This window comes from Aquarana catesbeiana, linkage group LG02 (assembly GCF_042186555.1).
Source record: "Aquarana catesbeiana isolate 2022-GZ linkage group LG02, ASM4218655v1, whole genome shotgun sequence".
In the NCBI taxonomy this organism is placed as follows: Eukaryota; Metazoa; Chordata; class Amphibia; order Anura; family Ranidae; genus Aquarana; species Aquarana catesbeiana.
In genome coordinates, this window is record NC_133325.1 from 3,596,036 (window position 1) to 3,668,124 (window position 72,089).

General features: G+C 41.4%; 1 long non-coding RNA gene across 1 annotated transcript; it reads right to left on the reverse strand.

Moving 5' to 3' along the window:
* Nucleotides 1-3,848: 3,848 nt before the first annotated feature.
* LOC141129565 (uncharacterized) lies at nt 3,849-31,505 on the reverse strand. Its single transcript, XR_012241845.1, has 3 exons — nt 31,409-31,505; nt 11,678-11,856; nt 3,849-3,945 (listed from the first exon to the last, which is right to left on the reverse strand). It is a non-coding gene; the product is annotated as an uncharacterized lncRNA (long non-coding RNA).
* Between the last annotated feature and the right edge of the window lie 40,584 nt (nt 31,506-72,089).

A 72,089-nucleotide genomic window follows, 5' to 3' on the forward strand; every position in this document is an offset into this window, starting at 1 on the left:
TAATGAGGACTTAAGACAGCGGCTGAAGCTGCTGGGCTTGTTCTCGTTGCTGGAAAGATGGGATTCAGGTAAGTAAAAGGGGGGCTCTGGGGGGCTGCTGCACTACAGAAGGTTTTTCATCTTAATGCATAGAATGCATTAAGGTGAAAAACCTTGAGGGTTTACAATCCCTTTAAATTCATCCAATGGAAAAATTATCCAAAATAAAACAAACAGTAAAAAGAAAATTACATAAAGGCAATAAAATTTTAGGTCTCTTAACAACTCCCATTGCCTCAACTTTTAGAAGCCCATATTACGACTATCCACGAAAAAATGACCCATCCCCATTAACAAATTACAGACCCATATGACTCAATGTAGACTTAAAATTATATGCAAACATTTCAGAAAACTGATTGCTTCCTTTACTGCCCTCCCTGGTTTCATTGCATCAAGTGGGCTTTGTCTCTGGCAGGGAAGCTCGTGTTAATGCAATTAAGTCCTTGGAATGCTCATTACTGACTATCCTGCAATGTTAAACAAGGCTTCTTCCTGTCTACAGACTCTGAGAAGGTGTTTGACAGAGTGGCTTGGGACTTTACGGTGGCGGTTCTCACCTTTTTTGGCCTGGGTGCAAATGTGAGTTGAAGAACACTAGCTCAGTATACAACTCAACAGGTCAGAGTATAGGTCAATGGCCACCTGTCAAAGGCCTTCTCCATTAGTAATGGTACCAGGCAGGGCTACCCCTTTCCCCAATCCTGTTTGTCCTTATATTAGAATCATTGCTTCGCTGCATTTGTGCAAATAGCAACATCAAAGGAATGGAAATCTCTGGACAGGAATACAAAACAGCCACTTATGCCGACGATATATTCCTATTCCTCACCAAACCTCTCATCACTCTTCCTAATCTCCCCTAAGAAATTAAGACATTTGGCAAACTTTCAAGCGCAAAATACCACTCTCTTCATATTACCCTATCTCCGGAGTTGATGCTACAGTGGCAAAACAACTTTCCGTTTACTTGGAAACTTGATGTGATTGCTTATTTGGGTATACAACTCCCTTCTATCCTCAAGGACTTATATGCTTATAACTATTTAACCTTACTTATTTAAACATTACAGCAAGACATGAAACAATGGGACAAGCCACACTTCTCATGGTTTGAGAAAAGAGCAATAATAAAGATGAATGTACTGCCTGGGTTCTTATACATACTGCAAGCAGTTCCTATTTACATAACGAATGCATTCTTTGTTGCACTATGCAAAACTTTCAACTCCTTCTTGTGGAAAACCAGAACCCAGAGAGTAAGTGTGTCACGCCTTTCTCTTCACAATTGAAAAGGGGGTATAGAACTTCCCAACATGAAACGTTACTTTAAAGCCTGTCAGTTAGGCGTATAAACTGGCACATATGCTCTACAACTAAAGACTGGATTACACTAGAACAGTCCTTTTCTCAAATACTTCTAGATATGCTCCCTTGATTTGCTTGCAGAGCCACCTAGTCAGACATGGTAAGTCACCCTTTTCTGTGGCCGGCGCTACATTGCTTATTGTCAAAAAAGACACCTGCTCTGAGGAGTGGGAAAGTGGGAAAGAAAATCAGGTTAGGTGCTTGTGGGAAAGTCAGGAGTCAAAAGAACAGGCGTCATCGGACCTGGTATTGAAGAGATAGCTTAGGGTAACAAAGCGAGCATAAGCAATGTAGCGCCAGCCACAGAAAAGGGTGACTTACCATGTCTGACTAGGTGGCTCTCGCTTTGTTAACCTCAGATATCTCTTCAATACCAGGTCCGATGACGCCTGTTCTTTTGACTCCTGACTTTGTTAGATAATGATTGTTGATGTTAAACCCAGTCCGGCTTTACATGTGCATGCTGCGCATACCACCCCCTCATTTACTTTTATTTTTTTTCCTCCTTCTTCTCTCTCGTCCCTCTATTCACCATCACTCCCTTTCATCTCTCCCGACTGCGATGTCTGGCACTGCCTTTTTTTCACCATTTAAGATTTACCATCTTCTGGACCTAACACCACCCACCTTCTCTTTTCTCAGCTGACATCTCCCTGGGAAGACACCTATTCCCCAATGCACTGAAATTCTGGACAGGTTTACAGTCTATTGCCCCGTACACACGATAGGATTTTCCGATGGAAAATGTGTGATAGGACCTTGTTGTTGGAAATTCTGACCGTGTGTGTAGGCTCCATCACACATTTTCCATAGGAATTTCCGACACACAAAGTTTGAGAGCAGGATATAAAATTTTCCGACAACAAAATCCGTTGTCAGAAATTCCAATCGTGTGTACACAAGCTCACGCACAAAGTGCCACGCATGCTCAGAATAAATTAAGAAACAAAAGCTATTGGCTACTGCCTCGTTTATAGTACTGAAGTACGGGTTTTTTACGTCACCGCGTTCAGAACAATCGGATTTTCCGACAACTTTGTGTGACCGTGTGTATGCAAGACAAGTTTGAGGCAACATCCGTTGGAAAAAATCCATGGATTTTGTTGTCGGAATGTCCGATCAATGTCCGATCGTGTGTACAGGGCATTACTTTCAGATTAAGGATGTATCCCTATTCCTATTTTCTTTTTTAAGTTTCTCTCCACATAATGTTAACTTTCATATATGCCATCTGAGTGTGTCGTTAATAATTACTGTAAGTTACCTGTCTAAGTAACTTGTAACTAGTTCAAAGATATTTTGTGTTGACTTGAGTTATTGTTTGCCTGCTTCTTTAAGCCTTACAATACCAGGGGTTGTCATATACTTGTATCTCTGAAATATCTAACAAAAACATTATGAAACAAAGATTTTACATCTCCCATAGAAAGCCCTAAAAAGTAAACCTAAAAATCATTTCCACTGTCAAGTTTAAAGTTACCTTGTAAATAGAGACTTTCTTCCACTTGCACCACACTATAAATATTACAATCTAATTACTTACAATGAACTGTTGCTATAGCATTACACAACAGCATTTTTTCATTATCACTTGGTCATGGAAAAACAATGCAGCAACTTCACCAAGGTATACCCAGACAAACAATTAATAAAGTTTTGCCAAATGGTAAAAAGACACGAACCTTAAATTGTTTTTCTAATACTGTTTGAAACTGGTCAACATAATGATACCTTAAAGGTCCTTATAGTTATCCATTTAAATATACCTTCTACTGAAGTCCTCAAATCCCAAATCATTGCAAATGCTAAAGAGATGTACCCGTTCTTCCAAAATCATTTTTCCTACTTTAGTCAGGGCAATGGCCAATGAGGCACTGGTATACCTTCATAGAAAGTAGATTTCCCAGTTTTATCATGATATCATTTGTATTTCATTGCTGGCAGTTCAGAAAATGAATACAGATAATGTTATACTTTGACAGTGCTACTGTTTTAAGATTGAAAAGCATTCTTTCTTGTCCTGCAGTTGATTTATGAGAGCAATGGGTATTCACGCACTGTACATAGGGAGAGGTCTAAGAAAACCTTCTTTGTTTATGCATTTGCATCATTAGTGAAGCCCAAACAGGATAATATGCTGCTATGTCTACTGCAATAAAATAACTTTGATGTTCATAGCTAAAAATAATGTGGGCAATTTCACTGGTAGGATATCAGTCATCGCAAAGGGTGGATGGTGTTGCTTCTGGACCACAGTCCAAACTAAAGTCACTCTCTGCTACTTTCTGGAAAAGATGTTATGACTTTCATAAATACCAGTGCTCAGCACATAACTTACAAACGCCTTGTTGTTTGACTTGGCCAACACTGGCACATTAGACAAGTCAAGAGCAAGAATGTACAGACTACACTGATGACCTGAGGATGCCTACAAATCACTTACCAGCTGCTGGTCAATGGGGGGAATTGCATCATGATGCCCATAAATTATAGCTGGGTTGTACTGACTGAAAAGGACTGGATAGAAAACTCTTTTTCCTACGGAGGAGAGAAAAAATGCATTTGACGTTAGCCGTTTTTCAGTTAAGCGATAAAAAAACAAGGTCTCAGCTAAATAAAGGGAAGCATTACTAAGGAATTAACTAGCCAGACCTAATTTGTGCAAGGGACAAAACTGGCCAAATCTCAAGAAGGAGCACACTGCTTCTTGTCTTCTGGTCTGTTACTTTTCCTTTGTCTTGTTAGCTTAAATCGATAAATCAATTTAATAATTACCATTTCATAATATAAGCAAAACACTTGTTATTTAATTGTATATAAGTTACACAAAACTGTCTGATCACAATGATATGTGGCCCCAGGGAATACATACTTCCACAGTCTCTTTAGTTATAAATGATCTTATAACTTTTCTTTGTAGTTTAAAGGTTTAGCACACCTTTACTGATTTTGCCAAAAAACATCCCCAAGCATTACAGTGTCCTCAGTTCATTAACATGCAGTGCTCCATTTAGCAAAAGAAAGCTTATTTTTTTATCTAATCATTTCATTGCCTCCCCTCTCCATCCTGCAGATGGCAGGACATCCCGAGCATTGGGTACAAGTCCCCAGAAACTCAAGAATGAGAACTTGACTTTGTTTCCTACCCACATACGTGCAGTCTGTGCTCTCTCACAGCTCAGCATTCTGGAGTGTAAAAGAGAGCAGACTGTGTATGCATGGGTAGGGAATGAAGCCAAGTGGAGAAGTCCAGGCAAAGCTTGTTTGGCTGTACTTCTCCTATGGATCACAGGAGTGCAATTTGTTTTGTACTCCTGTGACTCATCTTCAGCAGAGCACAGATTGAAGTCTGCACTCTGCTGACGTCACAGATATCAGTCCAGGCATCGGATCTTCCCAACAATGGGAGTCTGGATCCACCAGGTGACTGGACTGACACCCGTCTCAGCCTCTCAGTGAGCCGCGGAGAGCCTGAGCCGGCAGCTCCCTGCCCCTCCGCTCCAAACAGCGTGGAGGGAGAAGAGCAGAGAGCTGTGACTGACAGTCTACAGCTCTCTGCTTGGGGAACTGTCAGAACCGAGCGATCAGCGATGTCTGATCACCCGGTTCTCAGTGTAGAGGCGCCTCCAGGGGGCAGATGCAGCAACGGACCGCTGCTGCGCCCACCAAGGTAAGTATGATGGAGAAAACAAAATTTAACCCATACTTCTCTTTTAACCATGACATCGTGTATCCAATGCTAGGCACCTCCTGCCATCTGCAGGATGGAGGGGGAAAGCAATAGAATGAGCAGCTGAAAAAGTAAGCATTATTTTACAAAATAGAGCACTGCATGTTAATTAACTGAGGATGCTTTAAAGCTTGGGGATGTTCTTGGAAAAAGTCAGTAAAGGTGAACTAAGCCTATAAATAATAAATCCATAAGAAATTACTATTCTTAATGTGAGAAATACATTTTTTGCAGTATATGAGGTATAAAAAACTGTCTGGTCAGGAAGATATTTAATGAACAGCATTCAAATTGTAAAAGTGGGCCAGGGAGACACAGACTTCCATAGTATCTTTAGGTATACATTGAAGTTATAGCTGAAGTCAAAATGGCTGCAATAAAAAATGAAATGGGATTCTGTATCTTACTTGACAAGGTCTATGTTTTACTCCCACCATGGGTTGCAAACCATTTTCCTGTCTACATTTTACTGTGTTGTTTTAATGTTCAATGTTTTAAAGTTTTAAATGCTGTTTGTGTCCCTGCTGGGCACATTTACCCCCTCGGTTTGGTGACCACTGTCACTGATGTGGAAATCCAAAATATTATTGTTACCAGAGCAAAAGTGAGGGAAAAATCCTCTAACTGGAGTTCCTATGACAACACTATAAAATGTGAATTACATTCCCTTTGGAGATATTTCCTCTCATTTCCTGTCATGTTTCCAGAACAGAAAGTGAAGCAATATTTTCCCAGTGGGCACAAGAAGCAAACAGCAGTGCTCTGACAAAGGAACACACCCTGAGTAAATTGGTGGAATCCTTACTCTGGTGCTCAGGTTCCAAAGTGTCCTCCATCCACTAGATACAATACGAAATTAGTAGAGAGCTATGCTATGTATATATGCTATGCTATGTATATATGCTGTGAACAAGGCCACGTGCCGAAACGCATTAGCTTGATTTTTAATCACTGTTATGTCATAAATAAAGTCTTCTAAAGGATTTTGGAGTTGCCAGCTCTCTCTACTAATTTCATATTTTCCCAGTAGGACACAGACAGTAGTATAACTTGATAGGGGTTTAACTCTTACCTATTCTATCCAAAGCTAAACAAAATTTTACAAACACTTTACAGAAACCCTGTCACTAAGTTTGACATCTAATTCAGTCTTTATTCAAAATTGTGATAATAAAAAATAGACTTGATCAGTCCCTATCCATTTTTATTTGCTCCTTTCAATAGTGAGGGGCATTTTCACGTAAATAACAATCTGACAATTCTGGGAAGTGTTAAGTCCTACCAACTGCACTCCCCATCCATCATTCCACCATCTTCCCTATGTCAGGCCTCTTACTAATGGACTTATTTTTGAAGAGTGTTGAGAGCACTACAGGTATCTGTACTGTTCTGCTCTCTGCGAAGTGTTGGATGCTACCAACTTCGCAACCACTCCTACTGATGAGGTTTGATTTACTAAAAGCAAACAGGCTCTTCACTTTGCAAGGTAAGATGCACATTGCAAAAGGATTTGCCCCAAGCATAGTGAATGAGGTGAAGCTCTGCTGACTTCCATCATCCATCAAAAAATTCAGTTTTATTTTTACTTTCCTTACATGTGCTTCTATATTCTTTGCAAAGTTAAACTGTAAATTGTAAACAATCACCTTATAAAACAACCCATTCAGTTTAAAATAGAATTGATTGATTGATTGATTTTTTTGTTTTCTTTAAGTGCTGCACTGTGTCAGGCAGGGCTGGGGTCAGCCCTTCCTTCTCTGAGCTGGCCCTCAGCTGTCAGCTAATTGTCAGCTCCTTTCTCTCCACAGTGACTCAGTTGTTGATGATATCCTGCTCGTCAGTCCTGGCTACTTAAAGCCATCCAGCTCACTTCATCTCTGCCTTCGCCTTTGGTCGCATCTCAGAGACTTTCTCCTGCGTTCCTGTTGAAGACTTGCTCGGCTGACGTCCCTTCTGGCTCCTGATCCTGCTTGCTGTACTACTACATTGATCTCTGGCTCTCTGACATTGGTATTGGCTGACTACCTGATCTGGTTCTGAACTCTGGCTATGTATTGACTACACTTACTCTGTTTACCTTTTTATTATTATTAAACAAGTGTGATTAACTGTACGTCTGTCTCGGTCTAATTCATGGTTTCTGACACACTGTCTTTTTTATGTTTTCAGCTCAGGGATTTGAATTTTGACCCTTGGTGTTCAGCAGCTAGTTTCAAATAGTGTTATTTTATTGAGCTGATTTGTTTTTCACTTATTATTAAAATAGAAATGAAAGGCAAAACATTTTTGTATAGATATGAAAATACATTATAAATACCCTTTATCCCTTTTTTTAGAAGTGATCACATTCCCTCTTTTCTGAGCTGCATAGAGGCTAGGGGGAGCTAGGAGCTAGGGGGAGGAGAAGCAGCAGCACACTGAACTTCCCAGTGAATGGTTGTGCAGTGGGGGCATGTCAGGACAAGTCTGATCATTGGAGGAGAGCACACTGAGGTCCCAGCATAGCTAGAGTACTGACCACAATGTGTTCTTCTGCTTAGTGTGGTCAGTTTTTTTAATAGAAAAGCAGAAGGACTGGTAGGAACACCAGAGATTTCACATAAAGGAGCATACAAAGAGAACAGGATACTTTCTCATACAAGTACATAGGGTAATAAACTCTTAAAATTTCACCACATTTACTAAGCTTTAGAGAAAATTCCCTTGCAAAATGAAAAATCTATTTGCCTTTATTAAATCAACATCACTATGTCAGGCTCCTTACTATTAGACTTCTTTGCCAACAGTTATGTGTACCACAGTTATCTGCACTATTTTCAGACCTCTCCAGTACTTTCTGTGACACATCATCACAAAATGTTTAATACAGCTCTACAATTTATGGAGGAGTAAGTAGGATCCAGACGGAGATCAAGATCTGAGGTAGCCAACTCTCCAGGAACTCTTGAGTCTGGTGTGTGCAGAGGAAGATGCTAGCAAAGGCTGTGCGATCTCTCCAAAGTAACACTACAGCACAGACACACTACGGAGAGAGGACTGAAGCACCAAGACTGGCAGTGAGAACTTCCCCTGGCTGTCAGCCTTCATCCCCCTAGAGAGAGAGGACATGAGTCAAGCAACAGTGATTTAAACATGCTTGGGATAAATGGACTTCTCTCCGCAGACAAAAATATAGAACAAAAAAATAAATAAATAAACACACACACATATATGTATATATATATACACACACATACACAAGGGTTCTTCAAAAGGTTTCCGCAACTTCACTATATATATATATAACAGTGCAGAAATGTTTTGAAGACCCCTCATATATATATATATAGAGAGAGAGAGATATTTATATTTATAGAAAAAGTCCAAGAAGTTGCTGCACTTAAAAATTTCCGTTGCTTTATTTGACATAGTCTTGAAGAAAAATTACAAAGCAAGCATAATTATTCCAATATACTTACGCCCTTCCTAAGATCCGTCAAAGCACATCTGAAGTTTTCCCTACAATCATTCATTTATATACAACTTTGTAAAGAACATCACACGTGGAAAGAATATGGTTAATTCATTAAATCCTTCTTGTATTTAGTACTTGTATATATATATATTATCTACCATAAACACAAAATATAGCAAATAGCAGCTAATAACTTTATCTCTCCATTCATTTTTTTCAAATATATCCAGGAACCTGTAAGAAATATACATATGTATATAATAATAAACATACACACATATGTAGTTTACAAGAAATAATTTGTCCGAACAGGTGGACATATATATCCACAAGCCCAAACAAATAAATAAAGGTCTAAATCCACATTTAAGCTATACGGGACAATAGTATTTAAAAAATGTATCCAATATACCTCCCTTTTCCTCAAAATCATCTCACGGTTTCCTCCTCTCCTATTTTTCTCTATTCCTTTGGGCCCAAAATGAATTTTATTTATTTGTTTGAGCTTGTGGATATATATGTCCACCTGTTCGGACAAATTATTTCTTGTAAACTACATATGTGTGTATGTTTATTATTATATACATATGTATATTTCTTACAGGTTCCTGGATATATTTGAAGAAAATGAATGGAGAGATAAAGTTATTAGCCGCTATTTGCTATATTTTGTGTTTATGGTAGATAATATATATATACAAGTACTAAATACAAGAAGGATTTAATTAACCATATTGTTTCCACGTGTGATGTTCTTTACAAAGTTGTATATAAATGAATGATTGTAGGGAAACCTTCAGATGTGCTTTGACGGATCTTAGGAAGGGCGTAAGCATACCAGCCCGAAACGTAATACATTCATATCTGAATCATATTGGCAATTGTCGCCACTTTTTGTCTGGAATAATTATGCTTGCTTTGTAATTTTTCTTCAAGACTATGTGAAATAAAGCAACGGAAATTTTTAAGTGCAGCAACTTCTTGGACTTTTTCTTTATATATAAGGTCGGTGGGAAGACCTGATTGCTAGCACTGAATCTAAGGCTGGGTGCGGTTCTCCTTTGTGATTTAATATTTATATTTATATATACACACACAGTATCTCACAAAAGTGAGTACACCCCTCACATTTTTGTAAATATTTATTATATCTATTCATGTGACAACACTGAAGAAAAGACACTTTGTTACAATATAAAGTAGTGAGTGTACAGCTTGTATAACAGTGTAAATTTGCTGTCCCCTCAAAATAATAATAGCCATTAATGTCTAAACCGCCGGCAACAAAAGTGAGTACACCCCTAAGTGAAAATGTCCAAATTGGGCCCAATTAGCCATTTTCCCTCCCCGGTGTCATATGACAAGGTCTCAGGTGTGAATGGGGAGCAGGTGTGTTACATTTGGTGTTATCACTCTTACTCTCTAAGCTCACTGGAAGTTCAACATGGCAGCTCACGCCAAAAAACTCTCTGAGGATCTGAAAAAAAGAATAGTTTCTCTACATAAAGATGGCCTAGGCTATAAGAAGATTGCCAAGACCCTGAAACTGAGCTGCAGCACGGTGGCCAAGACCATACAGCAGTTTAACAGGAAAAATTTTACTCAGAACAGGCCTTACCATGGTTGACCAAAGAAGTTGAGGTCACGTGCTCAGCGTCATATCCAGAGGTTGTCTTTGGGACATAGACGCATTAGTGCTGCCAGCTTTGCTGCAGAGGTAGAAGGGGTGGAGGGTCAGCCTGTCAGTGCTCAGACCATACGCCTCACACTGCATCAAATTGGTCTGCATGGCTGTCGTCCCAGAAGGAAGCCTCTTCTAAAGACTAAGGATATAGATTACTGGAACTATGTCCTGTGGTCTGATGAGACCAAGATAAACGTATTTGGATCAGATGGTGTCAAGCGTGTGTGGTGGAAACAAGGTAAGGAGTACAAAAACAAGTGTGTCTTGCCTACATTCAAGCATGGTGGTGGGAATGTCATGGTCTGGGGCTGCATGAGTGCTGCCGGCACTGGGGGGCTACAGTTCGTTGAGGGAACTATGAATGCCAACATGTACTGTGACATACTGAAGCAAAGCATGATCCCCTCTCTTTCAGGGCAGTATTCCAACATGATAACGACCTCAAACACACCTCCAAGATGACCACTGCCTTGCTAAAGAAGCTGAGAGTAAAGGTGATGGACTGGCCAAGCATGTCTCCAGACCTAAACCCTATTGATTATCTGTGGGGCATCCTCAAACGGAAGGTGGAGGAGCACAAGGTCTCTAACATCCACCAGCTCTGTGATGTCGTCATGGAGGAGGGGAAGAGGACTCCGGTGGCAACCTGTGAAGCTCTGGTGAACTCCATGCCCAAGAGGGTTAAGGCAGTGCTGGAAAATAATGGTGGCCACATAAAATATTGACACTTTGGGCCCAATTTGGAAATTTTTACTTAGGGGTGTACTGACTTTTGTTGCCAGCGGTTTAGACATTAATGGCTGTGTGTTGAGTTATTTTGAGGGGACAGCAAATTTACACTGTTATACAAGCTGTACACTCACTACTTTACATTGTAGACAAGTGTCATTTCTTCAGTGTTGTCACATGAAAAGATAGAATAAAATATTTACAAAAACGTGCGGGGCGTACTTACTTTTGTGAGATACTATGTGTATATTGAAAAAAATGGTAGGCTCCGTGGACCTCTGGGTCTTTTCTGCCCTCAACCTTCTATTTTTCTACTGTGAGTAATGGATGTAATTATTTTTATGTCGGGGTACCTTGAGGTTTGAAAAAATCTTCAAGATAAAAAAGAAGGTTGGGGCAAGCTGCTTTAACATCCTTAGTCTGAATTCAAAGATTTTTTCTCCTTTCTACATATTTTTCACAGGCCTAAGTGCTACTTATAGCTCTACTAATTATCCTGGTAGCAAGGATAACAAAATAATAACATTCACTTGCATCCACTTTTCTTTTGAGCGTAAAAACCTTATGTATTACAATTGCCCTTAAAGCCGTTATTGCAAAAATGAAAACCATCATGCTGAGAATAGTCATATGGTCATACGAGATACTCCTATCACTGCCGGACAGATCATACCTGGCTGTGTGTTTATTCTGCATGTGTTCAGGAACTCTGCATTGAAGTAGATATCCACATCACAAAAAAACAGAAGGACGTTGTTTCCTTTCCAGGCGCGAGCGCCTATATCTAATCCTTTGCCACGGGAGAATTCCTCGTTCAGCTGAATAAACGTGTAGTTCTTGAAGTTTGCTGCCCTGAAAATAAATAGAAAATCATATACTACTGAAGAATGAAAAAAATGTCATCACGTAACCTGCTCTAAAATTCAGAGTGAAATGTTAGATGTTATATGTCAGTGCTTATAACCTACAAACAAAGAGTTATATGTATGTTTCTGTATTAGCTATAACAATGTCGTTTATAATTAGCAATGTCTTTATACTAAAGAAAGCAATGGGAAATTCTTTACCAAAAAATTGAAATATTTTTTAGTAAAGAAAAACTGAAAAATGATTATACATTTAGAAAGGAATATGGGCTGATAAAACTGACTGAAATTGATATGAACATCCAATGGTGGCTATTCAAATCTTTACATATTTTTGAAAAGCAGTAAATGAGCTTTAAAACAATCCCTCAATGTATACCCAAAGTTCACATTCATACAGTTTAGCTTTTTCTGCTCCCCCTCCTAGCAGTTACTGAGCAGTTCCAGGCTTTTAATCTCTAAGGCTGGCCATACATTATACAATTGTCTTGTACACATTTCCTAAAATCATGTAATATGAGGTCAAACCTAATCACTTTCAATTTGTATGCAATCAGGCCGGCCCTTGCACTACATAGTTGAAGGTAAATCTAAAGAAAATTGAACAAGAAAATTGTTTAATGTATGGCCAGTTGAATACAGGCATGTTAAACCTAAGTCTAAAGTTGGGCTGTAAAAGGCAGTACCACCTTTATCTGTGGGACACGCTACAGTCATTTGTAAGCTGGTCATTTTTAAGCTTAGTGTCTAAGTGACTCCCTGACCACCACCTTAAGCATAAATTCTTCTTAGGTTTGGAACTTAAAGTAGAACTTCATGTTTATTGTCACTTTAAACAGTTAATTTGGGCCTAGCTGACCCAAATATAATGATGTAAAAAGTCGGGCTTACCGCTTCGACCCCATTCAGGAGAATATTATTTTGGAAACATTGACACTGGACTTTGTAGGCACTGAGGTACACATGGTTAAAAGTTAAACATCTTTATTACAAAAAAGTTATTTAAAAGAATATTGGACAGACATTGCTAAAAAAAAATCACAATGAAGATATACATCACACCACCAGTTACATCAAAAATAAAACTTTTATCCTGAATGGTTGGATGACAATTATCAATTTTCCATTAGGCTTGGTGCAGGTTGGTTAAGGTGATGGCTCGGCTCTACATGTTACGCTAATAAGCGAATTCTTCAGGAGCTTAGGCATATAATAGTGTGTTCTTCATAGTTGGATTTGATTGGTAAGAACATAGGCGGATGTCCAGGACACAGCGGAGACTGCAGAGGTATGTCAAACATTTGAATAATCCATAAAGGTAGAAAGAGTATTTAAGCCACAACCCATCATCATCCGTTAGAAAATCACAGTGTGGCAGAGAGTTAAGCAGATATAATCACAGAGTATGAATATTGTATAGTGGCTAGAGCCTTGATGGGTCTAAGGTTAGGTAACCCTTAAGGGCTGCAGTAGTTGGATGGCTACATAAGATCACCATGTGGAAAAAGCCTCCGCATCAGACATCCGCTGCTCCCAGGATCACCCCACGTGGCAATGGTTAGGTGTCAATATTTCCAAATCAGAAATCCAATTAAATTAGGACACAGCATATTTCTATTAACATGAAGTACAATTAAATCAAGGTTGGGTAGCAGGAGAACTGCCTTAGATGTGGTCTACAAGTCAGTAAAAAATGTCTTTGAGCTCAGGCTTTTTTGCAGAACTACAAACCTCATCTGTCTTACCTGGTTATACCCGAGGAGACACTCTGGGATTTTGGACTGGATGAGGCATACAGGGCTAGGAAAGGGATGACCGGCCCTCAGGATGGCATCTAGAAAATAGTATTCCTATATTGAAAAAACATATACAATGCTGTAAAAACAACCTACGTGTTTTGGACGTTAGTTCTTAGTCATGGCCATGACTGAGGACTAACGTCTGAAAAAAATAATAGGCTGTTTTTACAAGCATTGTACAGTATATGTTTTTTCAATAAACGAATACTATTTTTTTGGATGACAATCTGAGTGCTGACCATCCCTTTTCTTATTCTGGTACGTTGGAGGTGTCAGCAGGTCAGAGCACCGGGCAGAGCTGTTATGTGGGATGGTTGTAGCCCCTATACACCTGTTTTTCCTAGGCATACAGAGTTAATTTACATCTGATGGGCTGTAGCAGTTCTCAGAACAATACATCTTCTCACTGATTAGACAGCTAGAAAATGCCCCTCAATGCATAGAGGGGAATCTGTGACTAGCGACATTAATTCTCATAAGTTCTCCAGGAGACTTTATATTTTGCCTCAAAAGCCTCCCAAAAAGGCTCCCTTCCCACCCGAGGCTCCACAGCAGGCATGTGGGCTGCTATGGCTATAGTTACACCACTAGATGCATGCAATGTACAGTACATTTGTATTATTCAGTGCCATGAACAGGCATAAACCCTATAGCCCCCCTTTCCCTCCCAACAAAACCTTATTCCTTAAGCCAAACACTTAAGTGCCACCTCAGCATTTAACCCTTTGCCATTCAAGACTTAGTAACACGTTTGCTTTAGAGCAGAGAGGATAAAAAACACATATTCTTACTGGTGTACTTTAACTTCTAAACTCACCTCAGTGAGCCCTAAGCACATAACCTACCCCTAACACCCTAAACCCTAAAAGTCCTCTACCCCCAAAACCTATCCTTACCCTTACATATACCCAGTGAAGTGTCTGGCCTGAGGTGATACACAGAGAGGAAACACATCCTCCTGCATAAGTTGTACCTGATATTCTGCATCCCTCTCTCCTCTACATTTGTTCAAAGTCCAGTTTTTATAAAGCTTTTCTGAGCAGACAGAGCTAAAGTCACACTCTGCTGAGCTCACTGAGGAGAGCTCTGACAGCTGATTGGAGAGAAAGGACACACTTCCCCTTTACACAGCACACAGGAACAGAGCTGAGGCTGTCAATCATCTGGAGATCCCTCCCCTGTCACCTTTTTTTCTCTTGGTGTCAGGAAAACTTGCCAGAAGTGATTCAAGCTGATAGAAGAGGAAAAAAAGCATCAGACAGAAATGACACTCGGTGCTTTTAATTGAGACAAGTACATACTATAGAGGGATATGCTTTGTGAATATCCCATGTCTGAGGTTTACAACCATTTTAACTTCACACTTAAAATAATATGTCTGTAAAACACAAACACGATGTGGTACTTAGTACCATACTAATGTTCCTTTGACACAAAATGATATTGTCTTTTTAAATTATTTAATAAAGTGACTGATAAATGTCAAAATCTGCTTTGTGTAGTTCTGTTCTGAGTTCCCATAAGAAAACATGGAAACCTTTATGAAACCTCAGAAAGTGAGCAGAAGAAAAGACCATCGTTCTTTTGATGTTTGTGGCTTTGTTGTGTTCACAGAAGTCCTTTGTGTTTCGATCTTCCAGTAAAGGACATTTAACTATTGTTCAGAACATTGTAAATTGCATGTCATTTAGATGATTACAGCATGTGCGTAAGAAAAAAAAAAACTTAAGTTTATATAAAACCACATTTTTTCGTTAGTTTTGGATAGCGTAGGAAAGGGTTAAAGTCCCCGTTGGGGTATTTTCTGTCTCTTGCTCAAGAGATTTTCCTTCACTACCTATACTGGAGATGCAACAGGAAAGGAGTAAAGTTTATCATTTATTTCCATTAGACCATATTTTAGGAAACAAAGTGGCTTTTAGTAATTAACCAGGAAAAGACTATATATGCTTGAATAGTCTTTTCAATATAACAAATCATTTTTTTTTATTAGCTTTTTTATGATTGGACATGACAGGAACCTAAAATGTTTCCGATCCTATTTCATTTTTTTTTTTTGTGGGTGCATTAAAAACCAAGAGTTTTATTATTTCCCTTTTTTCCCGTTGCTGCGAAATTGAAATATAAATCATTTCATTTCATAATTAAAACGCATTTATCAAAGCGACACAAAACCGTCACTAGTAGAATCAATTTCAAGACTCCATAGACACAGAATTTCAGTGTTACATATGGATCTGATGTGACATAGTGACACTGAAATACAAAGCAGTTCATTGATTGAGGAAATAAAACATAGCAGTGAACAAAAAAATCAAATATGCAGAAACTTGTTTTTCAGGTGTGTTTTACCTATTCCAACTTAAATACTGTTTCACTGCACAATATAAGTAAAAGTAAAAATGTTACTGTATCCCTTTTAATAACACATGTAAGAATTCTGTTCTGAGAAAATGTATGTTCTCTGGGTGGCATATTCGTTGTTCTATTGCTGTTTGATATTAAAAATGGAACCTAAGGGTCTCCGGGCCAATTGTTTTATTCATTGACATTTTTTATGTCACTTGCCATAAAAAAATGGAGTCCCATTGACTGTCTTTTTTATACCTTATAGAATAAAATGAAATGACACACAGGTACTCTTAGGAACTGATCAGACTGCAGCTTTCAGTAGGTAAGTATAGCCAGAATAACAAGAAGAGATTTCTGATTGCTTTGTAGGAGTCACCACGCTATGCATTGCCTTATCAATTCAAAGCTTGAAAAGAATATCTTGAATCTGTTTCCTAAAATGTCACTGAAACCTATAAAGCACAATGGGAAAGTGGTAATAGATAGAGATGCATTACTGGACAATTCATCTCCTTGTAAACCACAGCCTGCAGCAAACCGATTGTTACGGTGTGTGCCAGGACGAAATTCATGGCATTAGCCTCCCACCAACAGCTGGAGGAAAATGTGCCGCTACTTGTATTTTATAAACTTCAAAGTCAGGGACCAAAACATCAAAGGATGAGAGCCAAGCAAGCATTAAAAACAGATTATTCTACTCAGAAATAAGAAGCAGTGGGTAGAGTATTATCTATTACAAAAACATGCAAATATGTTTACTAAGTGAACCTGTGAAGGTAGAAATGATAGGAATTCAGAATTTTACAACTTCGCTGGCTGTATGCTTGTCTATGGTAGGCACCCCATTAGGTAATGAATAGGAAAGACCAAACTTGGCCAAGTTTGGTTAGACACAGTACCAAATGGAATTGCTCAACATCCAACATCCACAATCTCTGTGATGTCAATGGAGTTCAATAATGCTCCCCATATGAAAAGAATGATCAATTTGGCCGCCCTCCAATGACATCAGCCTTCACATCAGCCTTCACAAAGCTTTATTATTCCAGGACTAGATCACAAAAAAGTCCACCCACACCAAGCCTTATGGGGTGTACACACGGTCGGACTTTTCGTCTACAAAAGTCCAATGGACGCCGATGGACTAAAGCTGGCTGGTAATCCGATCGTGTGTGGGCTTCTCCGGACTTTCAGCGGACTTTTTCAGCCTCAAATCCGACGGACTTTAGATTTGAAACATGCTTCAAATCTTTACGTCGTAACTACGACGGACCCCGAAATCCGCTCGTCTGTGTGCTAGTCCGACGGACAAAAACCCATGCTAGGGCAGCTATTGGCTACTGGCTATGAACTTCCTTATTTTAGTCCGGTGTACGTCATCACGTACGAATCCGTCGGACTTTTGTGTGGTCGTGTGTAGGCAAGTCCGTTCATAAGAAAGTCTGCTGCAAGTCCGCCAAAAGTCCGCCGGAAGTCTGTCGGACAGGCTGTCGGACTTTTGTAGACGAAAAGTCCGACCGTGTGTACGCCCCATTACTCTGACATGTTTCCATTATAAAGGGATTAACCATAGAGATGAGGGAAAGAAGGGGAAAGAAAGCATTCACAAATGAAACATGGTGGTCTTAAAGGCACATGCATATAACAACATATAATAAGATATTATTTATATATATATATAAGCAATATTGAAGATGCATGTTCCCACAAATGAGTATATATACACATACATATATTACGAAAATGACCGTAATAAAAACATAATAAAGATACCCATCCACTGCAAAGGACTCTGTTGAACCGAAACACAGAGATATAAATTATTATATGAAAACCTTTTTTGCCCTCTAAAGATGATTTTATACATTTCTATAATAAACATATTTTTTTAACAGGAGTACAATCTTTAAAAGATGGCTAATTGTGGATATGTATGGTGATTTATGTCACTGATGATTTATATTGCTGAAGATTATATCATTAAATTGGTTGTAAACCCTTACAGACCACTTTTACCTACAGGTAAGCCTAGATTAAGGCTTACCTGTAGGTGCAAGAAATACCTCCTAAACCTACACGGTTTAGGAGATATTTGCAAAAGACAGGCACCAATGTCTACGGTGCATGTGCCGTAGACAACGGCGCGCAGATGCACTGAGCGTGCTGTTTCTAAAAGCGATCGTGCCGTTAGTGGCGGCTCCCGCATGCATGCGGGGGAGTGACGTCATTGTGGCTTCGGCCAATCACAGCGTCAAAGCCGCGATACCCGGAAGAAAGATGGACGCTTCGTGGAAGAGGGGACAGCGGTGACATCACAGGCTCCTGTGTCAGGTAAGTGACACATAATGGGCTACTATGCGATGCTATGCTTTACCATTGCAGGGAAACAAAGAGGAAGTAAAACCCATCAGGGTTTACTTCCTCTTTAAGTGATGGTAGTGTGGCGGGGAAGCATTGTTGGGCTGTGGGCTGTAGTAGAGCTAATTAAACAACTTTTTCATGAGGTGTGTCTCTTTTTTTACTTTCCATTTTTTGGGGGGAAAGGAATAATAAGGTGTACTAAGGCAGGGCTCAAAAGTCCTAAGCTACTAGCCAGTCCTCAAGGGTTACTCGCCACCGGTTGCCCCTACCAACCCCTACCCTGCCCCGCCCATAATCCTGCCCCTAAACACGCCCTCATAAATTATCTCACAAAATTACACTTAAATTTTTTAGGCAGAATTAAGTTATAAAAATAAATATTAATAATAACTTTATTAGTACAGCCTCACCTGTGCCCTACAATGCAGCCTACCGGTATTTATCAATGCCGTTTCACCTGTGCCCTACAATGCAGCCTACCGGTATTTATCAATGCCGTTTCACCTGTGCCCAACAATGCAGCCTTCCTGTGTCCATCATGCAATTGAAATGTAAGTTGTTACAGCGATGTCCCCGCTCTCTGATAATCCAGCCACCTGCTCTCATCTCTTTTCTCCCCCACGATCACTGGGAGAAGGGCTCCCATTCAACCCTGCATGCCGGAAGTGCTCGCCCCCCTGCTCCCAGGCAACCCATGCTCGCCAGCCCTCATTTTCCACTCGCAAAATGTGAGTAGGCGAGTGGAAAATTTGAGGGCCGTACTAAGGTATCCCTGTATACAAGTCAAATAACCAGCGCTCAATAGACTGGATATGCTGGGGATAGGTAAGCCATATAAGGGAAAAACCAAGCCATGAAAAAACAGTTCAGTTTATTATCCACATAGTAAAATTATAGGTAAAGGCCAACAATACAACACTGATGTCCTGGGTATTGATGGGCTAATAGAATCCAATCTGGCATGACCGGATGGTGTCACTGTGAGATGACAGTAGGAAATGTGGAGTCGAGATGGACCCCTCAAGAACCAACGTGGGATGCAGATTGGCCATAAGGTATCCCTGTATTCCTTCCCCTGGGGAGAAATGATATCTAGGAATCTAGGGACCCCTTCCCTAAAAGCCTCCCCATCCCCACAAACCTCCACACCATCTTGGGGCATCAAATGTGGAGAAGAGGTCTTTGTCCTTGTCCAATGGGACAAGGTGCTCTACAAAGGGGGGGGGGGGCTTTGCTGCCTCCCTTGCAGGATACTCCTCAATGTTGAAAGGCATGTGGCTTTGTGTGGTACAAGAGTTGGGAAATGCATGCCTGTTGCCCTCTCTTTCTTGACTAAGCAAACTACTTGCCTGGATAAGGTCCTGGTGGAAAGTATAAAGGGAGCCCTCCATGTTTTCAGATTTTTTTTTTTAAATGCACTGTTCCTTAAAAAAAGAAAAAAGGTGTGGGGTTCCCCTGAAATACAACTGGTTGTGTGCTTAAGGTCTAAGGCGAACCTAGCCTTTAGGCAATTCATTTTTTGTGTATCTGTTCTAAAGTTTCATACCTAGAGATCCTGACAGTAAAAGCATGTAAAAATGCTGGCTGACAACTTTACATAACGCCACTGCCTTGCAATTAGCAGCAGTGTTGTCGGCCTGCATGAATGCTCCTTCAGTTGATTGTTGGGGTGTCAATCAAGTCTGACAGATAGGCATCCCAACTGATAACTGAAGAAACATATACAACAGATTGACAACACTGCTACTAATTGCTAGGCAGTGGCTTTGCATTGTCAACCTGCAACAGGAAGTGTGCCACCACAGGAAATGGATTGCTATGGCGGCACACGGAGAAGAGGAGCCTAGAGCGTCAGTGGGGGACCCCAGAATAGGAGGATCCCCACTTTGTGCCATTGGACAGAGCAGGTAAGTATAACATGTTTATTATTTCATGTAAAAAAAAAAGGGTTTACAACATTTTAAGAAAACTGTATACAGTGAGGTATGATGTGAAACATACTAAAAAATAGATTTAGTGTTTATACGCACTTTAATAAAGAACATTTCATTCAATTTTTTTCAAGCAAATTCACAGAAGAAGCTTAAGCTCAAAGTTTCCATTTTGGCAAAATTTCCTGAAGGCAAAATCAGTAATTTTTCCAGTGGAATGAACTTTGATCATGGCTCGTTTCCATGTTTCCAGAAAAAAAAAAAAAGGATTACTAGGAAATAAAATATAATAACATGCTTTAATTTTTTGATGGCTACTGTGAAATATAATACAAGTAGATGTTTGTACATTCTCATACTAAATGTTGTGTTCTTTACAGGTTATTAGAGGTAAGTTTTGAGATAGCAATCTTCATGTACAGATGAAAATGATGCAATAGTACAATCAATAAGCCACTAGGTGGCACCATACTTCACTGGAGTAGCGGGTCTCTGCCTTGCTTGTCAGCTTACTTCATGCAATAAGGATCACATTCATTATTGGGCTAATATTTATATAGCTGCAAATGTGTTTGTTGACTAAGTACAGCAGTAGTTTCTTTGTGGCAAAACAAATAATTGCAGTAAATGCATCTAATACTAAAACTAATAATAATTAAAAAAAAGATTTATAATTTATTAAGATTTGGATGCAGAAGCAGATGACTTTTACATGAGTGCGGGATATTGTAGAGACAGAGTTTTAGTGTTGAACAGTCAGTTATTCTAACCGCATTCTTTTATATTTTATTTTATACTGTAACCATTTCTCTCATCATTTTATCTCCTGCCTAGATATTTTATTACCACTTCAACTGGCTCCAATATCTTCTCTCTATCACCCCAAAAATTGTCAGTTCACACCTAGTGATATTGTAAGAAGTAATAAGTTGTGTCCTGTTGTGTCTCAGCAGTGCAGTGCAGCAGACAGACTGTTAACAGGTTACCATTTTTAATTAATCACACAAATATCCTGGCCCAACTCCTACTATCTCTTAAAGCTCTTATGCCGCGTACACACCAGCGGACTTTACGGCAGACTTTGCCCGGTGGACTGGATTTCGTCGGACAATTCGATCGTGTGTGGGCTCCAGCGGACTTTGTTTTCTCAAAAGTTGGACGGACTTAGATTTGAAACATGTTTTAAATCTATCCGTCGAACTCGAGTCCGGTCGAAAAAAGTCAGCTGGTCTGTATGCTAGTTCGACGGACATAAAGCCACGCTAGGGCAGCTATTGGCTACTGGCTATGAACTTCCTTGTTTTAGTCCGGTCGTACGTCATCACGTACGAATTCGACGGACTTTGGTGGATTGTGTGTAGGCAAGTCCGTTCATTCAGAAAGTCCGTCGTAAAGTCCGTCGAAAAGTCTGCCGGGCAAAGTCTGCCGTAAAGTCCGCTCGTGAGTACGCGGCATTAGGCTGCATTCACATCTTAACATTCTGTCATGCTGCAATGCCATATATTGTTAATGGCACCCCAAACGCAGCAAGCAGATGTGCTTTTTTTTTGCGCTCCAGCGCAAAGCTCAATGACCAAAAAGAGCTTCTTTGGTGCATTTTTCAGGCATAGGGCAGCCGATTCAAACAAATGATCAATCAGATAAAAGTGAAGCGTTCCACTTTTATCTGATTGTTTTTTTCAGTTTATAGTGATTGATTGAACCTATAGGTGGTAGCAGCTCTACTCATCTTTCTATGGTGTGATATATTTTCTGTCTTTTGTGATATTTAATAGCGCAAATGAATGCACTGCCCTATGCGTGTGGCGTGAAAACTTGCAGAACGGCAAAAAGTGTGCGTTTATGCAATGCTCAGATGTGAATACAGCCGTAGCCTCCCTGGCGGTTTTCCTGAGTGTGGCTCGGGGTTAAAATTCAGGACCATTAGCGGTAACCCCGAGCCACACTCGGGATCGCATTGCAGGATCCTGGGGCGGCGTTACTTACCTTGTCCCCGGGATCCTGCGATGTCCCCCGCAGTGTCTGAGGGCTCCGTCCTCCTCCAAAGCCTCTCCGTGCCAGGCTCCGTTCCCTGCGAGCGGCACAACGCACGGGGGCGGAGCCTGGCGGCAAATTCAAAAAAATGTCAAAATCATAACACATACAGTACTGTAATCTTACAGATTACCGTACTGTATGAAATGATTTCACATCCCTTTTGTCCCCAGTGCTCTGGCCCATGCCCTGCATGCAGTTTTACATGATATATACTGTTCTTTCTGCCTGGAAACTGGAGATTGTCCATAGCAACCAAAAAGTGTCCCTTTACATCAAAAGTGGCTTTAGACCAGCTAGAAAACAGCGATAGTAAATTAGAACACTTGCAGAATTGAGCGATAGTGAATTGTGGGGAAATTTATTTTATTACTATTTTTTTTTTTTTTTTTAATTATTTATTTTTATTTATTATATTATAATTTATGTTTTTGTGTTTCAAACTTTATCATACCCGGGATATCTACTAGATTCTGGTTTGGACAGATTTAAGTGTGTTATTGTTAAGATTTACAGACCTACAATATAAAACGCCAAATTTCCATGCAAAATAATTGTACCGCTTTCAGCACCTAAAATCCGAAATAATCATACCGCCAGGGAGGTTAAAGTAGAAATGCCATAAAACTGTTTTAAAATGACAATACACAGAACTGAACAAACCCACAATGTGCTCATGTTTGATTTTTATGGTAAAAAAGTGTGAAAAATTTAGTAAAATAACATAAGAAATAGGGCATGTAATATTGGCACTGATATAACAAAGTGACTGCTATCTTTTAATGATCTTTTTTTTTTACAGATGGAGAAAACTTGACCAATTTAGTACTGAAACGAAGGGCAACATGGAGAGTGTGCAAAGTGCAGTACATAGTACACTGCAGTATTATACAATCACACAGTAATCAGTTATACACATCAACACTTTGGGCTTGATTTACTAAAGGGAAAAAGACTGTGAACCCTCTTCAAGAGCAATTGCTCCAGAGCTTGGTAAATGAGCAGAAGCTCTGCTGACTTCTATCATCCAATCATGTGCAAGGAAAAATGCAGTTTTTTTAATTTTCCTTGCACGGGATTGGGTAATCTTTGTAAAGTGAAGCCTTACCTCATTTACTAGGCTCTGGAACAATTGCACTTTGCAGAGGGTAACTACACCCTGCAAAGTGCACAGTTTTTTTTGCCTTTAGTAAATCAACCCCTTTATGTCACTAATACTAATAAACAATCATTTTACAGATCATGTCTGTTACATCCCATAATTCTCTGTTGCTATTACCATCCTCAGGAATAAAATAGCATCCCCATGATTGACTAAATGGAGGTTTTAGAAAAGCCTTCCAACTATAACGTGAATCTCAAGGCATAAAAACTGCTCCTCCAGCAGATCATCCCTTTACACCAAGTCAGCCATCTTTGTTATAGGACATGCCAACGTGAGCACTCAGCTTATGCCGGAGTATGAAAAGGTTTGTAGTGCCGTTTAAAGCTGGAGGGTTGAGTGTTTCCCCGCTCAGGATGTGGGAGAGGACGTCTAAGTTCAGTGATCCAGGATCTGCTGTTCCAGACATGCCCCCTACACATTTCACCGCGTCTACCGAGGCTTGGTCACACAGCTCATAGGCCAGACTACTTCTTCTTTCAAATCATTCCATTTCTTACAGAAAAATAATCATGCACTTAGGTATTTGATAGGAGTACAAAGCTCCAAAAACAATGTATAGTATATACCAGGGATATGCAATTAGCGGTCCTCCAGCTGTTGCAAAACTACAAGTCCCATCATGCCTCTGCCTCTGGGTGTCATACTTGTGGCTGTCAGAGTCTTGCTATGCCTGATGGGATTTGTAGTTCTGCAACAGCTGGAGGTCCGCTAATTGCATATCTCTGGTATATACAAACATCTGGAAGAACAAGACTGTAAGAATATGCATTAAAGTGTCTGTAAACCTCAGACATGAAATATGAACAAAGCATATCCCTCTATAGTGTGTACTTGTCTCAGTTAGGAGCACTGAGTGTCACTTCAGTCTGCTGCTTTTTCCTCCGCTATCAGCAAGAATCACTTCTGACAAGTTTTCCTGACATCAAGAGAATAATGGGGACAGGGCAGGGAGCTCTACTGATTGATAGTTCCATTTCTTTTCCTGTGAGCTGTGTGAAGGGGGGTGTGTCTTTTTCCCTCCAATCAGCTCTCAGACATCTCTTTACTGAGCTCTGCAGAGTGTCATTTCAGCACTCCGCCCCCTTTTTCTGAACTCTCAGACACGTTTTAAAATTCAGTACTTTGAACAGAAGAGAGGGCAGCAGATGAACAGGTACAACTGTTATGGGAGGATTTGTTTAATCTCTGTGTATCACATGAGGTCAGACACTTCACTAGATATATGTAAGGGTTTACAACAATTTTAAGTTAGAATTTCAAATGCATTTGATAGTAATACTCAATAGCATTGCTGTCTAGATGTTATATATCTAAAAAGGTGCCACGGAACAATTGATGTTCAGGATAAAACTGCAATATAAGAAATATCAATATTTTATTAACACAGAAGTATTAGTTCAAAGAGTTTACAATAAAATCCCTGGCATTATTTACTATTAACTGAATGTGAACTTGTCCAAATGGGGGGGGGGGGGGGGGATTACTTTATCCACTTGGACAATTAATAAAGCCAGACTGACACTTTTATTTTGAAATCCGGCTGAATAAATAACGAATTCACCTTCATATATGAAATTCTAAGAACATAATGGCTTTTCTGAAATAGTGTTTTAATATAACATTCCAATATGGTACTTGATGAGCAAAGCAATGCAAAAGTGAATGATATTCCGGTTAAGATTTCCGCAGTCAGACTATTTTTACTGCGCTGATTTTTATTGGAGGGAAAGTGTCACTGGTGGGTTTGTTTTAGAATTTGTAACTTTATGTATTATAATCAGGATTAGATAATGAAATAAAAACATTTTCTTTAGTCATATATAGGTTGTGACATATTCTGTATTCCCAATCTTACCCAGTAGTTTACATTTTAGCCTGCTTTTTACATCTTTCTAGGATAATCTGATTTGCACTGGTGAGACAAAGAGCCTGTTGTTTACAGAGCCCAGCCCAACATTATACCATTTTATTATACAATTTCTCTACAATTTTTTTTTTTACTTCAACTATGTAGTGCAAGGGCCTGCCTGTTTGGATACAAAATCAAAGTGTTGTTATGGTTTGACCTCATATTTTATGGTTTGGAAAATGCTACAAGAGAATTGTATAATGTATGGTAAGCCTTAAGACAGCCATAGATAGATCGATTTTCCTCCATAGGTTGCAGGAAAGAAATTTGCTAGATTCTGCCATCAACAGAGCTCCTGCAGATCTATTTTGTTCTCTCGGCAGGGGGCGGGGGGAGCTGTCCTCACTGGGAGAACACAGTGATTACTGCTAGCAGCTATAATAGCCGCTAGCAATAATGGCATGTAAAATCCGACTGGCTGGTTGTACCCAAGTTAATTGATTGATCAACTTAGGTATATTCAGCCTGGCCGGCCATGGTTTGAACCGTCTCTGGCCGGCTTTAGTCACCTCTATCCCGTCTCTCCTGCTCTTTTTTAGTGGGAGCGCACATATCTGCATGTCTTTGGAGGACAGGCGTAAATCCAATGCAGTTGAGCACTTTGTCCCTTGAGAATACTAACCTGGGGGATGCCTTCCAGGCTTGAGAAGAAGCTGCTATAGATATCAATCACCGCCTTAATCGATCAATCTTTCTGTAGACAACCTTTATTTAATGGTGTTTACCTACTAAAGGAGTAGATATTGCCCCGCTACTACTCCAGAGTAGGTTCTAAATCAGTTGATGATAAGCTTTAGTTTTTCAGAATGCATTCATCAAATTATCCTCCACCATCAATGTTTGGAACACGTATCAAATTATCAACAACAAAACAATATTAATTATAATACACACTGTATATTTAAAGAATGACATTGAACTGTAGGTAAACTCGAACAAGGAGCTTGTCTTTTTGTTACCCCTTTTGGTCTGGTAAATACAGAATACCATTGAAAATCTTTTCTTATACATGAAAAATGTAAAAAAACACCCGTTGATCTTGTCAGAAATATTGTGACCTGACAAGATCCTTAATTCTCTACCTTTACTGACCCTTATTAATGACAATGGGGGTTATTTACCGAAGGCAACTCCACTTTGCACTACAAGTGAACTTTCAAGTGAAGTCGCTGTAGATCTGAGGGGGGACATGCAAGGAAAAGAAAAAACAGCATTTTAGCTTGCACATGATTGGATTATAAAATCAGCAGAGCTTCCCCTCATTTCAGATCTTCCCCTCAGATCTACAGCGACTGAACTTCCAAGTGCACTTGTAGTGCAAAGTGGATTTGCCTTTAGTAAATAACCCCCATTGCTCACTAAGTACTATGGAGGAGAGGAGCAGGATTCTGTAGCTCTATCTTTTTCCTGATGTCCTTATACAGAAGGGTGAGGATGTGTTATCTTCCTAGGACTGAAAACTCGCTACTGGCAGAATCTCTTGTTTTTTGTTTTTTTTTACAACAGCCACGGTTTACAACAGCCACGGTTTACAACAGCCACGGTTTACAACAGCCACGGTTTACAACAGCCACGGTTTACAACAGCCACGGTTTACAACAGCCACGGTTTACAACAGCCACGGTTTCAACAGCCACGGTTTACAACAGCCACGGTTTACAACAGCCACGGTTTCAACAGCCACGGTTTACAACAGCCACGGTTTACAACAGCCACGGTTTACAACAGCCACGGTTTACAACAGCCACGGTTTACAATAGCCACGGTTTACAACAGCCACGGTTTCAACAGCCACGGTTTACAACAGCCACGGTTTACAACAGTCACGGTTTACAACAGCCACGGTTTACAACCGTCACGGTTTACAACCGCCACGGTTTACAACAGCCACGGTTTACAACAGCCACGGTTTACAACAGCCACGGTTTACAACAGCCACGGTTTTTCATTTTTTTTCCTGGTCTGAATGCCTGTTCTGGCTCATTGACCCAAAAATAATGCAGTCAGAGACAGCCAGGCTAACAACTTTTTTTGTTTTTTTGAAGGTCAACTGTACTTTTCTCAATACCGGCTTCTTTTAAATAGTTTTCAATAAATCCCCTTTCCTAAACAGAATCACGGCCCAGAGCTGAAATGAAATAAGGGCTTAAAGTAACACACAGTTCAGTTGTTCATATGTCAGAGAAATGTATTATGTGTTATAGTTTTCAGTCGTTTCCCAGGTCATGAAAACATTAAGATTCCTATGACAGGGAGTATAAATTTGCAGACAGGAGATGACTCCACAAGACTGTGGTTTGCTGAACATGACACAGTGGAAAATGCAAGCGTCTTCTGATTGGAGCGGAGGGACTCAGTGTAGGATTTATGTAAGAAGAAGCCGCGGCGGATCCTCGTTTGATGGCTGCATCTACTTCTCTGCTAAATGTAACTGGAGGTAAAAATGGCCACAGATGTATTCCTGTTTTATATCTGCCCCGCCCAAATGATCTTATTACTTTAATCTGAACATCATAAACATGGCATGGATCTTCTGCCTAGTAATTGGTAACATTAGTAATTAATAGATGAGAACAACAGTAATTAATAATGATGCAAACTACTTTTTTGCTTACAACACCCGTAGTTCTAAAAAAAAACGCCACATGTATTTAAACATCTTGTATTTCCAATATGTTACAGCTGTGTAATGTCTAAACAGTATATTCAGTCTTATGTATCGGTATGATACTGCCATAAGCTAAGAAGACATCAAATATTCAGAAGTATTCATGAAAGTGTATAGTGTGCACAGCATAAACTAGTGGCTTTGGATGCACACTTGGTTTCTGTGGTAAAGGGAAATGATTTGCACAGCTAAATTGCTTATCCTTCCATGAGGAATAGACCCCTTGCTTCCTTAGAATTGTGATGGAAGTAATAAGATGCAGATACCTTCTATTCTAAGAATGCAATCCTGTAATATATATATACTTTGAAGGGTTTTTTTTTTTCCTAGGACTATTGCAAGGAGGAGAGATAAATCCAGAAAACAAATGGGGATCAAGAAAAGCTTTAGTTTAGACTCAGTTTGCTGAGCAATATTTCCATTTTGAGCCTGGTGACATCAGAACAATATTTGAAATACGCCCTTGATGTAGGATTACGTGCTCATTTACAGCTTTGCCTTATAGTGTACAGTGAGGAAAATATATGATCCCCTGCAGATTTTGTAAGTTTGCCCACTTACAAAGAAATGAAGGGTCTATCATTTTTATCATAGGTGTGTTTTAAATGATAGAGACCGAATATCAACCAAAAATCCAGAAAAAATACGATACAAATGTTATGAATTGAGTTGCAGTTCAGTGAGTAAAATAAGTATTTGACCCCAAGCAAAACATGACTTAGTACTTAGCGAAGAAACCCTTGTTGGCAAGCACAGAGGTAAGACATTTCTTGTAGTTAGTAACCAGGACCAGTGACCTGACACATCTCAGGAGGGATTTTGGTCCACTGTTCTTTACAGATCTTCTTTAAGTCCTTAAAGTGGATGTAAACCCTCCATATACCCAGTGAGGTGAACAGCCTCAGATGATACACAGAGATGAAACAAATCTCCCTACATAAGTTTTACATCCATATCTGCTGTCTTCATCTTTATATACTGTTTAGAAAATGCACGTCCTGTTAGAACTTTCTCTTCCTGGTTCTCCTGTAGGAGGAGATCATTGCTAGAAACTGTGAGACAGCTAATTGGAGGAAAGGCACACACCCCCTCCCTATACATGCAGAGGTTGCCTTTGAATAGTTTAGCTGTGTGCTAATCTATGTATAGCAACCTCCCCCAACACACACTTCTATCTCCCCTCTCAGAGAGCTTGTCAAAAGTTATCAGGCTAATAACAGAGGAACGGAGCAGGACAAAGCTAAGGGATACAGTGCTTTGAAGAGAGATAAGAAAACACTGCAGATATATGTGCCCAGCTCACATTTCATGAATTGGGTTTACATCCACTTTAAGGTTTCTTGGCTATTGCTTGGCAACCCAAAGTTTCAGCTCCCTCCGTTAATTTTCTGTAGGATTAGGGTCTGGAGACTGGCTAAGCCACTCCAAGACCTTAATGCGTTGCTTCTTGAGCCACTCCTTTGTTTCCTTGGCGGTATGTTTTGGGTCATTGTCATGATGAAAGACCCACCCATGACCCATCTTCAGTGTTCTGGCTGAGGGAAGAAGGTTCTCATCTAAGATTTTACAATACAAGGCCCAATCCATTGGCCCCTCAATGCGGCAAAGTTGGTCTGTACCTTTTGCAGAGAAACAGGCCCAAAGTACAATGTTTCCACCTCCATGCTTGACTGTAGGGATGGTGTTCTTAGGTTTATAGTCAGCATTTTTCTTCCTCCAACTAAAGGCCATAACTAAAGTCTTTTTCCAGTTTTGGATGGAGTGGAAAGGGATTAGAACACCTGACAGTTTTTTGTTGCTCTCTGAACCTGTTTTTCATCCTCTCTATTTGTCCCATTTACCATTATCATTGAAAATGAAAGCAAAAGAAAATCCCAAATTTTGGGTTGTCCCCAGAAAAGTAACAGAGGGGAAATCCTCCAATAGAGACACTGGTTCTGGAGGTTCCCAAGGAATTCCTTTAATTTGCAGGGATTTCCTCTCATTTCCTGTTTTGGCTATGAGACAGGAAGTGAAGGGAAATCTTCCCAATGGGATACAGATGGCAAATAAGAATCTGACAGGTGTTTTAACCCTCTAGCCACAATGAAAAAAAAGTGTTGCCCATAGTTCTACTTTAAGTACCTCTTCTCCAGGGAGAATAAGTTTAATGTTTTCCTTATAACTAAAGTCATTCAGCCCCCTTATTAGCTTTGTTGCCCTTCTCTGGATTCTCCCCGGTTCAAGCGCATCCTTCCTGGGAACTGGCTACCACAACTGGACATTATACTCAAGATGTGAAAAAAAGAGAGTTTTGTACAGTGGTAGAATTATCATTTATCCCCTGAGTAGATACCCTTTTAATGCATGTTAATATTCTACTAGCCTTGCTTGCTGCAGCCTGGCACTGCATGTTATTGCTGAGCCTGTGATCTACAAAACCCCCCAGATTCTTTTCCATTCTTCATTCTCCTAGAGGTTCTCCCCCTAGTATATACCTTGTTTTCATATTTTCATCTCCTAAGTGCATTATTTTACATTTATCAATATCGAACCTCATCTGCACTATAGCTGGCCATATTATATTGAGGTACTTTTGTAACATTTCTATATCCTGTTGTTGTTAAGTCTTTTCCCTACTTAAATTTGGATTGTTAGCAAACACTGAGACTGAACTATGAGGTGGTATTGAAAAGTTTCAGGACTACTGTAGTTTTGTAACACGCCAACATATGGCAGAGCACAAGGCTGCATGCACCGTCACAGGAAGCACCGACCTTCATAAGTCAGTGTGCCAAAAGACATCGTCCTGTGTACATCGGGAGCTGGGCAACTGGTACTAGTCTGACCACGTGTGTTACCATGTCTGCTATTTCATTATGGACAGCAAGTTAGAACAAACATGAGTTTCTCGCTGGAAACAACATAATCTGACTTCCACAGGATTTGGCTCCTGTGGACTTCACCCTCTTCCCGAAGATGAAGATCCAGCTCAAAGGTTGCCATTTTTACACTATTGTGGAGATCCAGTGCGAATCGCAGAAGGTGCTTGACACGCTTCGAAAAGAAGACTTCCAGGGCACATTCCAGAAGTTGCAGGAACGCTGGGATCGCTGTATTAACGTGCAAGAGGAATATTTTGAAGGTGATAGTGTTTAAATGTAGATAAATAAAGTACTTTCTTGTAAACAGAGCTAGTCTCGAAAACTTTTGATACCATCTCGTATTTATTCCAACCTTTATATTGTTTATGAATTAGTTAAACGGAATTGGTGTTGACATCTAAAGAACTAGCAACTTGTTCAAATCTCTAAAAGGGAAGATTTTGTGTCATACTTACTTAGAGGTGTTCTCCAGTATAGTTTTTACCTCTTGAACCTGTTCCTTCCCAAAGTACACGACTGTGAGATGGACTCTCTTGTCCTGGTTAACCCCCCTGGCGGTATTCCCGAGTCTGGCTCGGGGTGGATTTTACATACCAAAAGCGGTATCCCCGAGCCAGACTCGGGATCGCATCGCAGGATCCAGGAAGAGTTTACTTACCTTGTCCCCTGGTTCCTGCGATGTCTCCCCGCTGTGATCGGCGAGCCGCTGTGTCTCGCTCGATTCACAGTGCCGAGCTCCGTTCCCTGCGAGCGTTGCGACGCACGGGGACGGAGTTCGGCGGTAAATTCAAAAGTGAAACACACAGTACAGATACAGTATACTGTAATCTTACAGATTACGGTACTGTATCAAATAATGACACATCCTCTTTGTCCCTAGTGGTCTGCCCAGTGTCCTGCATGCAGTATTATATATATAAAACTGTTCTTTCTGCCTGGAAACTGGAGATTGTCCATAGCAACCAAAACTGTCTCTTTACATCAAAAGTGGCTTTAGAGCAGCTAGAAAAAAGCGATAATAAATTAGAATCACTCGCAGAATTGAGCGATAGTGATTTGTGGGGAAATCCGTCATCAAACACTAAAAGTAACAAAAGCTAAAATTCTGCAACTGAGCAAATTTCAGTGTTTTTGATTTGATTACATTATTGAATAATTTTTATTATTATTATATTATTATTTGTTATAATTATTTATAGTTATTTATTATATTATAATTTTTTATTTCGTTTTTCAGACTTTATCATACCCGGGATGTCTACTAGACTCTTGTTTGGACAGATTTAAGTGAACGATTCCTAAGAATTACAGGCCTACAATATAAAACGCCAAATTTCTGTGCAAAATAATTGTACCGCTTTCAGCACCTAAAATCTGAAATAATCATACCGCCAGGGAGGTTAATACACACTTCTCTACAAAAAAAAAACACATACCATGTAATATTCACAGCAGTTAGCAGAGAAAGTATACTATACATGGATATACATCTATGGTTTTGGGTTCATGCGTCTAAATATTATGTCATACTACAGTTTGCATATAAAAGTTGTTTCCATTTGCAGTAATAGCAAAGTTTAACATAGGACACCTGACTATCAAATGGAATGATACATCTGTGTTCACTCTTTAATATGACATGACACTAGAAATACAAATGGTTGTTAATAATAGAAAATATGTTTTGTTTCAAAACACAATACACACTAGAAGTATGGCACTTCCATTTGTTTCAGATTCCAGTTATTACACAATCCTACTTATGTCACTTACTATTATCACAAAAGTTTATAGCGACATCTAAAGACAAAGTAAAGTAGCCGACTGATACTGAAAAAATGACTCGTTCTATATCATAGTAAATATGTGGATGCCTGTACTGTTATTGACAACATATTGTTTTTATCACAATTATTTTGAGAATTCATGTTTTAAGGCCAATAGAATTTTTTTGTCCAATAAATCACTGAAGTTTTAACAGTTTAATGATGATTTACTAAAGAAGGGGTTAATAAGATGCTGTTCTCCCTCCCTTACTGGTATAATCATGATTGTTCTCTCCCACATTCATAAACATGCACATTCCAATAGATGAACATAGGAATAGCTATCTTATTGCAAGGATATTATCAGAAACCAAATGAATATCCTTGTCCTGGGGCTATTATTTACAAGAAAACAAGACACCATCATTTTTCCAATTTACTTCTTCAATTATAATTTTAAAAATTCCCATAAGCCCATATCCTGCATCAGAAGCATTGCAAATATAATGTAAAAAGAAATGTATGCACTGTAATATTTGGATTTATTATAATAATTTTAAATTCTGGCACATGTAAATGGTATGTAAGCAGCTAGCTCCACTGGGGTTGATTTACTAAACAAGTGGAGAATGTTCACTTTGCATCATTTTTATTTAGTTTGGTGAAGCTGTGCCTACTTTGAATACATAATCCAATGCATGGGGAATAAAAAAGAAAACAGGTTTTCCCTTACACATTATTTCTTTCTTTGGTAAATCAACCTCTCTGACCTCAAAGGAATCTTTCCATCTACACATGTAAAGGTGTATATTCTCACTATCACACTATGATCATTCAAGTACAGCTATGTCCTGGCGTGCATCGTGACAAATTATCCATACACTTAAGTCTAGTACACATGGGCCGAATGTCATTCAGCATTAGCCGCTTCAGTAGAAACATTCGGCTCGTGTGTGCTGCAGTCGGTCTGACAGAAGGGGCATGACTGAAAAAGGTCTGCCGATCGACTCCCGATCAGGCAGGCCGGTGTGTTCTGGCGGGAGGGGTATCCCTCTGTCAGGACACAATAGAACAGCAGGGGAGATTGCTGTACTAACACCGGATAGTTAGTCCATAGTACAGCGGCTCCTCCCGAGTCCTGCTGGGTTGAAAAAGAAAAAAAATAGTGTCTACTAGGCTTTAGGGGTTGATTTGCTAAAACCTTTGGAATGCAAAATCTGGGGCAGCTCTGCACAGAAACCAATCCGCTTCCAGTTTTTTTTTTGGTCAAAGCTTAATTGAACAAGCTGAAGTTAGAATCTGATTGGCTACCAAGCACAGAACAGATGCACCAGATTTTGCACTCTCCAGTTTTAGTAAATCAGCCCCTTTGTCTATTTTAGGGTCATATTTACTAAGCAGTAAATTAGATATTCACCACCGCAGGTAAATCTTCCTTTTGTTTGTATTTTAAATTTCAGAGAATGATAACCATCTATTTTATTTCAGGGAATGATTAATTACTCATGAATTTTGGGTGAGTGTCACCATTTATTGTTTTATAAATATGACATGTTCTTCATTGTTTTATTTTACGGCTTTGCGACTAAACAGAAAATAGAATCAATTGTTTATAACAATGTAAACATCCTTGGTGGTATTATATAAAACACACACATCAGAAAAGTACTGCATTAAAATGTATTATTACTCAGCTCACACAGCTGCAAATAGGTATATAAAAGTGATCCATAACGCCTACCTTTTATACACAGCAAAAAGGTTAAAGCAAACCTGTTCTGTGGCTATTCAAGGCAAAGAAAGGGCTATTCTTTCATTTCCTATACCTCCCGAGAATATTCTTACCTTTCCTTCACTCCCCTGCTATACTTTTTAGCAACAAGAACTGAAGGAAATGGGCAGTCTGGGTACACAGGAGCATTGATTTATTCTATGTGACAGCGCTGGACCAATCAGCTTTGCCACGCAGGAAGTCCATAGCCCTGTGGATGTTATGACTGCAGACAATCATATTATACAGTACAAATGAGTGTCAGAAAAGTGTCAGAATTCCTTATCTCTATACTGCGTCCAAATCAATGACTCTAAAGTCTTTGCATTAGCACGATGAACAGTAAAGTATTACTCTCAAAAGGCGAGGTCAGCAATGACAGCCCACATCATTCCCTCAAAACAGATATACTTTAAATGTCATTTTTTTTTGTTGGCATAAAGAACACCACTGCCTTCCTAAAACCTGGTCTCACAGTATTTTTGCAATAACAAAGTCCCAAAATTAACACTTCTCTGTTTAATATGGAAAGCTTTTGTTTGGTGTCACCTGCATAATTTGACATTTAAAATTGGCTACTCTTGTTTCTCCTTTGCTCTTTCTTTTTAATCAACCTATCTTCATGTTTGTTCTACACATGGTTTGCCAACCAGTAAAGTACAAGCCTATTAATAATGTAACATCTGTATATCTGTTTTGCTTTTAACTGCTTTGGACCATATACACATTTGTATGCCTTGAAAAATGTAAATAAAGATTAGAAGAAAGATGATTGTTGGGAAAGTAAATTAAGTGTGATGATATTATTTGTGTTAGTGTTGCAAATATTAAAACTAACAACACAAAGACACTTGCCATCTTGCTCTTTATAACTGATCACCTCTTCGGAATGAATAAAAACTCATACACTGAGGGACGCAAGAAATCATTCACCTTTTGGGTTATATTGCCAGCTGCAAGAGTATTGGGCACCAGGACACAAAAAGTATTGGGCACTAAGCCATCAACTGCTGAGAGTCTGTCTGATTCTGAGTCTCTCCAGTCTTCGACTGATGAGTTTGTCTCAGAGAAGTTGCAGTCTTCTGCCATAAGTTCCAAGGTAACAGAAATCACTTCAGCTCTTATTAATGCAGTGCACAAACGCTGAAACTAGAGGATCGGCCTGTTTCAGGTCTGTTGCTACCAGTGCTATCCCCAGATTTTCGTCCTTTAGAGCCCCTAAGGCCGCAAAGAAAGATTCTCACTGCACCTGCTGTTTCAAGTCTTCTTCTATGGAGATTGGAAACATCCTGCACATTGTTAGCTTCCTCCAAACACCTATTAGCCTTGCACCCATCTGAAGAGCAATTTGTTCAAAAGCAGCCTGCCCCCACTGTGGATCCAGCAGTATCCTGCTTTAACAAAGCTACCACCAAACCTGAGGTTCTGTCTTTAAGAACCCAACCAGTGAGTGGTTAGAAGCCCTCTAAAAGTTCTATTCTTGATGACAGACCCTGCCCTTTACTCCATCTTGGAGTGATCTTAAAAGTGATCTTGCCACTACTGCATTTAATCCCTTGGCCATTAAATATTTGGAGCAAATTGTTGTAGCTTTAAGCTGCTGGAAGTTTCCCGTCTCATGTCTCACATGGGTGTCATGTCTGTACACATGCAAAGGACACTTTGGTATAAGTACTGGACTGTGAGACCCTACTTCTAAGAAGATTTGATCTGTATTTACATCAAGCAACAATGTCTTTTTAGTTCTATTCTAGCACCCAGGCATCTGAGATGCAAACTACCCAAGTGTCCACAAAGCTTGACTGGTCTACAAGCGGTATCTAAATTCCCGTGTCACTCTGAAGCCCAGGTTTTGGAAAACAGACATCTCTGAATAGGTGATACCTACAATATTAAAAGCTAGGAAGTTTGTTTCCCTCAAAGTTTATTATCAGACATGTAAGGCATGCCCTTGGTGTGAGTCTAGAGGCTTTTCCCCTAGGACTTTCTTCATGGGATGATTCCTACAGCTGGGTCTAGATCAGTGTTCGTCTCTCAGCACTATCAATGATCAGTAGGGATGACGACTCGAACATTGGCTGTTCGCAAGTTCGCTGAACAGCGAACAATTTGGGGTGTTCGCAGCAAATTCGAATGCCGCGGAACACCCTTTAAAAGTCTATGGGAGAAATCAAAAGTGCTAATTTTAAAGGCTAATATGCAAGTTATTACCCTACAAAGTGTTTGGGGACCTGGGTCCTGCCCCAGGGGACATGGATCAATGCAAAAAAAAGTTTTAAAAATGGCCGTTTTTTCAGGAGCAGTGATTTTAATAATGCTTAAAGTCAAACAATAAAAGTGTAATATCCCTTTAAATTTTGTAGCTGGGGGGTGTCTATAGTATGCCTGTAAAGGGGCGCATGTTTCCTGTGTTTAGAACAGTCTGACAGCAAAATGACATTTTGAAGGAAAAAACTAATTTAAAACTACCTGCGGCTATTGCATTGCCGACAATACACATAGAAGTTCATTGATAAAAACGGCATGGGAATTCCCCAAAGGGGAACCCCGAACCAAAATTAAAAAAAAAAAAATGACGTAGGAGTCCCCCTAAATTCCATACCAGGCCCTTCAGGTCTGGTATGGAATTTAAGGGGAACCCCGCGCCAAAAAAAAAAAAAAAACGGCGTGGGGTCCCCCCAAAAATCCATACCAGACCCTTATCCGAGCACGCAACCTGGCAGGCCGCAGGAAAAGAGGGGGGGGACGAGAGTGCGGCCCCCCCTCCTGAACCGTACCAGGCCACATGCCCTCAACATTGGGAGGGTGCTTTGGGGTAGCCCCCCAAAACACCTTGTCCCCATGTTGATGAGGACAAGGGCCTCATCCCCACAACCCTGGCCGGTGGTTGTGGGGGTCTGCGGGCGGGGGGCTTATCGGAATCTGGAAGCCCCCTTTAACAAGGGGACCCCCAGATCCCGGCCCCCCCTGTGTGAAATGGTAAGGGGGTACTTACCCCTACCATTTCACTAAAAAACTGTCAAAAATGTTAAAAATGACAAGAGACAGTTTTTGACAATTCCTTTATTTAAATGCTTCTTCTTTCTTCTATCTTCCTTCATCTTCTGATAGAGCAGCCGTTTTCATGCACATCGCTGAATTGGGACCAGGCTGAGGTAAGTATTGGGGGGAGGTCTGTGGGGAAAGCTGCATACTGCAGGTTTTTTACCTTCAGCCTTTAGAACCACTTTAACTTTGCCATACCAAGGACCTTTTATTATAACAATTAAATGTATATCTAAAGCAATGTTTTAACAAAATTCTATGATCTCTGCAGTGTGGTCTACCCCAAGTGTGAACAATATAATAATATATATATATATATATATATATATATATATATATATATATATATATATATATATATATATATATATATATATATATATATAATATATAATATATAATATATAATATAATAATATAAAATAATATAAAATAATATATACTGACTGACCGGCATTTGCTATTACAAATCACAGTAACTCCAAGCCAAAAGCAACATTTCTTAACTGATTACATTTTATTTTGAATGTTATTTATAGCTGATGATAAGCATACTAATATTGCAATATCAAAAATATAGCATTAATAATGAAATTCTGTGGAAACAGCAGACCAAACTCTTTATCTACAAACAAAAACCTGTATCTTTTAAGTCATGACCATGCATGGATTTTTTTTTCTTACAATAAAAATAAATTCCCATCTTACTCCATATAGGAAGAAGGCCGAGAACTACCAACAACCTGTGATTAGCCATTTTTAACTATTTTTACAGAACTCTGCAGGAGCAGCTAGGGCATTTTTGAGCTTTGGTTTGTTGTTTTCATTGCTTTGAATTTATGACCCCTGCAGCACATTTGGTTTGTAAAACTGTACAATCTGAGTAACATATGGAAAGTGGTTGAAAAAATGAAGGTTAGGTCTACCCAAAATTGGCATTTTAGCCAGGGACAGTTTTGCCACTAGGCCACATACTTGGCACTAGCCAAAATACTTGGCATAAATTGCAGGCATTTGTTCAGAGACTACTTTGAGTTTTTTTCTGCAGATGCTGTAGCACCATTAGTGCAGCTACTGCCTGCCATGCTAGAAGTGAACCTTGGATAATCATTAGATACAGAATCTGGGACACTTGTTATTAATAGGCAGCCACATTAATTCAAAGTCAAGTCTTGCTGCATGAAGATATCTGACAGGTGAGGACACGGAGTGGTATTTTTATATGCAGGCAGTCAAAGCAGGTGCATTGAAGTTGTGATGATGCTTTTATCAGTCACTCTGTCCAGAACAATGGCTCTAGAAAATTCACACATCTATATAATACATTTTACACACACTTACATCAAGATGTCCAAATGTTTTTTTTCTTTCATTGCTATAAATCATCTTTTCCTGGCAACAGCCAGACTAAAGATCCTACATTATCACATTTATTGACTCTACATACTACTGCTTCTCTCACTCCACTCTGATTCTTTCCCTGCAGACATGTTCATACTCGCATCAATCTGGAACTGATTGTATCTCTATCACTGTGCACTGATACCTGTCTGTACATTACACATTGCTTCCCATGTGGGCATACCTGTATGTTGTTTCTGTCACTATGGCACTTGTTGGGGTTGATTTACTAAAACTGGAGGGTGCAAAATCTGGTGCAGCTGTGCCAGGAGCGTTACTAGAAATCACAGGGCCCCATAGCAAAATGTTGTATGGGCCCCCCACAAAAAAATGGCGGGGCTTTAATTAAATAGTGGGCGTTGCTCAAAGGGGGTGTGGTTCGAGTCTGATATGAATGAGGGATGGAGAAAGGAAGGAAGGAAAGAAAGAAAGAAAGAAAGAAAGAAAGAAAGAAAGAAAGAAAGAAAGAAAGAAAGAAAGAAAGAAAGAAAGAAAGAAAGAAAGAAAGAAAGAAAGAAAGAAAGAAAGAAATGACAACAGGCCCAGATCCTACACCACAATAGCAATATATGTATTCCAGAAAGTTTAACAATCAACAGATAAAGATACTCCAAACACCTGGTGTTGGCGCTTTAATTACCCTCACCTGTGCCTAATGCTGCAGTACCAGTGCCCAATGTGGCCTGTGTGTTCCCAATGCAGCGTGGCCTGCCCGTCCCCAATACAGCCTCACCTGTGCCCAATACTGCCTCACCTGTGCCCACTTGTGCCCAATGCAGCATGTCCAGTGCCCAATGCAGCCTCACCTGTGCCCAATGCAGCCTCACCTGTGCCCAATGCAGTGTAACCTGCCTGTGCCCAATGCAGCATGTCCAGTGCCCAATGCAGCCTCACCTGTGCCCAATGCAGCCTCACCTGTGCCCAATGCAGTGTAACCTGCCTGTGCCCAATGCAGCATGTCCAGTGCCCAATGCAGCCTCACCTGTGCCCAATGCAGCCTCACCTGTGCCCAATGCAGCATGACCTGCCTGTGCCCAATGCAGCATGACTTGCCTATGCCCAATGCAGCGTGTCCAGTGCCCAATGCAGCCTCACCTGTGCCCAATGCAGCCTCACCTGTGCCCAATGTGGCCTGCCTGTTCCCAATGCAGTGTGGCCTGCCCATGCCCAATACAGCCTCACCTGTGCCCACCTATGCCCAATGCTGCCTCACCTGTGCCCAATGCAGCCTCACCTGTGCCCAATGCAGCCTCACCTGTGCCTAATGCAGCTTGCCCCGTGCCCAATGCAGCTTGACCCGTGCCCAGTACAGCCTCACCTGTGCCCAATTCAGCCTCACCTGTGCCCAATACTGCCTCACCTGTGCCCAATACAGCCTCACTTGTGCCCAATGCAGCCCAATACAGCCTCACCTGTGCCCACCTGTGCCCAATGCAGCCTCACCTGTGCCCAATGTAGTGTGACCTGTGCACAATGCAGCCTCACCTGTGCAGAGGAAGAAGGCGAGCCAGTGGCAGAACTACCGGGGAGGATGAGGAATGCATACTGCAGCCCTCAAATGGCTGTTGGCAGCTTGGGGCTGCCTCAGAGTGTGGGGGGGAGTACCGCCCGCACGGTCCCCCAGCCAGGAGAAGTGAGGAGAGGAAGAGGCGAGCTGTCCATACGAGCAGAGAGCTGTAAGAGCTTTCATTTGAATTCCATGTGTTCCCGGTGCTCCCCGTCACATAGCCCCACCTCTTGGCCCTGCGCCTTTAATGACGTAACATGTCCCACATTGGACCGGCGTCCTGACTATCAAAGGCGCCGGGCCAAGAGGTGGGGCTATGTGACGGGGAGCCTTGGGAACACAGGGAATTCAAATGAAAGCTCTTACAGCTGAGCTCTCTGCTCATACGGACAGCTTGCGTCTTCCTCTCCTTCCCCTGGCTGGGGGACCGTGCGGGCGGTGCTCGCCCCCCGCAGTATACATTCCTCATCCTCCATATGGGCCCCTCTCGGCTGCAGGCCCCGTAGTGAGCACGTGGCTCGCTATGGCGGTAGTTCTGCCACTGAGCTGTGCATAGAAACCAATCAGCTTCCATTTTTTTGGCTTTGTTACGCCCCTTTCACACGGGGCTGTCCATTTTTACTACTCCGTTTGCTCATCGGGGATCGCTCCGTTTATCCCCACTGAGCCGGCGGATGACAAGTCCATCTCTGCACGCTGTGCAGGGACGGACCTGTCAGAGAGTCCGCTCTCCCCTATGGGGGGATTAGAGGATTACAGACCGCCTGTCCATTTTCATCCAAACTGATCTGCCAGACGGATGGAAAATAGGACATGCGTCCGTCTGGTTTTTGCGGATCGGGGCGGATCGGATGTCAGCGGACATGTCACTGCTGACATCCGACGCTCCATAGAGCTGTATGAAGCGACCGTTCAGATTCACCTGAAAAAACTGACAGGCGGATCTGAACGTGTGAAAGGGGCCAACAAGCTTAATTGAACAAGCTGAAGTTAGAATCTGATTGGCTGCCATGCACAGCTGCACCAGATTTTTCACTCTCTAGTTTTAGTAAATCAACCTCACTGTGTCTCTGTGAACGTGTTTAATTATCATTTCATGAAAAGTCATTGATTAAATGTTTATTTATACCTTCTTTTGGCCATTCTATTTCTCCACACGGGTTACTATTGTTTATTCTACTGCAGTTAACTATTTATTTTAAAAACGACAGAAACACTGATGAAAAGTTTCCGATTTCCCATAAACAAACATGTCCATTCATGCGTTTATAAGGACTTGATTTGGTTGTATGTTGCAGACATATTTGAAGCATCATGTAACTAAAAGTTTGAAAGGTTTAAGTCCAAAAATAAATCTACCCTACCTAATGCATATACATAAGCTTGTATTTTTTATTTCTTCTGGGGGAAATAATGAGTTCATTGCATTGCATCTGGGAAATGATGGAAACTTGCAAACAAAATACTCCAATTAAGATCAAAAAAGTCAAAAAATGTCAGTGGGGCTTTGAATGTACTGTACATAAATTGTACATTACATCTACACATCTAAAAGTGGATTGACTGTGGCTTGCACAGCATTATAGTTTGTGGACACAGTCCCGGTACATTTTCACTTACTCTTCTGTTCTTTAGCTATTTCAATATTTAGCTATGATCATGTAATAATTATACACTAGCCTTTATTTTACAAGTTGTCCATAAGACGCTTAGTGAGTCCATTTAGAATGACCTTCCACAAAGTCTGGATAAAATGAAAAAACAATCAGCGCAAACCAAATACAAAGGTAAGATATGCAGGCTGAACACTAGGAGGATAACACCAACCTCAGTGACATACAATAGATAAATTAAGTGCAGCGCAAAGAAAAAATCATAGAGTAATAATAATAAAGTAATGCATAATCAAATGAATCCTGTAGAAATGGGAAAAGTCCTTAAATATGAAATGATGAAAATAGCAAGTGACTCTCTTCTGGGGAAACTGATAATAAACTTTAATCCGTGCGGTAAGTGTAGGAAGAGTTTGTGCTTACCAGATCCTATTGACCCCTTGATTATAGGGGGTCCGAAACAGCATAAAATGGTCCGTGGCAAACTGCTGGGCTGGTTGTCATCTGCAGAGATCTCCAACAATCAGGGATGTATACCGCTGGATACTCTCTTTCTCAGTTTGGCAATATCCTTAGGAGAGGGGGGAGGTCCGTGTGGAGATGCCGGGCGAAGAGGTAGAGATCCCCAGGGAGAGTAATTAACATAAAGAAAAAATCTCTAAGAGCAATCCGTATGAAAACCAGTATTCAGCATTTATTTAGTCACTTAAAACAAAAGAGGATGCTAGCAGAGCGCCAATGCATGAACGTGCTGTGGCAGTGTACAACGATGGGACAGACTGCTCATGACAGAACAGCTGTCAGCAGGAGAATGCTGCGGGTGACGGTGGTCAAACAATACCGCCCTCGTACGCGGCGTTACGTCGGAGAGACTTCGTCAGCGAGGGTGGAGAGCACCTGTCACCCGCAGAGCTTTAAAATATCCGCCCAATTAATGGGAGTGTCAAAAGAGCCGTAGGACCGGAAGTCCCCGGAGGGAGGAAAGTCCTCTAAGGTTGCTGGGGACATCATCCCGATGTGATCAAATTGCCAGAAAAAGGAAATATATTTTAAAACCATGATACAGATAAAAGAGCTTGGTTAGCCACAGCTAATGAAATAAGCGGCAGTGGTACCAAAGCTGGTTAATAAAAAACACAGAAGTTACAAGAAGTTACAAATGTAACTAATAATGTGTGCTAAAAAATGTGTAAATAATTTTAAACATTATTAATATGACCCCTGATGCACCCGCAACATTCTCCAGCTAATAGCAAAAAGAACAATATTTTAAACACACATACATAAACGAAGCACACCTGCATACAAGTAACAGCACAACAGTATAAAAACTTTAAATACAAAGTTTTTAAATACATAGTAGCAATATATTAAATATACTAAAAGTGATAAAAGCAGGATACATAATGTCATTTATTAGAAATGAAACAGTTCAAATCAAACTCCACATTTAGTCCTCTAGGGACAGACACCCTGGTTTCATGTATCCAAAAAGATTCTCTCTGGCTGAGATATCTGATAAAATTCCCCCCCCTCCAATGCCTAGTGACCTTTTCTATCCCCCAGAAAAAAAGTTGTTTAGGGTCCCTATTGTGATGGGTTCTGAAATGTTTAGACACCGAATGGGTTTTAAGTCCCCGCTTGATGTTACCAACATGTTCAGATATCCGGACCCCCAATGATCGGGACGTTCGTCCGACATATTGAAGACCACAACTGCACTGAAGCATGTAAACCACGCCAACAGTGTCACATGTGATCAGGTTTTTAATTTGGTAATTAATGCCAGTAGAATGTGCAGTAAAAACTTTCTTTTTCTTATTGTTAAATTTACATTGCCTACACGCAGGGCATTTACCACAGGCAAAGAAACCGGACATAAAGTTAAAGATACGGTTTTCTTTGATGACCGGGGGGTCGGCAACGCTTGGGGCTAATAGATTACGCAGCGTGGGTGGGCGTCTGTAGACGAATCTCGGACGAGATGGAAGTGAGGGTCCTAAGACGTTATCCCTTTTAAGAATAGCCCAGTGTTTCAAAATAATTCTTTCTATTTTTTTATATTGAATGTTATAATCCAGGACTATCCTGTACTGGGAATTGTCCTGGATCATGTTTTCTGATCTATTGGAATCTGCTACCAGGGTGGTTCTATCAAGGGAACCAACTTTAGTTAATTCTTCCATGATCTGAGTTTTCATGTAGCCCTTTTGTACAAATTTCTCTGCCATCATATTGGCTTGTGTGTGGTAATCACTATCTAAAAAGCAATTCCGGCGTAGGCGTATGAACTGTCCTCTGGGGATGTTCATCAGCCAGTTATTATGGTGGCAACTATCCAGAGGAATATAACCATTTCGGTCGGTAGGTTTGCAGTAATTGCGTGTTCGATAAGCACCTTCATATTTAAAGATTTCTAAATCAAGAAACGCTATACTCATGGTGTCAGAATTCCAAGTAAGACGGATGTTTTTGGTGTTGCCGTTGAGTCTGGACATAAAAAGCTGGAGACTGATCAAGTCTCCTTCCCAGATCATGAACAGATCATCAATATATCTTTGGTAGCAGACCAACTGTGGTGGTCTGCTACCAAAGACCGATATCTCTTCCCAGTGGGCCATGAAGAGGTTAGCGATGCTCGGTGCAAACCGAGCACCCATGGCAACACCAAGAGTCTGTAAGAAGAATTTACCCCCATACCAGAAATAATTTTTGGCTAAGCAAAAATCTAGAGCTTTTAAAATAAATGCACCAAGTGGAGCAGGTAAGTGAGATTTATCAAGAGCCCATTGGACGGAACAGATGGCATCAGAATGTCCAATAATGGTATAAAGTGAACCAACATCGGCTGTTACCAGTATGCTGTTTTCACTAAAAGGTAAATTTTCAACAATGTTGATAATGTGTTTGGTGTCTTTCAAGAACGCAGTGGTAGAAGAAACCAGGGGTTTCAGGAAGAAATCAATGTATTGGCCCAAGCGAGCAGAGACCGAATCTATCCCATTGACAATAGGTCTACCAGGCGGAGCCTGGAGATCCTTATGAATTTTGGGTAGAAAATATATGATAGGTCTTCTGCATGCGCTTGGGTTCAAGTACAATGCCTCTTTCTTATTCAAGACACCACTAGTTTTACCAAAGGAGACAAGTGTTTCCAATTCCTTTTTATATTGGAAAACTGGGTCTTTACTGAGGACCTGGTAGGTTTTCCGGTCTGACAGCAAACGGTCCATTTCGCCTTGGTAATACAGTTTACTCATAACCACTAACCCGCCCCCCTTATCGGCGGGTCGAATAACCACATTTTTATTTTGTTCCAATAGGCTGATACCTTTTTTAAGGAAAGACGGGTCACCGACCTTTCTCACTTTTAACTCTTCTAGGTCGCTAGAAACCATATTTTTAAAGACCTCTATGTGTTTATGGTCATTTTTAGGGGGATTAAAAACAGATCGGTTGGCTAAATTGGAATGTAATTCTTCATTGGATATGAATGGGCCACAGACAGACCTCTCTCCAGGCTTAGAGAGAAAATACCTTTTGATATTTAAGGTTCTAACGAATTTTTGAAGACTGATATACGTCTTAAATTTACTCAGGTTACAGGCTGGAGCGAATTTTAGACCCTTATCAAGCACCCGTAATTCATCATCCGACAGGTCAACCCCGCTGATGTTGAAAATCCCTGTGCCTAATGGGACTTTAATCTTTTTTGTTTTTCGTCCAGCTCTTCTCCCTCTCTTTGTCTTCGTTTCCCGCCCTGTCTGTTTCCGGTCGGAGTGAAAACTCCTCGGTCCGGCCATTGGGATTGGGCCTGTCCTAAAAAATTATTTGGGTAATATGTGTTTTCCTGGGATAAGGGAGTGAATCTATTTTGCAGGGGAATAGGGGTCCGCTCGTATTGTTGATCACGATGATCATAATACGAGTTATAATCAGAGTATGGATGGTATTCTCTGTGCGAAAATGAACCCGAGCCCCTACCCCTCGGAGGACGTGCTGGTCTCCAATCATTTTCCCTACGTTCCTGGGCATAATGGTTGGGTTGCTGCTGGTGTTGGGTTCTATCTTTGCCCCTCCCAGAGGAGTTCCCCTTACCCCTTGTGTTTCTATTAGATTTTTTAGGGATGGCTCCTTGTGGGAAAGTAACCCCACCCTGTGATGATGGATACATGAGTCTAGGGGTATCAGGGGGTAGATATGAGTCTGTACGGCTTGATGAGTGTCAACAGAAGGCAAAGTGCAGCCGGGGATCAGCAGTAACCGCACGCCTTTCTGCAGCACTGTCTGCTTCCAACAACCGCCTCTTAGAGCTTCAACTAAACTAAAGGGCGCCTTTAAAAGCAGTTGATTAACCCATTTCTTGTGGATTGTGATGAAAAATTGATTTTCTAAAAATAACCGGGATTCATAGCAACTGTAATAAAATAAAAATGAGCTAGGATACATTTCAAAGCCCTTCACGAAGGTTAATACTAAACTATTATGGTTCACCAAAAATGAAGATAGAATTGCTTGGTGCACTTGATATTTTATTATTACTAAAATACAGGAAAAGTTATATGTCCTAAAATACACGCTCATCGGCCACTTTATTAGGTACACCTGTTCCATTGCTCGGTAACACAAATTGCTAATCAGCCAATCACATGGCAGCAACTCAATGCATTTAGACATCTAGACGTGGTGAAGACCACTTGCTGAAGGTCAAACCAAGCATCAGAATGGGGAAGAAAGGGAAATAAAGTGACTCTGAGCGTGGCATGGTTGTTGGTGCCAGATGGGCTGGTCTGAGGATTTCATAAACTGCAGATCTACTGGGATTTTCACGCACAACCATCTCTAGGATTTACAGAGAATGGTCCGAAAGAGAGAAAATATCCAGTGAGCGGCAGCTGTGTGGACACAAATGCCTTGCTGATGTCAGAGGCCAGAGGAGAATGGGGCAGACTGGTTTTAGATGATAGAAAGGCAACAGTACCCCAAATAACTACTCCTTACAACCAAGGTATGCAGAATATCATCTCTGAAAGCTCAACACATCAAATATTGTAGATGGGCTACAGCAGCAGAAGACCACACTGGGTGACACTCCTGTCAGCTAAGAACAGGAAACTGAGGCTACAATTCACACAGGCTCACCAAGATTGGACAATAGAAGATTCGAAAAACGTTGCGTGGACTGATGAGTCTCGATTTCAGCTGCGACATTCAGGTGGTGGGGTCAGAATTTGGCGTAAACAGCATGAAAGCATGGATCCATCCTGCCTTGTATCAATGGTTCAGGGTGGTGGTGGGGGTGTAATGGTGTGGGGGATGGGATATCACCGGTTCAGGGTGGTGGTGGGGGTGTAATGGTGGGGGGATATTTTCTTGGCACACTTTGGGCCCCTTAGTACCCATTGATCATGGTTTATACACCACGGCCTACCTGAGTATTGTTGCTGACCATGTCCATCCCTTTATGACTACAGTGTCCCCATCTTCTGATGGCTCCTTCCAGCAGGATAATGCTCCATGTCACAAAGCTCCAATCATCTCACCACTGGTTTCTTGAACATGACAATGAGTTCACCTTTGGGATGTGGTGGAACAGGAAATTTGCATCATGGATGTGCTGCTGACAAATCTGCAACAACTGCGAGATGTTATCATGTCAATATAGACCAAAATCTCTAAAGAATGTTTCCAACACCTTGTTGAATCTATGCCATGAAGAATGAAGGCAGGTCTGAAGGCAAATGTGGGTCCAACACAGTACTATCAAGGTGTACCTAATAAAGTGGCTGGTGAGTGGATATTCCCCATGCATATAAAGCAAATATAAACCCTTTGATTCTTGTGATCATTTATAGTTAAAAGTAAATCCTACAGGTAGGGTTGACTGGAAACTCTGACACACTCTGGCATATACTGGCACACTTTTCAAATAAAGAAGAATCATGACCACTAGGTACGGGCCCATTATTCAAGTTCCAGAAATGCTTATTTAGGCCTGCAAATAGGATGACATTTACCAGAACTCTCCTGTGTGTAGGTGTCTAAAGTAGGTGTCTAAAGTAGGTGTCTAAAGTAGGTGTCTAAAGTAGGTGTCTAAAGTAGGTGTCTAAAGTAGGTGTCTAAAGTAGGTGTCTAAAGTAGCCCACACTTTAGTCATTTTTTTTAATTTAACCAGCAGGTTGAACGAAAAAAAAAAAGGACTTGATTCCTCCATCTACACACCTGAGGTGAATAGGGGAAACGTCACCACTGTGCTTTTGTATTCTGATGGGGGGGAGACTTACACTGATTAGTGCTGCCGGTTATAGCCAGCGGAGCTAATTGAGCACCAAAAATCTGACTTCTGTACAACCATCCTGCCCATACATAGACATACAGAAATCTGGACGGTCCCTGCACAACTGGCAACATTTTTTTTTAGCCTGAGCATCTGATAAGATGATTCTAAGTTAGATGCTTAAATTGCTACCAGCTATAACAAATGTACATGCAGATTCTGGGAGTGTCGTATCTTCCCGAACCAAAACATACATGTGCAAACGGCAATTATGAAATGAAATGTATGTCAAACCATAGAAACCAGTTTTCAATTCATGTTAGTCATAGTGTAACCAATTAGATTCGAATTATTGGTCACTATACTTTGCACACTGGATTTTGCCTTACTACATATTGCTAGATATATATCCTCTCCTGTTTTGTGTTTTTACTTGCCTGGATATATATATATATACAATATAGTGTATATATGGCATAACTGAACGGAAAGGCTGAAGGGGTTCAGGGATGCTATATAGAGCTATGATGTTTGTAATAGTTCAAATAACAAAGATCCATGCCATTTTTTTGTGATGTGGATGTTTCGTTGGTAATTTGCTCTTTTTCTCTTATTGCTCTATTACAAGAGTATGACACTTGTTACCTTCAGAAACAAATATATAAACCCTGACTCATGGGCCTATCAATACCATCCCTATCATTTTTCTTCCCAAATAATGGATCGGACTGCTAGGCGTGGCAGCCCTTTTTTTAACAACCTTTAACTTAAATAAAAAGTATCAAATATAAACAGCCAAAACTTCCCAGGGAACGATCTTTGGATTCCCACTAACCAAAATCTTATCTAAGTAGCTGTGGGGGAGATTTACTAAAACTGGTGCAGCTGAACATAGTAACCAACATGGGCGACCCATCCATTAAGGGTGCACTGGCGCTACTTCCCCTGTCCATGCGTCCAACCCCTTTCAGGACATCAGATGCTTGGATTCCAATGGGGGGGGGTGTTTTTTGAAGTACCTGATTCGAGCCAGAGGCTCTAATAGGCTTCAAAATAGGGTGGGCTCGGGGCGCAGAGAATGAGCTCCGAGCCCACCCAGGTGTGTTACAATAGTGAATAAATATTCACCATTATACCACTGATCCTCCTCCCAGCCAATCAGGAAGTGGGTCGTGAGACCCGTTACCTGATTGACTGAAAGGACAGACGATCCTATTGGATGCCTAGGAGGAGGGAAGGAGTCGCACGGCGATGGACGAGAGGACTTGCCTGCCCGATGCCTCGGCCGATGCCCGCTACCTGCCACCTAGATAGGGTGGGACAGCGAGCAGGTGGAAGGGGCTGGGGTGTTAGAGGTGCTGCCAGCCACCGTGGGGGGGTTGTTGTTTGCAGCCCCTCCCCCAAATAAAACCCACCAGCCACTAGTAACAAATCAGTTTCTAACTTCAGCTTTGACAATAAAAACTAGAAGGTGATTGGTAACTATGCACAGCTGCACCAGATTCTATGTGCACCAGTTTTAGTAAATCTCTCCTTGTACGTATATCATGTTACACAAGCATTGTCTGTCTGTCGGTAATCATTTTGTCTCTACCCTACTCTGTAGCTAGGGAATGATCAATGTATTTGGTTCCACCCTTCTTCTTCATGCTTTATCCTCCATTCATCACTTGTACTGTATTCTGCTGGACATGCTTTGATTTTTTTGACCTATCTGATGTTCATCTATTATGATCTGCACAAATTTGGATTAAAGTTTTCTATAATCTGCAAGATTTCGTTTGGATTTAGTCGCTGTCTGCCAAGCTATGGAGACTGTAAGTTAGGCTAGCTCACCACATCATGGTTAAAGTGATCACACTTTCAGTGCTTAGATTACAGAAGCAGAGCAGTGTAGATAAAGTAAGTAACGAGGAATTAGCTTTTCACATGATTGGATAACTGAAGTGAATATTCAGATAATTTATTGCGTGATGATTCCTAAATTTTTTAGTAAATAATCATTATAGCTGTGATGTGGAAGTTAGAAGGGGGAACCGGTGAGAACAGCATGAACACACATAACGACTCTCGACTGTATAAAATTTGAATGTTTAGCGAGGAACTGGATGTACCTCCTTACATCAAGAAATGGGAAAGGGAATTGGGGATACAATGTAGTAATCATGTGTTAGGAAAAATTTAGAAAATGCTGCATACCTCCTCAGTTAGCACAAGGATGACAGAAACAAATTTTAAGTGCTTGGCAGGGTGGTATGCGACCCCAGACAAACGTAGCAAATTCTAACCGAGAAATCTAGGGATTGTTGGAGAGGGTGTAAAAATATTGGCACAATGGCCCATATATGGTGGGAGTGTCTCACCATTAAAGTGTATTGGAAGAAAATGATATGCCTAATAAAGGAAATTACTAATAAGACTATAAAGGAAGACCCATGGATCTGCTTATTCCATGGGACAGAGGAGGCAATTAAGCAATATCAAACATCAATAGTACCCACCTGGTCTACTCTACTATACCCTGGGTCGCACGCAATATACAAGTCTATTTTAAATGTTAACGATCTAAATGTTTTTTCATGTGTGTATTATTACTAATTAATAAACTTTGTAATTTTGCTATTTTAAATCCTCCTTTCCCTCTTTTTATCATTTGACCTTAGCACCGTTATAATCCCTTATCCTTACATCCATTAGCTATTTAATTTCTCTGGGATGAGGTGCTGTATCCAATTGTACCATCTAGCCACCACCATATGTGCCTAAGTATCAAAGCTTCAATGCTTATTGTTCTTTTGGCTAGATTTGGTCCCTCGTACTTATATTAAATACCCCTTCTATTATTTTCCTCATTTTTTAGAGCCATCCAATCACATATACCCTTGTAGGCACCCGACCTATTTAGTAATCTAATTATTTCCCACGGCTATCCCTATCTATTGTGTTAAACTATTGTGGTAAACTTATGTTTCTTATGTTCTATGTGTATCCTTAGTGCTGTTTAGAGATCTATCAATTGTCGCCATGGCAGACTTCTGTGGAGAGGCCTGGGAGGGCCTCATGACGCGCATCCAGGCATCTCAAAATGCTTCTACTATAACTGACGCTGAACTGGACAGGGCATTCATCAGACTACAACGCCTTTTGGAAAAAAAAGTCAGAATTTACTGGCACAAACTCTATTTTGAAAAATATGCAGAACATAAGATCATTCCCTGGGGACTGAGAATACAACTATTTCCCAACATCAAAAAAATTAATGATTCATTGAAGGCATCTTGGGAGAGCAACCTCCGATCATGCTCCCTCAACATGCTTTCCATTCTATGCAATGAATATACCACCGAGTTGGAACAACTTGACGTTGCGATCAACCGGTGGTACACAGACCATGCACAAGGTATGTCTTCCCCCAGATATAGCAAACGGGATAAGACCCTGCGAGCTCACCTGGAGGAATACACACTTACAACAATTAACGATAAGGAAAGCAAATTTTTAAGAGATTTAGCCGCCCACGAAAATGGCTATGCCTATAAGTGGGACAACACCAAGGAAACCAAACCTAGAAATAAGCCCTTTACTTCCAATGTACCTACTTCTAATAACCATGCTTCTAACACCTTGTCTGCTTCCTTTTCATCCAGCACCTCCACTGTATACCAGGATTTGACACAGGAACAACTGGCTAAAAGAAGAAAAGGCGACTTATCGGCCACGTCCTCGGAATCACTCCACCGCACGCTTGGACCCACTCCTCTTTCTCATCCACCCACGGCGCACCCCAAGACTTCTCACGTGTCCACTCCTTTCACCAAAGCACAATCTAAGTCGGCAGTGATATCAAAATCATCCACCATCAAGGCACTTTCGGTCACACCGGCACTTCCTCACTCCCAAACGCACACTGTCACTTGGAGGGTAAGTGAACCCACAATCACTTCCATGTTCCCAGCTAATGCATTATCTGTGGATCCCAAACTCGCACCCATTTTTTTAGGACAGGGCCAGGACTCCCCTTCGAGCCCAACTCCCAACCCACAAGTACAAATCTTGGGGACTCACGAAGATCATCCACCCCTGATGTAATTAACCTATCATCAATCCCACTAAACATGGATCAGATCCATGTACTCCAACTCGGCCTTACCTTCTGCCCGTCCAATGATTTCGACAAATTTGCCCTTATCAAAGACATTCATCTCTTTGCGCGCAAATTGCTGTACAAAGTGATCTACGACAAATCTCACTCCAGCGCAGCGCCTCTCCAAGCAACAAGGTCCTCTCAACAGGTCCCCACTTTGGCCGAAATACAAGCCCTCGAGGAGCTGATGTCACTCTGGGAGGAGGGCGACACTGATGGCGACGATCTCCTGGACCCTTATGATTCCGGGGTCGCCGCCCTTGGTGTCTCCTTCCCCCCTCCCACCTCCTTTAAACCCAAATCTACTAATTTTCCAAACCTATCCACGAACCCCAATATTTGGGCTTTTGTACAACAGGTCACCACCACCATTGAAGGGTTAAATTCCACCTCTCCCTCATCCTCCAATTTAACTCCGGCCCTGACCAAAGCTATTAAATCCCTTCAAAATCATCCAGAACTGATCATCAAGCCAGCCAACAAGGGTGGCAACGTGGTGGTGATGGATGTGCCCTTTTATGAACAAATGTGTCTCGACATCCTCAACAACCGTGATTGGTATAGACCAATTTCCAAAACACTTATCGACCACTACATGTCCGAATACCAACAGTTGATATTCGGAGCCTACCAAAAGGGCACCATTGATTCCAATACATGGAAGTTTCTCAGTGTCAGGGAACCCACAACTCCCACCTTCTATTCTCTCCCTAAACTCCATAAATCCCTTGATCATCCTCCGGGCCGTCCAATCGTGTCCGGACGACAATGTCTCACTGAATCTGCCAGTGCACTGGTCGACAAATACCTGGCACCCCACGTAGCTGCCTTGCCTTCGTACATCAAAGACACTATCCATCTCCTTCGGATACTTGAGAGTCAATCCTTACCACAAAACACATGGCTGGTGGCCCTAGACGTGCAAAGTCTATACAACATTATTCCACATAACAGAGGCATTTCGGTGATTGAAGAATTAATTTGCGAAAGAGGTCCCAAGTATGACGCATACGGGGACTTCGTCTTAGAACTTTTGAGGTTTATACTAACACGGAACTACTTCATGTTCGGTTCCTCCCACTACCTCCAGGTGCAGGGAGTGGCTATGGGGACCAAGTGTGCCCCTGCCTATGCCAACCTGTACCTGGGGGGGTGGGAGAGGAAACTATTCGACCCGGCCCATTCCAACCCTTACCTGTCCAAGGTCATATCCTGGTACAGGTATATAGACGACATACTGCTGTTTTGGTCTGGTACCAAAGATGAACTTGTCTCGTTTGTCCAGTACCTCACCCAAAATACGTTCAACCTTAAATTTACCATGGAGTGCAGCCAGTCGCAGATCCATTTCTTGGATCTCCAGATAGGTCTGCACTCCAATGGTCAAATTTATACTGCTCTTTACCGTAAGCCCTCTTCTGGCAATACGATACTGCATGCCCACAGTGCCCACCCTAGACCTCTCCTTAGAAGTATCCCGTTCAGCCAATATCTTAGGATAAAAAGAAATTGCACCCTTGAGGAAGACTTCTTCAAGGCAGCACATGAACTTTACAATAGACTCTTAGACAGAGGTTACAGCCATTCTCTTTTGAAAAAAGCCTTCAACAAGGCAAAGAAATTAAACAGAAAGGACCTTGTCTTTTCTGATAAACCACTAGACACCAGACAACCGATACGACTTATTACTCAATTTTCAAACCAACATACTCAAATCAAACATATTCTTAACCAATTCTGGCCCTTACTAACATCAGATCCCACAATTGCCAAATATGTAAAAACATACCCGGACATTACATACCGTCGATCCCCTTCACTTCGTGATCGACTTATCAATAGTCATCACGTGACTGACACTTCACATTGGCCCATTGCCACAGGGACATACCAATGTGGCAAATGTGACATTTGTGCCTTTGTCACCAATTCCAAAGTAGTGACCCTGCCTAATGGAAACACTCACACCATTAGACATCGGGTCACCTGTGCCACCGTAGGAGTCGTCTATTTGGCTCATTGCCAATGTGGCTCATATTACGTTGGCAAAACCAAACGTCCTTTTCAGACTCGTATCCGAGATCACATCAAACCGCTACATAAAAACACCACTACCACCGCCATCAACCGGCACATCGCTGCCCAGCATCATTTTGACCCCCACGTTATTTTGTTTTCTGCACTCGAACATGTTCCTTCACATGTTAGAGGCGGTAGCATAGATAATAGATTACTACAGCTTGAAACAAAATGGATCCACATATTAAATGCCACTAATTTTCCTGGACTTAATGAACACATAAGTTTCAAGCCCTTTCTTTAAAACCTGTATTTCGACTAGCTATACTTGCAAATATGCTGTGTATACCTACCTTTAATGCCTACCCTCTAGTCCATGTCGTTTTTAGTCTTCATTTTGTCTTCGTCTTTTTTCCCCCTCCTTCCCCGCCCCATCCTTCCCTCACTTTTCCTTTCTTATTTTTCTTTCCCTACGGCCCCGCTTCCCCCCTTTCTTTCTTTTTTCGCTCTTCTTGTCTTTCACTCTCCTGCCATGGCTACAACTGTGGTTCCCTTGTACAGTCCTCTTATATCATTTCTACATTATTATGATTTATGTTATCAGCTTCTGTCAAAATGCATCTTCCTTTATACCTGATCTAAATAATGCCTTATTTGCTATTTGGACTTGTGTTAATTATTATTGCTAATCGATGCTTGAATTATATGATTTATGTATCAATATACCCTCTGTAATCATACATACTACTTTTCTCAACCTCTTGTCACACAATTTTTCTATTACAGGCCCGTCTATGTAACTAGGACCCTGTGGTTCTCTATGTTGATTACACACTTTGTGGCTGGACACTGTGTGCCGATGCACAGGCATATTCCCGCTGTCCCCATGGACCCCTGTGGACTGTCGGGCTAGTGGGGGTTTTAGCTTCCGTATCCTGTGTCTCCGCCCACTTTTTATGCACCTAGGTGGGTTCCATCCCCGGATCGCATTGTTTCCCTGGCCCTCCGGCATCCTTGCGGGGGGGCGTGGTCGTGCCCCCCTTTGGGGGGTGTCTCGCCAGCGCTGTTCGTGCCTGTACGGACGCCCGGGGCAGATCATTCTTGTCTGCCCTGGGTGTCCGCGCTTTGCTCGCACTTTCCGGCCCCCCCTCCATCGGCTGATGGGGAGTGACGGCGCCCTGGTACCTCCCATTCCATGGCGTTCCGTCCTCTCATTCGCCACGCGTTGGCCGCTATGTCTGAGCATGCGCACGCGATGCATGTCGGAACCTGTAGTTCCGAGGCACTGCGCTATGCGCACGCGCGGACGCCCTTCACTCGCGTCCGCACACCTGATCATTATTTGATCAGGTGTGGGGGGTACATTAGTAACCGGCCAGTCCCTCAGTTCACATGCCGGACGAGGGACGTGCCTGCATATGCTCCACACACAGCAACCAGGTAATTCTTGATCCTCACTACATCTACAATACCTTTTGAATTTTACCTTCCATTGAGTCCTCAATCATTCCCTTTAGGAGTTATTATCTGGGAGTTACCAGCTACTTCCTCGGCAATCTTCAATACTGACCTTCTATGAGCTACATTTTCTGCTACACGGCTGACCAGGTAAATCACTCCCTGCCTTTTCAGCAGTTCCATTGTTCCCTACAACATAGCCTTTGCTGTCCTCACACAGCCCCCCTTCATCTATTTCTCTTTAGGATCCACTGCACTTGCTGCTTCTCCAAAAAGACTCTGTCTTATGCATCTGACCCTATAAACACCTTAATCAGCCATTTGTTTGGCATTGTACTCCAATAAGTAAGTTTCCTTTTGGAATTATTTTTCTTTCCATTTCTATGATGACCATCAGGTCCATTTTTAAAGCAATACTCATTTTCCCTTATAGGCCACTTATTAATCGATTGCCAACCCCGTCAACTGCCTGGCTGTGTGTGCGCACTCACCTACAGGCACCTCGAGCCTCTTGCAACTTACTGTTTTTAATTAATAGTGTGAGTCTTTTATATATATATATTTTTTTTTTTTTTTTTACATATATGTATTTTCCCTACTTTATGTTACCGATGCACAATTGCATCATCTCTAGTATTCCTTTAAATGCAATGTTTAATCTACATCGAATATCTACTCACCTATTTCTAATGCATTCCTTTGCCAGGTCTACTGTGTGCCCCCTGCAGGCACATTACACGGCGCGGCCTGCCCCTTCCCCCCCTGTGGTGACACTTTTCGCGCCCCCCCTGGGTGTTGGTCTTTCAGGTATGCTTGCGTTACCGGAACCATTGGGGCCACTTATTTGCATGATTGTCCAGCCACAATACTTTATTATTCTACTGTGTATTAAATATTGTATTGTTAAATATTTCTGCTCATATGATGTTTTCTGTATCCCTATGTACAGACCTCTTTGTACCCACTTTGAGCTCTTATTCCCTGAGGAAGCCAATGTCTTGGCGAAACATGTAGGAAACCGAGCCCCGATCCCGACGGCCATCTCCACCTGGCCTACTCTACTATACCCTGGGTCGCACGCAATATACAAGTCTATTTTTAAATGTTAACGATCTAAATGTTTTTTCATGTGTGTATTATTACTAATTAATAAACTTTGTAATTTTGCTATTTTAAATCCTCCTTTCCCTCTTTGTATCATTTGACCTTAGCACCGTTATAATCCCTTATCCTTACATCCATTAGCTATCAATAGTACCCATTTTGTTGGACACTGCCAAGAGTCTGATTCCAAAAAAATGGCAGGAGCCCGAGAGCCCTAAAATTTGTGAATGGTTGTTCTGTGTAAATTAAATTTACATAATGGAGAGTGAGGAGGGCTCGGAAGAAGAGCCTGAGGAAGGGACTGAACCAAAAGATGAATGGGCAGGGTGGCGAAGGTACAAGAACACCTGGAGCTATGTGGAAGAGATTACTTGCTAAAGGTTAAACAGGTACAAAATAAGGGAATTGCGTGAGGGAATCAGGTTTTTGAATTATACTATAGTAACTCAGCAGGATTGGGAGGGGAGGGGGGGTGGGTATTTTTCTATACCGAGGGTTATTAATGAAGGATCCAATTTATATGTATGTTAACATATGGATTTTTCTATTTTGAGAATATAAATAAAGAATTTAAAAAAAAGAAAAAAAAAACACACATAACGAATGTTATAAAGCTGACAAAATCTGTCCATAAGGGTCTCCAGATAATGCTGCCCTATTCTCATTCTCTCTCACTCTCCCTTCATATGAGCCATGATCCAATGCACATCAAGTATACAATTTTCTGGAATTAATGCACAAAGTCTGCTGGGCACCACTTCCATGATGCACAAAAAGGTGGCACCCCAATTCAGTTACACAACAACTGGAGCATCAAATACACACCTATGAATGACAGGAATCAGCACTCAAATTTAACAAGGTTCATTTACGTCATGATGTTTCCTCAGTTACAAAAAAAACCTGGTCATAGTCTCTTTAGCAGTACATTCCATCTAAGGAAATAAAGCCAAAAATGTTGTAAAAAAAATTTGTTTTAAATGTGGGCTTGATTAAGGTTTGGAAAAACTGTCAGAGTTTTATTGATATACATGGCTTCTATATTGAGATTTCCCCTCACTTTTCCTTGTCAAAAGAAGTTTATTGAGTATACAATGTTATAAAGATACATAAAGTAAGTTTACAAGGATCTATAAAGTAAGCTCATTGTTTTACAGTAGGGTTTATATAGGTAAATATCATGAAATTTCAAATATTAAACATTGGGTTCACGTAAACCTAAATTAAAGATATATATAATTTCCTTAGTTACTTTTGTAGGTATTTAAATGATTTATACCTACTATACATATTGTTTACAAGTAGAGTGTATATAGGTCAAATAAATTCTGATAATGAGCTTTAACCCCCCTGGCGGTATTCCCGAGTCTGGCTCGGGTTGGATTTTTCATACCAAAAGCGGTATCCCCGAGCCAGACTCGGGATCGCATCGCAGGATCCAGGAAGAGCATACTTACCTTGTCCCCTGGTTCCTGCGATGTCTCCCCGCTGTGATCGGCGAGCCGCTGTGTCTCGCTCGATTCACAGTGCCGAGCTCCGTTCCCTGCGAGCGTTGCGACGCACGGGGACGGAGTTCGGCGGTAAATTCAAAAGTGAAACACACAGTATAGATACAGCATACTGTAATCTTACAGATTACAGTACTGTATCAAATAACTACACATCCCCTTTGTCCCTAGTGGTCTGCCCAGTGTCCTGCATGCAGTTTTATATATATAAAACTGTTCTTTCTGCCAGGAAACTGGAGATTGTCCATAGCAACCAAAACTGTCTCTTTACATCAAAAGTGGTTTTAGAGCAGCTAGAAAAAAGCGATAATAAATTAGAATCACTCGCAGAATTGAGCGATAGTGATTTGTGAGGAGATCCGTCATCAAACACTAAAAGTAACAAAAGCTAAAATTCTGCAACTGAGCAAATTTCAGTGTTTTTGATTTGATTACATTATTGAATAATTTTTATTATTATTATATTATTATTTGTTATAATTATTTATAGTTATTTATTATATTATAATTTTTTATTTCGTTTTTCAAACTTTATCATACCCGGGATGTCTACTAGACTCTTGTTTGGACAGATTCAAGTGAACTATTCCTAAGAATTACAGGCCTACAATATAAAACGCCAAATTTCTGTGCAAAATAATTGTACCGCTTTCAGCACCTAAAATCAGAAATAATCATACCGCCAGGGAGGTTAATCGTAAGGTGGAGAAAAGGAAAGAGAAAGAAGAAAAAGGGTAGAAAGGTAGAGGTATGGTCCACAAGGTTGTCCCGCTCGTCAGTTTATTATTCTTTTTAGTTCTCTTTGAAGCCTTAGAATGGGTGTCTCTGTAAGTCATTTAATCTGTTACCATGGCAACAGGACAGAGTCATTGAAGTTTGACAGGAACTGTTGTTTTATCCAAGGATGCCAAAGTTTTTCAAATTTTGGAATTTGATTTTGATCGATTACTACCATCTTAGCATGGGACATTGTATTATTCATTCTGTGAATTGTTTCTGCTAGTACCAATGTAGGAGATTTCCATGCCTTGGCCACTGTTTGTTTTGCAGCCGTTATTAGTTGGATCATAAGTTTGAATTGAGAGAGTGTTAACCATTCCGGTTTTAGATTAAGTAAAGTTATATATGGATCTGGTTGTATTATTTTTTTAAATATTTTAGATGCAATCATGAAGACTTCCTTCCAGAAGGTTTGGATTACTGGGCACGTCCACCATATGTGTAAATATGTGCCTATTTCTGGGCATCCTCGAAAACAAAGAGTTGAAGTATTAGGTGAATATTTTGCCACTCTAGCGGGTACAAGGTACCAGCGAGTTAGGACTTTATAATTTGTCTCCAGTGCTAAGATGTTGGGTGAAGATGACTTAGATGTGAGCCATATGTTAGACCAGTCCGTGTCTTCTAAAGTTCCTCCCAGGTCCTCCTCCCACCTCTGAACGTAAGAGGGTCTATTAAGATTTGCTACTCCATATAATTGATTATAAAGTGATGAAATTGTACCTTTAGCAAATGGATCTTTTGTACAGATTGATTCAAAAATGGATAATTGGGATAATGGTGTATCCCCCTTTAGGAATGGTGTATAGAAATTTTTGATTTGGAGATATCTAAATATCTCAGAGTTTGGTAGATCATATTTTTCTCTAAGCGATGGGAATGAAAGGAATGATTTAGATGCTATGAAGTCATTTAGTGTCTGAATGCCTGATGTTGTCCAAGCTTTAAAAGAATTTGGGTAGATCCATGCCGGATAAAAGGCCGGATTTCTGATAAAAGAAAGGAGAGGATTGTGTGGAGATTGTAACTGATATTTGGTTTTTAGTTTATCCCAGAGAGATAAGAAGTGTTTAGTTATGGGATTATGAATTTTAAAGTGGTCTTTAGGATCAAGCCATAATAAATTTGATATTAATAGAGGGTCATTTTCTGAAGCCTCTATAAATACCCATAATGGGATTTCCTGTTTTGCATGGTATTTGGACAGACTGGCCAAATGTGCTGCTCTGTAGTAGTTAGTAAAATTAGGGTATCCCAGGCCTCCTTTATTTTTGGGAAGATATAGTGTGTGTATAGGTATACGTGGTTTAGAAGAGCCCCATATAAACGAAGTTGCTCTTTTTTGTACTATTCTCAAAAAATAGGAAGGAATTGAAATAGGGAGGGCTCTGAATAGATAAAGCAATTTGGGTAGAATAGTCATTTTGATTGCATTAATCTTCCCTATCCAGGATAAAGGAAGTTGCGAGCATTGTTTTATTAGATTTGTGATCTGTCTTAATACAGGAGGATAATTGGTTGAGAATAAGTCAGAATGAGATGCTGTTAAATGAATTCCAAGATATGGGATTGATTTTTCTGTCCATGTGAATGGGAGTGCAGCCCTAGCCGGGATCAATTCCATGTTTGTGAGTGAAATATTAAGCACTAGGCATTTCTTAGGATTAATCATAAGGCCGGATAGGGCTGCAAATCCATCAAGAGCTGGTATTAAGTTAGGACCAGAGACCTGTGGTGATGATAGAAAAAGTAATATATCGTCTGCAAATATACATAATTTGTGTGTAATACCTCCTACTTCAATGCCAGTTATAGTTTGGTTTGTTCTGATGTATTGGGCCATGGGTTCGAGTATAAGGGCAAATAATAAGGGAGATAATATGCAACCCTGTCGTGTACCTCTTTCGATATTAAAGGCTTCAGATTTGTATCCAGCATATTTTATATAGGCTTTGGGTTTATTTTATAATGCTTTGATCCATGTTAAAAAGTGGGGTCCAAAACCCCATTTTTGTAATGAATATTGCATATATTGCCAGGATACTGTGTCAAATGCCCTCTTAATATCGAGAGATAGAAAACATAAAGGGATTTTCCGTTTTTTAGCAATATGTGCCAATAACACTGCCCTGCGTTTATTATCGCCTGCCTGTCTATTTGGCATGAAGCCTACTTGATCTCTATGTATTAATTTTCCTATAATGCTATTGAGGCGTTTTGCTATTATTTTTGCTAATAATTTAATATCGAGGTTTAACAGAGAGATAGGCCGATAATTCACACAGGAAGTATCATCAGAAAGGGGTTTTGGGATCATACAAACAATTGCCATTAGTGTTTCTTGCCGAAAAGAATGTCCATCTAGAAGTTTGTTAAAAGTTTCAATGAGAATGGGAGAGAGTATTTCTGAGAATGTTTTATAGTATAAAGCCGAGTAGCCGTCTGGGCCTGGTCTTTTGTTAAGTTTTAGGTCTTTTATGGCGTTAGCAACTTCATCTATAGTTATAGGCTCATCCAAACTGCTTTTTTGATTCTGAGATAACTCAGGTAAGGTTATTTTTGAGAAGAAGGATTCAGCCTCTGTAGGATTAAATTCATTGTTTGTCTTGTATAAAGTTGCGAGATGTGAGTGAAATTTATGGACTATTTTAACTGGATTACAAGTGTAAACATTTTTTGATAATTTCAAACGTATTGGTTTGAAAGATTTGTTAGTTGAATTTAATGCCCGAGCCAAATATGTACCTGGTTTGTTTGTATTCATGTAGAAATTGTGTTTGGAGCGTTTGAGGGATTTATCAACTGACTCAGTGAGAAATAGATCGTATTCCAATCTAGATTTTTCCAGATGAGATTTTGTACTCTGAGATGGATTATCTTGAAATGATATGTAGGCTGCATTAAAATTGAGTTCTAGTTTTTTTGCTAGATTTTTGCGTTCCCGTTTAAATAGTGCCATTTGTCTTTGTATTGTACCACGCAAGACAGGCTTATGAGCTTCCCACAGTGTTATTGGGGAAATGTCTGTTGTATTATTAATTGATATGTATTCCTTTAAAGCTTGTTCAATGGCCATCTGATGTAGTGGGTGTTTGAGCATTATGTCCGGTAAGTACCACGTTGGGTCATGCGCTTTTGGTATGGCTGAGGCTATAGTAGTGTATACTGCATTATGGTCAGACCACGGAATCGGAATTATATCTGATGCAATAATTTCTGGTATCATTCCTATTGTTAGAAAAATATGATCTATTCTGGTGAAGGTTTGATGAGGGTGCGAGAAATAAGTGAATTTCTTTTTCATTGGGTTACTTTCTCTCCATGAATCTACCAGATTGTATTTGGAAAGAAGTTGAGAAAACGGTAATCTAGAGGTTATTTTGGATGGTGTAAAAGGTGATTTATCTAGAAATGGGAGGAGGACCTGGTTCGAATCCCCACACATTATCACTGTTCCTATTTTGTGTGTATTAATCACTTGTAATATATGTGAGAGGAATGGTGTAGGTTGTTTGTTAGGAGCGTAGTAGGAAATCACCGTGATTGCTGTATCCATTATATAACCCATGAGTATCAGGTATCTACCTTCTGGGTCTTTAATTTCTGATGATAAGGTGAATGGTGTGGATCGGTGAAATGCAATTAGAGTTCCCCTTTGCTTGGTACAGGCAGAAGCCGTGTAAATTTGTTGATAAAAAGGAGAAATATATTTTGGAGTAGAATCTTTGGTGAAGTGTGTTTCTTGGAGGCATACTATGTGAGCCTTCTTGTTATGGAAAGTACGGAAGGCTTTGGTCCTTTTTTGAGGGACATTTATTCCCTGAACATTCAGGGAAAGTATATTCAGTGGTGCCATGGCAATAGATCAAATAGTTTTGACTTACTTTTTGTTATGCAGAGCTGACTGCGCAGATCAACCTGTGTGGACTGAAGAGATGAATAGATAGAAAAGAAACCAGTGAATTCTGGAGTAAAGAGTAAACAAAAAACATATGAGATTAGATGATACATTGTATAAATTATTTTTTGCAAGTAATCACAATTTACCCGTGAAAGAGAATAAATATCTCTCTCAGGGGAATAAGTGCCTTCGTCACACTCCCACATAATATGGTTGGGAGAATGAGGAGGGCTAATGGGGAGGGTACACGGATCTTCCGCTTACAGGAGAGAAGTGCTATGTCAAAAGACATCAAAATGATGTTTCATTAATTGGAGTGCAGAATATAGTTTTTGTTGAAATTATTTATTCCAGGGTGGTTGTATATGGTTAGTCTTGCCCTAGGCTAAATAATTCAGTTAGAAAGGTACTGTTAATAACTTTGGTATTGATGAAGATAGTTTGAATTATTTTGGGATTTTAACCCTTTTAGAGTAAACAATTACATATTTTATTCATATGTAACTGTTTAGATATGTTAACTCATAAAATTGAGGTTGTATTGCTTCAGATTAGAATAAACAAAAACATAATTCTAGGAACTAGTTAGGTAATAATATATTTGTTTTAAGAAAAGAAAGAAAAAGCTTCCATTACTTCTGGATTATTGAACATATTTGTCCTAAAAAGTAATAAATCTATTGTTATTACCTGATAATATATAACTGAACAAGAATTTCCTTATTTCACTTATATATTCTAAGGCTATATGAATCAGAAGTAATAAGAAATATAACTGGAATGTAACATGATCCCACACAGTGTGTGACTATCAGAATGCAGTTACATTCAGTTATAAATATAGGTTTTTTATAGAGAACCATCTCTTAGTATAATAAATGAAGAGATATCAGGAATTAGGATGTCAGTCCATTGAATCTTCTTGGTCCATGGATGATGTGGCATAACGGCCTCTTTTGTGAGAATGATGATTCCCATTTTGTTCTGAAATTTTCTGGGTGCTGCCTGAAGGTGAAGATGACGCCATTCTTCTGCGTGTGGGAGTGTTGCTGCTTGTGGGTTCTGTCAGATTTAATTTTAAAAGGGTTTGTTGTAGTTCATCTGCTGATCTGCTTCTGTAAATTGTACCTTGGTAGTTAAATCTGACTGAAAAGGGGAAGCCCCATTGATACATAATGTTGTGGCGTTGCAGTTCCATTAGTTGGGGTTTCATGGATCGTCTTTTAGTAATAGTAAGTTGGGATAGCAAAAATTTGATAATTGTGTCCTTGAAAATGAAGTTCCTTTTTTTCTCTTGCAGCAATTAGTATTTGTTCTTTCGTTCTGTAATAATGAAATTTTGTGATTATATCACGTGGGGGTCCATCTTTCTTTTTGGCTGTGAGGGCTCTGTGTACTCTGTCCAGTTCTAAACGTTCAATAGGGATATCTGGCTTTAGTTCTTGTAATAGAGCAGTAATAGTAGATTGCAGGTCTGTCACAGTTTCAGGTATTCCCCTTATGCGCAAGTTTGAACGTCTGGCTCTATTTTCGTAATCTTCGAGCTTAGTTTGAAGTATTAAATTCTCTTTTTTTAATTGTTCCAATTCTGTTATATTTTCTTGGGTTGTAATTTCAATTTCATCCATTTTTATTTCTAAGACTGCGGTGCAGTTTCCCAGCTCTCTTATTTCTTTGGTTAGGCTTTTTGTTATTTGGTCTGAGGTTTGTTTTAAAGCCTTATGAAGTATCTTTTCAAATTGTAATAATATTACTGGGGATACTGAGGAGGCTTGTGGAGAAGTTTGTGAGAGGATTTGTTCTGTATCTGACTCAAATGGAGAGTCTTGCTGTGACATTTTCTGTCTGTGAGAGCGCCCTGATGCTGTATCTTGTGAGGTGACTGGAGCTGCTTCAGGTGATTTTTATTTCTGCCACGGTTTCCTCCCAGTACCATATTTCCTGCCCAAACTTTCACAGTTTGTTCCCTGGGGCAAAAAGCTTCAAATGGATACCTTTTGAGCCTGCAGGCTCCGCTTTGTCCTTCTCTTCTCTCCTCAGCGGTGTGGAGCTCTAACAATGCATGTCTGCCCTGCTAGGCTCCGCCTCCTGCCCCCCCCTAGGGGTAGATTTCATCTCACTTCCTGTTGTCTCCTTCCGTTTGCAAGTAGGAGTCATTTGTAAGTTGGATGTTTGAAAGTAAGGGCCTGCCCTATATACTCAGCAGAAATTTGGGCCTTAAGTGTTGTTGTGGCCACAACACTGTAAGCCCTCACAGGGCCCTGCTGTGAAATATTAGATCAAGAATTGTAATTACACTCCCCTGTTAAACAGGGGCTGAAAAATTGGGCCTTAGGCACTGGTGGCGGCGCCCAGAACCAAAAATGTTCTTACAAGCTATCAGCGTGATCATTGAGGAGGAAGAGGATAATTACTCAGGATAGTCACTCAGCATCAGCATAGGCAGTCTTGAAGGGATCTGACATTTCAAAAAAAATTATTCAGTTACATCAGCATCAGGTGCTTGGTAGCTATTGGTGATCCAAGACTGATTCATTTTTATGAAGGTCAGTCGATCGACCCAGTCGGTGGACACCCGCATCCTGTGATCAGTTACAAAGCCTCCAGCTGCACTGAATGTGCATTCCGAAAGAACGCTGGATGCAAGTGATCTATCCTCAAGACCCAATAACCCAGAGGACTTTTGGTGGGAAAGGTGTCCAAGTCAGATCTGGCCCCTAGGTATTCCTGCACCATGTAAAACAGACGCTGGCGATGGTTGCTGGAACCAATCATACCTTGGGGCTGCGGACTAAAAAATTGTCTGAACGCATCGGTCAGACGACCACCTTTTCCACCGCTCCTTCTTTGACTGACCGAAGCCTCAGCAACACGTTGTCCAGGAACAGGAGTTTGTAACCTCCCAGTCTCTGGGAACGCGTTGCACAGACCTTTCTGCAAGGCCTCCCGAAGATGTTTCATCCTCTGCTCCCTCTGCGATGGCAACATAAGATCCGCAACCTTACCCTTGTAACGTGGATCAAGGAGGGTTGCCAGCCAGTAACAATCTCTCTCCTTGATACCACAAATACAAGGACCTTCCGCAGGCTTTGCAGGATCAGGGAGGCCATGCAGCGTAGGTTTGCTGAGGCATTCGGTCCAGAGTCCTCTGGGTCACTAAGGATGACATGATCCGCAGCCACCTCCTCCCAGCCACGTACAAGTCCATGGGTTTCTTGGGACTGTAAATGATCCCTTGCTGCTGATGCTTAGTGCCAGGCTCCACCTCCATGCTGACACAATCCTCCTCCTCCTCGTCCTCCTCCTGTGTGATCAGCGGGCACGCAGGAACACTGTCTGGATAAAGGGGGCCTTGAGAGCTAAGGAAGTCCACGTCTTACTGCCTCTGTTCTGCCTCAAGTGCCCTGTCCATTATTCCACGCAGCGTGTGCTCCAACAGGTGCACAAGGGGGACAGTGTCACTGATGCATGCACTGTCACTGTTCACCATTCTCGTGGCCTCCTCAAATGGGACAGGACAGTGCATGCATCCCTGATCATGGCCCACTGGCGTGGGGGTAAAAAACAAGCTCCCCTGACCCTGTCCTGGTGCCATAGTCGCACAGGTACTCATTGATGGCCCTCTGCTGCATGTGCAGCTGCTGCAGCATGGCCAACGTTGAGTTCCACCTGGTGGGCATGTCACAGATTAGGCGGTTCTTGGGCAGGTTGCATTCCTTTTGGAGGTCAGCCAGCCGAGCACTGGCATTATATGACCAGCGGAAATGCACACGGACTTTACTGGCCTGCCTCAGGACATCCTGTAAGCCCAGGTACCTGCCCAAGAACAGCTGTACCACCAAGTTAAGGATGTGAGCCAAACAGGGCACATGGGTCAGTTGTCCCTGTCGGAGGGCAGAGAGGAGGTTGGTGCCATTGTCACAAACCACCATTCCTGGCTTAAGCTGACGTGGTGTCAACCACCTCTGAGCCTGCCCCTATATAGTTGGCAGAATCTCTGCCCCAGTGTGGCTCCTGTCCCCCAAGCACACCAGCTCAAGCACTGCATGGCATCTTTTGGCCTGTGTACTTGCGTAGCCCCTTGAACGCCTACAGAGCACCGCTGGTTCCGAGGACAAAGCACAGGAAGAGACCTTGGAGGAAGAAGAAGAGGAGGGGGTGGAGGAGAGAGGTGTGTCACAATCATTAGTAGTGGCATTTTGGAGGCGTGGTGGCAGAACAACCTCCAACACTACTGCACCTTGTCCTGCATGCTTCCCAGCTGCCAGCAGAGTCACCCAGTGTGCCGTGAAATATAGGTAATGTCCCTGCCAATGCCTGTTAGACCATGAGTCAGCAGTAATATGCACATTACCTCTTACCGCCCAGTCCAGCGAGGCCAAGACATTGCCTTCCACATGCCAGTAGAGAGCTGGAATCGCCTTCCATGAGAAAAAGTGGCGTTTGGGAACCTGCCACTAAGAAACCGCTCATTCCACAAACTCACGGAAGGGGGCAGAGTCTACCTACTGAATAGGTAGCAGTTGAAGTGCTAGCAATTTTGCCAAGATAGCATTCAACCGCTGGGCATGTGGATGGCTGGGAGCAAACTTTTTTCTGTGGTGCAGCAACTGGGGCAGGCAATTTGCCTGGTACAATCTAATGTCAGTGTACCGATAGCAGATTGCCCGCAAGTACTTGGCTGTGATACACCTAATTCTACACCTTAATTCCTCTCAGTGCAGGTCTCAGAAAGGACTGAAGGTATAGTGGGGTTGGAGATCCCAGCTGATGAGGAGCAAGGAGAGGTCCTCTTTGTTCTTTGGTGTGGGTTTTTTAGGTACGCTTGCCAAGGAACTGAATGGCAGGTCAACATATGTCTGGTCAAGCATGTGGTGCCCAAACGGGTGATGTTTTGGCCACGCGAGATATGCTTGAGACATATGTTGCAATTAGCAGCGGTGCGACCTGATGCACTCGTCTCAAAAAAGGCCCACACCAAAGAACTTTTGGAATAGCGCGCAGAGACAGCAGCGCCCTGCACATGCGGAGCTCTGCAGTGTGATGCAGTCGGTGTGCTGCCCTTAAGCTGGCCCCTGGAGGGCATCCTGCCTCGTTGGTGATGTGCCTCCTCCTCCTCCTCTCTCCTATCAGGCACCCACGTGGAGTCAGTGACCTCATCATCCCCTCCCTCCTCATCACTGGAGCAAAGCTGGCAGTATGCTGCAGCTGGGGGAACATGACTGCCAGATTGCTCTCCTTCTTGGGCACCCCCTCTCTCTGGGCTCACGTTACTGCCTTCCTCTAGCTGTGACCCATCATCAGAGCCTTCAAAACACTGGGCATCCTCCTGGAGCATGCACTCAACACTGTGGTCAAACAGTTCGGGGAACTCCTCAGGACATGGTGGGGCTAGGGAAGGAGTGACTGATGCCATTGAGCCAAGGGAAGAGGCTGCGTTGGCAGCTGCTTTGCCAGACAAAGTACCCTGAGCCTGAGTGAGAGAGGATGAGGAGGATGAGGATGGCTTGGTCATCCACTCTGCCAAGTCTTCCGCATGTTGCGGCTCAACGCGGCCAGCTGCCGAAAAAAAGGACAAGCGTGTCCCACGGCCACGTGCTGATGAGGATGCACCATGTCCACGACCAGCACTGTTGCCTCTAGACACAGAGCCTGCTTGCCCTCTTTTATTGGCTTGTGACTGTATGTCTCTCCTTGTTGGCCTTCCAGACATACTAATGGCCTGCAGTGAGATGTAGCTGCACAAAACTGGGATGTATAAATATGCTGATTATACTGCAGGTAGCAGAATCAACTGCCTGCCTGTAGTATTATTAGTATGAGAACACCAGCAATTGTCTTTAGGTAGCTATACTGTAGGTGCAACTGTGCATAGGACACTGTACACTAACTGTAAAAACACCTGCCTGCCTGTCAGTATATTAGGAAGAGAATAACAGGAACGGATCTAGCTAAACTGAATACAGTGTATATATATATACAAAACACCTAGGATGCATATATATACACACAATACACTGTGAGTGCAGCTAACTGACTCACCTGCCTACTCTATCTCACTTAAATCAAATGACACTGTCTCTTTGTCTATCTATCTCTCTCCGCCGCTGCAACACACTACACAAGGCCGCCACATAGGCGGCCTTATCTAGGATGGGACGTGTACTAAACACCCTGAGCCATAATTGGCCAAAGCCACTCTGATCACCCAAGATGATGACATTTACAACAGGATAACGCTGGACAAAACGCCTCCACCTCTCTGGCCAATGACCCCAATGTCACGATGATCACCCTTTATGACAATGAGGAGGTGGGATCGGGGAGTGCGCACGGGGCAGAGTCACTTCACACTGATCTGATTCTGCACCGCATTTCTTGCACCCCTCAGAATCTGACCGCCTTTGAGGAATCTGTGCCCAAATCCTTGTGATCAGCGCTGATATTGGCCAATTACGGCTCTCTGTACACACGGCACTGTGATTGGCCAAGCATGCGGGTCATAGTGCATGCTTGGCCAATCATCAGCCAGCAATGCACTGCGATGCCGCAGTGAATTATGGGCCGTGACGCACCACTCGAATTTGGCGGGAACGGCCCATATCAATCGCAATTCGAGGAATGGTCGAACAGGCGATGTTCAAGTCAAACATGGGTTCAAACTCAAACTCGAAGCTAAACAAATATTTCGATTTTTTCACTATTTTGGACCGGGTTTTCTTTCATATTAAAACAAAAACAAAGTATAATTCACCTGGATACACCAAGTCGGATTGATGACATGTAGAGTTTTGCTACTTGTTCAGATTGAGGCACAGGGCAAAGAATTGAATACATGACGGTACAAAAGTCTTTATTTCTGTGACTAAATGACGCTCTTTTGTGAGGATTCCAGCCAATAAATAACAATCGAATGTTGATTTGAAGATTTTAGAATGGCTGTTGGAGGTGCAAGTCGGGACCGACTTCAAATGATTTAATATTGACATATAGGCACAAAAATCTTCTGGGAGGATTTTATTCCTGCAAATAAATGTCACTTTAATAACCCCTTCAATACCGGGCACTTTCACCCTCTTCCTGCCCAGGCCAATTTTCAGCTTTCAAACAAAATGTATATCATACCCTACTGTCCTCCTAAATTATTAGTTACTGAGCAATAAACTTCAAAAAGACATCCCTGGATGGTTTATTGAACTTGTGTGGATGAGAAGCCGGTGTGTGCCAGATTACCTGCACTGATTGGGGAAAGAACCTGTGGACAGCTACAGCAGCTCTTGCGGGGGTAGCCCTACATAGGGTTAGTCTCCTATTTAGCCCATTTTACCCATTTAGAAAGAGGATTGCAACACGCAGAACCATGTCATGTTTCCATATATAATAGAAAACCCCAAATTTGTTGCGCTGGGAGCATATAATATTAGTACTAAAAAGCAGCTATCACAATATTCATGGACAAAACACAAACAAAATATATAGAAATGGTGAAGCGCTTGAAAAAAGTCCAACATGAACCCAAAAAATATTGCTGGCTCAGACTCAACTGGCAAAAACATATAAATGTAATCCACTTTTAATAAGTCTGAAATAAGCCAAAGGGATGTGTCTTGAGGTATCAAATAAGTGAAGAGATCGCCACCGTCACCCAAACACACTGCCTCTTACCCATAGGTAGATGTTAACAAGCATGGATAGAAATCACTGACAGAGCCTCAGCAGCACGGGGGTGACTCTGTATCTCCTTTACGGTCTCAATACCCAGTTGAGAGAACATATATGTAGCTGTGGTCATCTGCCTCCTATGCCTGATCCTTGGGAAGCCTATTCCCCATATTTTGGACTGGAGAGCCACTTTACCTCCAGACAAGGTCCACAGAGAGTGTGGTCACGCTCCCAGAGACTGTCAGATAGGGAAAGGTGGAAGACAGAGAGTAATCTCTAATGCCCCGTACACACGATCTTCATTTCCACCAGCAAAAGTCGGATGTGAGCTTTTGGTCGGAAATTCCGACCGTGTGTACGCTCCATTGGACTTTTGCTGGTGGAATTTCCGCCAGCAAAAGATTGAGAGCATGTTCTCTATTTTTCCGACGGAAAAAGTTCCTATCGGAAATTCTGGTCGTCTGTAGCAATTCCGACGCGCAAAATTCCTACGCATGCTCGGAAACAATTTGATGCATGCTTGGAAGCATTGAACTTCATTTTCTGGGCTTGTCGTAGTGTTGTACGTCAAAGCCATAGGCGTGCGCATGGGGGGTGCCGGGTGTGCCTGGGCACACCCTAATGCTAAGGCACACCCCAGGGCTTTTTTTGCTGCCAAAATGTGTGAGAATTCTTTTTTTTTCTTATTGACACTGGTATCTAGCTGCAAGTGGGACTATTTGTCATGGATGTGTACAACTACGGCGGGAACTGCAGCCACTGGCCACAGAGTAATCAGTCAGTCAGCCGCATTTTCCGATGCTGACTCTGTAGTTCCGGCTACAGCATCCCTATCAGCTGAATATCACTCCGCCGTCCGCTGTCAGAGATGAAGCATGTGAACTTCAGAGAGCATCGGATACTTCCTGACTGCTTACATTACAGCTGTGGCTGCAGTCCTCACAGGAGTCACCCACCATCCTATCCCCTGTGTACCAGAAGACAGCTTGTCAAACTCCTCTCTGATACAGCATCTGTCTCTCTCCTCGGGTTCCTGTCCGGGCTTTCACAGCTCCAGTACAGGTGGGAGGAGCTCCAGTACAGGTGGGAGGAGCTCCAGTATAGGTGGGAGGAGCTCCAATACAGGTGGGAGGAGCTCCAGTACAGGTGGGAGGAGCTCCAGTACAGGTGGGAGGAGCTC